At 37.2% G+C, this 72,089-nt stretch overlaps 4 protein-coding genes across 4 annotated transcripts; 1 reads left to right on the forward strand and 3 right to left on the reverse strand.

Moving 5' to 3' along the window:
• The first annotated feature begins 27,808 nt into the window (after nucleotides 1-27,808).
• Nucleotides 27,809-41,247, forward strand: ccdc33 (coiled-coil domain containing 33). The gene is made up of 12 exons (XM_067379270.1): nucleotides 27,809-27,929; nucleotides 28,851-29,023; nucleotides 29,138-29,201; nucleotides 33,591-33,786; nucleotides 35,858-35,946; nucleotides 36,318-36,449; nucleotides 38,844-38,937; nucleotides 39,187-39,311; nucleotides 39,406-39,486; nucleotides 39,782-39,898; nucleotides 40,008-40,085; nucleotides 41,152-41,247. The coding sequence occupies exons 1-11, from the start codon at nucleotides 27,885-27,887 to the stop codon at nucleotides 40,068-40,070; spliced, it is 1,179 nt and encodes a 392-aa protein (XP_067235371.1). The 5' UTR covers nucleotides 27,809-27,884; the 3' UTR covers nucleotides 40,071-40,085; nucleotides 41,152-41,247.
• cyp11a1.2 (cytochrome P450 family 11 subfamily A member 1, tandem duplicate 2) lies at nucleotides 41,157-50,628 on the reverse strand. The gene is made up of 9 exons (XM_067379269.1): nucleotides 50,372-50,628; nucleotides 48,252-48,407; nucleotides 47,975-48,174; nucleotides 46,286-46,489; nucleotides 43,804-43,964; nucleotides 41,929-42,095; nucleotides 41,640-41,718; nucleotides 41,364-41,555; nucleotides 41,157-41,279 (listed from the first exon to the last, which is right to left on the reverse strand). Exons 1-9 carry the CDS (start codon nucleotides 50,626-50,628, stop codon nucleotides 41,157-41,159), a joined length of 1,539 nt encoding a protein of 512 aa, XP_067235370.1.
• Nucleotides 50,629-52,740: 2,112 nt separating this feature from the next.
• Nucleotides 52,741-59,804, reverse strand: stoml1 (stomatin (EPB72)-like 1). Its single transcript, XM_067379445.1, has 7 exons — nucleotides 59,521-59,804; nucleotides 59,141-59,247; nucleotides 58,915-59,064; nucleotides 58,630-58,833; nucleotides 58,327-58,537; nucleotides 55,861-56,049; nucleotides 52,741-53,238 (listed from the first exon to the last, which is right to left on the reverse strand). Exons 1-7 carry the CDS (start codon nucleotides 59,696-59,698, stop codon nucleotides 53,039-53,041), a joined length of 1,239 nt encoding a protein of 412 aa, XP_067235546.1. The 5' UTR covers nucleotides 59,699-59,804; the 3' UTR covers nucleotides 52,741-53,038.
• Nucleotides 59,805-62,221: 2,417 nt separating this feature from the next.
• On the reverse strand, nucleotides 62,222-64,997 carry nr2e3 (nuclear receptor subfamily 2, group E, member 3). The gene is made up of 8 exons (XM_067380199.1): nucleotides 64,907-64,997; nucleotides 64,515-64,665; nucleotides 64,306-64,409; nucleotides 63,950-64,219; nucleotides 63,121-63,302; nucleotides 62,676-62,916; nucleotides 62,453-62,558; nucleotides 62,222-62,354 (listed from the first exon to the last, which is right to left on the reverse strand). The coding sequence occupies exons 1-8, from the start codon at nucleotides 64,995-64,997 to the stop codon at nucleotides 62,222-62,224; spliced, it is 1,278 nt and encodes a 425-aa protein (XP_067236300.1).
• Between the last annotated feature and the right edge of the window lie 7,092 nt (nucleotides 64,998-72,089).

Here is a 72,089-nt window from a genome sequence, read left to right on the forward strand (position 1 = left end):
CAGACGTTGTACTTTAATGAACTCCTCATAGAGCTTTAATCAGATCAACATCATATTTGGCCAGTCTAATCTTAAGGCCTTTGAGATGTTAAATATCAAAGATCTTGAGTTTTCGTTGAAGGGCGTGTCCGTGGCGGACTGACAAAGTCTGATGTTTTGCCATGAATGAGGAAGCTGTTGTAACTCAGGCATATTATGTCTGATCTGCCCCAAACTTCACATGAGTGATAAAAGTCCTGGCCTAAAGACATCTATATGACAATATTCAGTTAGCTATAGCGCCACCTGCTGGAAGCAGGAAGTGTGGCACTTTTACATGATTTTGCTATAATTCTCCTTTATTTACTCGCTTACATGTACTAGGCGAGGCCTGCAAACGAGCCATGTGCTCCTCATCCAACATGGAAAAGACTGATAAAAACTCTGAACTGAATCCTCAAGACTTCTCCTCAGATGGCAGAGCAGATGCTCCTCAGCCTAAGAGCACCTTGCAAGTATCGTACATTTTAACACTAAATAGCAATTTAGTATTAATTTGTAAGATGTACCGTCGCTATTCCTGAAGAAACTGATGATTCCTTTCCAGATTGCCTTTGACATTTCATGTAGCTCTAGTAACAGCATCTCTTCCGGTTCAACTCTATCATTACTCATTCTGACTTGTGTATGTGTGTGTGACCCTTTGTGTATGTTATGTTACGTGTTTGTTAGTTTAGTTATGTGTTTGTGAGTTAGTTAATAAAGATTGTGCACAGGACATGTTTGGTTCTGACTCCGTCTGCTAATGAATTGCCGCTTAAGTGATAGATCCGGACTACCTGCTCTGAGTAGTACAGTACAATAAGAAATTTTATTTTTCCATAACTTGGAAATTAACATTTCTTAGAATTAATAAACAATCAACACTGAGCGTTCACTGGACGAACAGGTTAACTGATTGTAATATTAATTTTAATGTAGCTATGTCCAGTTAATCTGATTAACGGATTTGCATATTCATAATTAATCATAATTAATAATCATAATGAGTTATGAATAATTATTAATATTTCCCCTTTGAGTTAATTCGCTACACATGCATGTCGCCCACTTTTCACTGTTTTCCTAAGGCCAACAGGTGGCGGTGAGCCCGGGTGCGAGGGCCCTTTCATCGCTGCTTGCAGCTTTAATTGAATTTGAATTTACTTACCATTAAAAAGGAATGCTCTATATAGGATGAATCTGAATGAAATTTGGACATATTACATCCGTCATGTTACTGTCACGTTACCGTTGCGTCGCTTCACTTCCATTCACAAGTCCTCTCCCGTGGCCTCATGGGATAGTAAAGTGTCCATCGAATGCGCACTTCAGAATCTCGCCGGAAGTAGTAGGTCATCCCGGGACTTTTTGACTTCTGTTTTTCGAATATCATGTGTTCGGACAAACTACTCTTTTGGTGTACTGTTATTTCGCATACTATATAGTAGGGAAGTATTTGATTTCAGACGCAGCTTAAGTGATCAAAAAAATGCTGCTTGTAGTTTTTGTAATTGACCTTTCGCCGGGAGTTTGATTGACAAGCGATCTAACCAATCAGAACGCCGCATCCGCCATTTTGTCCGTCAAAGCAGCCAGTAGTTAAAAGATTAACCTCGGTGGAGTAAAACTTGAAAAATGGTGTATATTGACGTCTTTCCGTGTTTGAAACAACATTCATTCTCATGTTCATGGACTAATAGGAAGAGATGATCATTTTTTACGAGCGGTTGAGCTGAGGATCTACAGCAATCTGTCACGACCATGGTCACGACACATTAAAGAGCAACAAAGCGGTTTTTATTGTTAGAATTTCTTTAATAACTACACTGTTTGAAAGCTGGGACTTTGTTTAATATCATAAGTAACCTACTCTGTCTTGTCTGTCAATGTGTGTTCAGTATCCTCTTTGTTCAGCGATGTATTTTTCACTGCGTGTGGAGTGACAGCGCCACGGCTTGTCGGACAAAGCAACAGTAACTAAGGGGGGCGGGGCTCGGCGAAAGGCTAATTATAACTGATTAGTACAAAAACTCAGATATACATAGAAGGTTTGGACACAATTTTACATTTACACTATTTAGCAGATACTTTATCCAGTGTTATTTTAGTATTATGTACTATTATTTTTTTTTTTTTGATATTGTGAATTAGCTTTTATTTTTACTGTATACATTTTTTTTTAGTTTTCATTTTAATTTGTTTAAGTTTATGCACTTTGTCACATTTATTAGTTTCTTTTTAAATTTATATTTAGCTTTCTAGTCATTTTAGCACTTTAACTTATTTTTTGTCAGCAAGGGAAAGTTTTTTTAAGTTTAAGTTTTTCATCTAATATTTATATTTATATTTTATTTCAGCCTTATTTCAATCAACAAAAAATATTTTCGATAGTTAAAAATAATGTAGTTAACAATAACAACAATGCCCTTATCCAGAGCAACTTAAAAGCAAACCTAACTCAAAATAAAAGCTTTTATCTTTGTTTGTTTATAAATAAAATATAACAATAATTTTGTGGCTTTGAGGTTTTTGAAACATTATGTTTACATTTATGGCATTTAGCAGACAATCTAATCTAATCCAGAGAAATTTACAAATAAATACTCTTGCTCAAAGTAAATATGTATTCTTGGTTTGTTTATAAATTAAAGGTAGCTTTGAGGCGTTTGAAACCTTATGTTTAAAATTAGGGCACTTAGCAGAGGCTTTTATCCAAAGAAACTTACCCAAAGTGCTTTAGCTTTACATGTGACTTTACTAGAAGGGTCTCAAATCATCATATTTTTCTTCCCTAGAACTCAACCTGTGAATTTGATATTGCTGAGAAGTTTTGAATGGATTCAGTAAAATGCAGCTCCGATATGCTTTAGATACTATTTCTGTTCATGCAGCAAAAATGCCATGGCCAATACACTGGTGTCTTTGTATATGTCTTATTGTGTATGCATAGACTGTACGCTCATGTTTGCATTCAATACACGAATATGTATGTGCGAGCATATACACTTTCTCCTGTGTACAGGCATATGTTTAATGCACACCCACTTGCTCAACTAATGAGCTGGACCTGGTCAGGGCATGGAGGGGGTTGCATCTTGTCTTTTGTTGGATTTTGGTCCCCACCATCCCCCTTTCTGCACTCATTGTCCCAGGGGAGGCCTCTAGAACTCACTAATTGAATCAAGTACACATGGTGCCTCCTCCCCACACCCTTCGAGAGCAGTCCAGCCCGGCTTTGATGCTTTTGTTGGGTCTCAGCACCACGGACAGCTCCAAGAATCACTGCAACTGGTTGCCTGCCTTCACTGAAGAGAGACATTCTGGTCATTATATGGGTATGCCGAATGCTGACTATAACACGCGCCAGTGTGTGTGGGAGTTATATCAGACGATATGTGTGTGAGTGTGTGGGAGAATAGAAATTAAGTATAAAGCGAGAATCTACATAACTACTTGTCCACCCACGCTCTGTGTTGTTAGGGATATCTGAGCGCCTGACCAACCAGACTGTGATAAATGATTTTGCACCTTGGTCGTTTGTTTTTGACAGAGCTGGTGCCGAAGGTCAATTGTGTGTGTTTGGGGAGAAGCGCTCAGGTGGAGGACGATGGATGCATTAGGAATGATCAAATCTTAAGTAAAGGGAAACTGTGTGTGTGTGACTGTGCATAGTTTAGCGTACTCTGTCTCGCCTCGCTCATTACCCCAGTGATCGGAGAGTTGTGTTCCTGGCCATGGGCGGAGATGGGCACGCCAGACCTTTAAATTGTAGGGAGAGAGATAGAATGAATGCTTGAATGGTTGTGATTAGATTTGCTGGGCTTAATGAAAGAGGACACTGCGGTGCAAACATCTGAATAGACATTAGCACAATGTGTATTCTCTGTAACAGCAATTTAAATGTTTTTATACTCATCATTACTTTTATTTTAAAATATTATTACTGTTTTGGCCACCTTTGTAGTATATTGTATCTTCTTTCTTTAATAATGCACAAAATATACAAGCATGCTATAGGGTTGTGTGCAAATGCTGAATTTTTTATAAAAATGTCATTTGAATTGGTTTAACTTTTTACAGTTTCAGGTTTAGCTGACTAATTCAAATGAAACTGATCTGAAGAAAAAAGCAATTTAACAAACACAACAACAATAAATAAATGTAAATAAATAAAAATCCTTACAATAGCAATAGGGTTTCAGCGCAACAAGGCAAAATAAAACAAGATAACAAATGAAGCAAAGCAAAACCATCAAGGCAAAGCAAAAAAAACAAACAAACAAACAAACAAACAAAAAAAAACAAACAAAAGAAAAACACAAAAAACAAGGCAAAGCAAAACAATAAAATAAAGAAAAGCAAAAAGCAAAGCAAAGCAACAAAACAAAACAACAAATCTAATTATTTGTTTTTGGTGTTGCTTTAAAATTCGACGCCAAATAGCTTAGACTCTTACACAAAACCATTTTAAAGTTGGCATGAAATGGTAACGGTAGTCTTTTGTTCCCTAATGTGACGTATATCCAAGTGAAACAAGAAAAAAATGTAGGTCTATTATACATTAAACAAAGTGTTACTTTATCCGTTGAACAACATTCCTGCATTCACCCAACTTTTACTATTTCCAAACTAACTGAATTAAGAATTCACACACACGAAAATCCTGTCGTGTCCATGTTTAGTTCCTCCATTCAATGCCATGGATCAGCGCCAGCAGACCTGTGTCAGATTAGACGAAGAAGCCCAAATGTAACGTAATGTAATTGTGCGGAACATCTGGATTAGTCCTGCTGATGTGTATCCGCTGGTAATGACATTAGTTCGGAGTCTGGTGAGCCATTTCCAGCACACAGCAGCTCTCAAATAGTCTACGAGAGCGTGGATTGCCGGTTGATGGAAACCATCCATTGGCCTTTTTTTTTTCGGCTGGACCAGGCACCATCTCCTCTCACAGGAAACAATTCTTCCCCCAGCCCTCATGTGTCAATTAAAACAGCATGACCCAAGCCTCTAAAAGGCTTTTATTTCAAGGTTATCCTGGGTCGACCTCTCTGAGTGCTTGTTTTTTCTCTCTCACCCTCTCGCTTTGAATCAGTCATGCAAGTAATAACATGGATTAGAATTCCTCTGACATGCATTTGTGTTGCAATGTAGGTATATTTACAGCTCTTGATTGCTAAAAGGTCATGAAACATTACGAAAAACCCAAGAACATGGCTTTGTAGATGTTAACAGGCATCACTTATTTTAGTATTATTATGTATATTGTATTTATAAATATTTTGAATTAGCTTTTATTTTTACATTTTAAAGGAAAACTGTTAATTTTGAGCATTATTTTTGTCTTTAGAGTGTGAAATCATTTAACTTACATTTATATATTTATATTTATTTATTTATTTACTTATTTTTACCTTTTAAGTATAAACAGAATAAAACCTGATGAAATACAGGGTTTCATGATGCTTTAAAGGAGTCAAACTGGGTTTATATCCTAGCACATTTAAAAAGAGAAGTTTTCCTAAGTGCTTTACTGGGAAAACGGGCAAATGAACAGGATGCATGAATGTTTGCATTTATGTCTATGTATTCTTGCAGAGCCCAGACTCCATCCTAACCGAGATTGACTGCTATATCCTGCCCTGTCTGGATCCTCCATGTCCGAATCAGACATTTACCCTCCCGAGGATGATCAGACCCAAGAGCATCACCCAGAACCAGAGCAGAAAGAGCCTCCACCTTCCCCTCCTCACCAAGATGATCAAACACTTCTGCTTCCAGCGGTGAGTCACTTCCTGTTTCTTCGTCCTCTTACCCTCTTGTCTGGATTTTATATCTGTTTATTATTGCCCAGCAATATATTTAAAGTTGGATATACAGCATAGTACATTGACATTCATGTATAGCAAATTTCAGCTGCAACTGTTTATACCGTCTCTCTGGAAAAGCTGTCTTTTATCCAAATCCTCAGTCACATCTACAGGTATATTTTCTTTCGCTTGGCAATATTACTGTATGACAACTCCTTAAAAATGTATAAAAAAGTCTGTAAGGCCTATTGATTTTTTTTTGCACATGAGATGTCAAAACCCGCCAGATTGAAGCTGATCAATATTCACACTGAGTACAAATTTCTAATTCATCAAGTCTGCTTATATAGTATTGATTTTTTTTTTTTTTCCTCTGGATGCCTTGAAAAGAATCTGATTAGCTTTTGCTATCAGTCTAAAACAATGACTGACTCTCCTAAGAGTCAAGCTGAACTTTTTAGATGTCTTTTTGAAGAGAACTACGGGAAATGTGGGCATTAACTGTAAATATGGGACACGTATTCCCATAATTTCTTTGAAAAAACATATGATTAAAAACAACCCAATATAGTTTGTAATGGATTGGACTGTGACCACATTGTAACATATATTGTAAGCAAAATAAATTTCTTGTTGCTTTCCCAGTTGAATATTTTAAAATATTTTTTCGTATCTCACCTCATGACAATAAATAGATAGACAGACAGACAGACAGATACACAGATAGACAGATAGACAGACGGACAGACAGATTGATAGACAGACAGACAGACAGACTGATAGATAGATAGATAGATAGATAGATAGATAGATAGATAGATAGATAGATAGATAGATAGATAGATAGATAGATAGATAGATAGATAGATAGATAGATAGATAGATAGATAGACAGACAGACAGATTGATAGACAGACAGACAGACAGACAGATAGATAGATAGATAGATAGATAGATAGATAGATAGATAGATAGATAGATAGATAGATAGATAGATAGATAGATAGATAGATAGATAGATAGATAGATAGATAGATAGATAGATAGATAGACGGACAGACAGATTGATAGAAAGACAGACAGACAGACAGATAGATAGATAGATAGATAGATAGATAGATAGATAGATAGATAGATAGATAGATAGATAGATAGATAGATAGATAGATAGATAGATAGATAGATAGATAGATAGATAGACGGACAGCCTGATTGATAGACAGACAGACAGACAGATAGATAGATAGATAGATAGATAGATAGATAGATAGATAGATAGATAGATAGATAGATAGATAGATAGATAGATAGATAGATAGATAGACAGACGGACAGCCTGATTGATAGACAGACAGACAGACAGACAGACAGATAGATAGATAGATAGATAGATAGATAGATAGATAGATAGATAGATAGATAGATAGATAGATAGATAGATAGATAGATAGATAGATAGATAGACGGACAGCCTGATTGATAGACAGACAGACAGACAGACAGACAGACAGACAGATAGATAGATAGATAGATAGATAGATAGATAGATAGATAGATAGATAGATAGATAGATAGATAGATAGATAGATAGACAGACAGACAGACAGACAGACAGATAGATAGATAGATAGATAGATAGATAGATAGATAGATAGATAGATAGATAGATAGATAGATAGATAGACGGACAGCCTGACTGATAGACAGATAGACAGACAGACAGACAGACAGATAGATAGATAGATAGATAGATAGATAGATAGATAGATAGATAGACAGACAGACAGACAGACAGACAGACAGATAGATAGATAGATAGATAGATAGATAGATAGATAGATAGATAGATAGATAGATAGATAGATAGATAGATAGATAGATAGATAGATAGATAGACGGACAGCCTGATTGATAGACAGATAGACAGACAGACAGACAGATAGATAGATAGACAGATAGATAGATAGATAGATAGATAGATAGATAGATAGATAGATAGATAGATAGATAGATAGATAGACGGACAGCCTGATTGATAGACAGATAGACAGACAGACAGACAGATAGATAGATAGACAGACAGACAGACAGACAGACAGACAGACAGACAGACAGACAGATAGATAGATAGATAGATAGATAGATAGATAGATAGATAGATAGATAGATAGATAGATAGATAGATAGATAGATAGATAGATAGACGGACAGCCTGATTGATAGACAGATAGACAGACAGATAGATAGATAGATAGATAGATAGATAGATAGATAGATAGATAGATAGACAGACAGACAGATAGATAGATAGATAGATAGATAGAAGATAGATAGATAGATAGATAGATAGATAGAAAATAAATTATAATTTATAATAAATAAAATAATGAATAAAATAAATAAATTACGAAATAAACAGAAATTGAAAAATAGGACACATTGTTTAAAATATAAGCAGTTTACACCAGTCTCCACCAGTCCAGTATTAGTCATGTTAGTCTGATGTTCATAACTCCACCTTGCAGTGTGAAAACACTGTTTTATATTGGCTGGTTTTATTCCCATCAGGAGTCGCCCCAGGTTCACTTATAAAATAATGCATGCAGTCTTGCTTCACTAGCACAAGAATGTACTGTAATTTCCTCACACCCGCACACACATTCAGATCTGCCGCGGGCGCTCTGGTGTGTGTTTTGTGAGTGTGGCAGTAGACAGAGGCAGACTCTGAATGTAGGCACCTGAGCTGTTGGGCAGAGTAACAGGATGCTCTGTGCAAGTTTGAGCATCTCCATCATACAGGATGGTAGTCCACAGGGAACAGCCTTCCTGTTTTAGGGCCACAAGCGGGTCACGGTGCAGAGTGGGCCCACAGTGACACCTAGTGGAGGACTGTATCTGTCTATAAGCAGGTGCATATGTGTATGCAGGGTGTTTTTCTGTTTTGGTGTTCCATTTTGTTTTTAAATGTAGTGTGCGTTTTGTTTTGCGTTGGTTTGATTATTTTTATGCCTTTTTGTTTGGTGCTTTTTTGTTTTAGTTTATTTTGTGCTTTTTTTTATTCAACTTATAGTATAGAAAGGACAGAAACAATTCAGGACTAGAGGGGAGGAAAAGCTTTGGTAAATGTTGCGAGCCAAATTTGACCTTGCAGTTTGCCCATGGAAAAATGTTGCTATAGGGAATTTGTGAGTGGTTGCCAGGGCATTGCTAAATGGGTGCTAGGGTATTTTTTGGTGGTTGTCAATGTGTTGTTAAAGGTTTGATGGGGTGTTTTGGGTGGTGACCATGGTATTGTTAGATTGTTACTAGATTGTTTTGAATAGTTGCCAGGGCATATCTAAAAGTGTTCTGGGTTTTTGCTAGGTGGTTGTGTACTGGTCCAAGACAAAACTGGATGGTTGTCAGGGTGTTGCTAGACTGTTGCTATGGTGCTCTGGGTGATTGCCAGGGCATTTTCTATATGGTTTTTAGGGTGTTTTGGGTGGTTGTCAGGGTATTGCTATGGTATTCTGGGTTATTGCCAGGACATTTTCTATATGGTTGCTAGGGTATTTTGACTAGTTGTCAGAGTGTTGCTATGGTGTTCTGGGTGATTGCCAGGGCATTTTCTATATGGTTGCTAGGGTATTTTGACTAGTTGTCAGAGTGTTGCTATGGTGTTCTGTGTGATTGCCAGGGCATTTTCTATATGGTTGCTAGGGTATTTTGGGTGGTTGTCAGGGTGTTGCTAGACTGTTGCTATGGTGTTCTGGGTGATTGCCAGGGCATTTTCTATATGGTTGCTAGGGTATTTTGACTAGTTGTCAGAGTGTTGCTATGGTGTTCTGTGTGATTGCCAGGGCATTTTCTATATGGTTGCTAGGGTATTTTTGGTGGTTGTCAGGGTGTTGCTATGGTGTTCTGGGTGATTGCCAGGGCAATTTCTATTTGGTTTCTATTGTATTTTGTAGTGGTTGTCGGGGTGTTGCTAGACTGTTGCTATAGTGTTCTGTGTGATTGCCAGGGCATTTTCTATATGGTTGCTAGGGTATTTTGGGTGGTTGTCAGGCTGTTGCTAGACTGTTGCTATGGTGTTCTGGGTGATTGCCAGGGCATTTTCAATATGGTTTCTAGGGTATTTTGGGTGGTTGTCAGGGTGTTGCTAGACTGTTGCTATGGTGTTCTGGGGGATTGCCAGGGCAATTTCTATTTGGTTTCTATTGTATTTTGTAGTGGTTGTCAGGGTGTTGCTAGACTGTTGCTATGGTGTTCTGTGTGATTGCCAGGGCATTTTCTATATGGTTGCTAGGGTAGTTTGGGTGGTTGTCAGGCTGTTGCTAGACTGTTGCTATGGTGTTCTGGGTGATTGCCAGGGCATTTTCTATATGGTTTCTAGGGTATTTTGGGTGGTTGTCAGGGTGTTGCTAGACTGTTGCTATGGTGTTCTGGGTGATTGCCAGGGCAATTTCTATTTGGTTTCTATTGTATTTTGTAGTGGTTGTCAGGGTGTTGCTAGACTGTTCCTATGGTGTTCTGTGTGATTGCCAGGGCATTTTCTATATGGTTGCTAGGGTATTTTGGGTGGTTGTCAGGCTGTTGCTAGACTGTTGCTATGGTGTTCTGGGTGATTGCCAGGGCATTTTCTATATGGTTTCTAGGGTATTTTGGGTGGTTGTCAGGGTGTTGCTAGACTGTTGCTATGGTGTTCTGGGTGATTGCCAGGGCTTTTTTCTATATGGTTTCCAAGGTATTTTGGGTGGTTGTCAAAGTGTTGCTATGGTGTTCTGGGTGATTGCCAGGGCATTTTTAATATGGTTATTAGGGTGTTTTGGGTGGTTGTCAGGGTGTTGCTAAAAGTTTGCTGGGGTGTCCTGGGTGGTGACAATGGCATTGTTATGGTATTTTAAATAGTTGCCAGGGCGTTTTGATTTAGTTTATTGGGTGTTTCATGTGGTTACCATGGCATTGCTAGATGGTTGCTATGGTTTTGGATAGTTGCCAGGCCGTTTCCGTTTGGTTTTAAGGGTGTTCTGGGGGATTGCTAGGTGTTTGTTTAATGGTCCAAGCGAAAACTGCTTACATTATGATATTTTTTCACCATTGTATTGTCCGCCACAAAAAACTTTGGATGGTTGTCAGGGTGTTGCTAGACAGTTACTAGGGTGTTCTGATTGGTTGTCAGGGTGTTGCCAGATGGTTGCTATGGTGTTCCAGGTGATTGCCATGGTGCTTTTATATGGTTGATAGGGTGTTCTAGGCGGTCGTCAGGGTGTTCACACTACTTTTTCATAAATTTTTTCCCATTCCACAGTCAAAAGTCGTAAGTTTAATCGCTTAGAATGGCACACTTCTCCACAAGATTTGCATTTTTATTCCAAATAAGGCTGAAAATCCAGTGATACTCTGGATACGTTTAGCCGTGATGATCATATAGGAAATATAGGTTCGAATCCAGCCTGCTCTGTATTTCAATCCAGTTCTCTACATTGTTCCACATTATCTCCTATCTTTCTTGTTAAATAAAATGGCAAAGAGCCAAGATAATGTATGTTTTTCAGTATATATGTGCAAAGAAGTAAATATCACAAATGTCCTTTAGTTTTTATATTGAATCTGCCAGTTTGTTTTACGCTCGAGTTACACCGAACATATACACTCTCTATGCTGTCAACTCTCTCTCCAGCTATAGGCGACAACTCTCACTCTCACTATGACCCCACTTTCGTATAGAGTTTCTTTCTTTGACTTGCCTCACTGCACTGTCAAGGTCATGAATAACAGCCTCCACTATCTGCCAGCCCTGGATTCCAACAGCTTATTCAAACCTGTAGACCTCCTCAGCAGGCATATACACCGCTCAGCTGGCCTTGACAGACAAAGGCAGAGTCAGGCTGTCGGGATTGGATTGCGTATGCGTTTATGTAGGTGGTGTGTGGGTGGACACTTGAGATAGGCAATCACCGCAGAGATGTTCTGCAAATTCAGTCGCTCAAGGCTGTTTTCCCTAACAACAGGTGCTTTCAAGCATTCAAGGCTGCGTTTTTGTTAATTCTTTGCATTTGAATAGCATACTAATGTAAAGTCAACACAATTCCTGTCTCTCGAGCATCCAACTTGTGTAAATACATTTGTGTCCCTCACAAGGTCACATTTTTGGCTCGTCATGCTTGTTTTGGAACTGCATACACAATGTAAACTGTGACGGTCTCAATTTCTGCAGACCGAGACAGCTTCATTAGCACCTGCGCTATCAGCGGTTATTTACTGCGTTTCTGAGCTCTACGGACTCATCGACGCTCCTGCTGAGCTCTGATAAGAGACTCCAGTGGCTCGCTGAGGAGAAGAGAAGGACGGCAAGGGGGGAGGCATTTTGTGTAAACAGGTTCTGCCGGACTGCTTTGAACACTGGAGAGGAACTGTATCTGTTTACAGCAGCTCGGTGCACGAGAGCGGAATGCAAACAGACAGGAAAAGAAGTTGAAGAAAGAATAGTGAAAAAGAAGTTTGGGCCCTAATTAAACCAGTGCAATTCCTTAATAGATCTTCAAATATAATGTGTAAATATTGCATTTCCCGCTTGAATCTTTCTTTCTGGATATTGTCTAATAAGGTAACATTTTTCATGAGACAATTTATGTTATTCTATCTTATCAGCCAGTTGCTTAATTGGATATTTCACACAAAAATAAAAATTTTGTCATTATTTAATTATGCTGTTATAAACCAGTATGACTTACACCGCTGTTCTTTTCTCTTTTTTTAAAGAAATTAAAGGGGTGGTTGATTATGATTTCAATTTTGCTGTTTGAGCATAAACAACATCTACAAAGTTATAATGCTCAAAGTTCAATGCAAAGGGAGATATTTTCTTTTAAAGAATTCTCTGTTTAAGGACTACAACAAACGGCTGGTAGGGACTACAATGAGCTTCTTCCCGGGTTAGTGATGTCACTAACCCTAAAATTTACATATACCCTGCCCCCGAGAACACACACCAAAGTGGGTGAGTCCATGTTGGCCTTCTTTAGAGAAGAGGAAGAGTTGTTGTAGTAGAGTGTTGTTGACATGCCGTTATATTACGCCGGACTGCTTCACAAATAAGGGTCAATTCAATGCTGGATTTGTACAAAGGTTTTTAACGGCACATGCTAGTCGATGAGTTGAATCAACTCCACAGCAACTACGCAAATTTAGCCACTAACCATTCAGCAACATCCAGTTTCATTCTAAAAGTTGTAACTTCTTCCTGAGTCTCTCCATCAGTGTCTGACTCCGGTTTGAACAATGTAAGGCTGAACACCGTTACTGACAATCGTTATTTTGGCTGCGTGAGATTCTCCAGCTTTGTTGTTGTTGAGCAACCGAAGCACGAGCTGTTAAAGCTTTCAGCTTTGGCATCAGAGGAAAAAATAGAATTTGAAATATACTAACATAGAAAACAGTTGTTTAAAATTGTAATAATATTTCACAAAATTATTGTTTTTACTGTATTTTTGTTTAAATAAATAAAGCACTGGAGAGCATAAGAGTCAAAAACATTAAAAAAGGCTCCAGTATACTTCAAACAAACTTCTTTTTCGTTCTTCGTTTAGGGGTAAAACGAAGTTCGAAATGTGTGACCAGCGTTATACTGTAAACGAACATCTGACACCGCCCACACTGCTAACAGCGACGTTTAGATGAATATGTAAATTATGTGCCATGCGCTTTCTTCTCAGTATCAAAATAAACACAACAAAAATTCATAAAGCACTTTATTCAATGGATTGCTTAAAATCAAGCAGCTTTACAATATCAAACATGAAAAACAGTGTTAGTGCCTCATTTTTTTTACAAGCACAACTTCATTTTGTACTATAAAGCAGCTATCTAATCTGTCCATGTTTTCACCCGCAGAGATCTTACCTCAACAAACTCAACAGATCAAATGAATCAGAGACGCGGTCCATGCGAGTGAAGGTGGAGCCTCAGCGCACACCTCCTGTTACGTTATCGTCACTGACCAATGGTAGTACGAAGGTGTTTTGCAGCTGGAACGAACTTTTTGTAGGAACTGTGGACGAACCAGACAAATGAATCATTCAGATGATTCTTTCAAAACATAATTCTAATTCAGAATTGAGGTTCCGGCTCCAGCCCGTCTGCAGATAAAGCCAGGCTGATTACTTTTACGACACATGCTTCCTGATAGCAGAAGCGACACACCAAAGGGTCACCCAAGAAGACAGAGAGACAATCCAGACCCTTTTGTTTTCTTACTTCACAGGAAAGCCAAAGAGACTGTTGAACAAATAAATCTGCTTCAAAATTGTTCCAACAATTGTAACGGACTTATCACACATCTTTTAACTACATACATTTTGCATTATGTGTCCACAAGTACTACCTGTAAACAGTTAGGCTTTAGAACACTCACAATTCATGTAAATGTGTTAACTCTTGACTGAATGACTGAAAGTATGCCTTATTTGGACTTAATTTGATTCTTTCCCCCTTTCCTATATCCTGACTTGAATGAAATCTGTTTAAAATGTATTGTATCCCATTTAACAGCAATTATGTTAAAATGGCACTCTCTGCTGAAGCAGAAACAGGATGTGACACTTATGTTTTATTGGGGGCAGAGGAAGGCCCTCTTGAAACAGGACAATGTCTGATTGGCCAAGACTCCTCAGAGGGGTGACAAACAAGTTTAAACGATCATATTGCAAGATAGTGAACGAGAGAAGTTGGTTAGTAAACGAGAAAGGAGTTGGTTCTGTTCTGGGAAAAGAAGCCAAGACAAGTACCAAGAACAATGGAGTGACAAGAAGAACAGACCAGCCGCTCATTCAAGCCATCCAACCTTCACTCACTTTTCTTTTCTTTTACTTAATTCTCCTTTACCGCTGAAAGTCTTGTGTCCTAAGTTTCGCCGCAAAGTTCAACCAACGACTTTTGCCACTTCAACTCCAGCGACAAAGAGACTTCCTTCATTGTTCCACACGGACCTGATCTGGACCAATCATCGACTTGGGAAACCCCTCTCTGCACGACGAGGGAAATTCACCTTTAAGTCAATGCAAGCAAGTACCTCCAGATGAAAACTGAACTGGTGCATTTAAATGAATGATTCATGGCTCATTCTGATCTTTGAAATGCATTGATAGGAATTCGGTTAATCAGATCACTCTCTCTCTCTCTCTCTCTCTCTCTCTCTCTCTCTTTCAAAACTCTTTCTGTCTCATTCCCTTCTTACTGCAACGCGTATGAATGTGTGTGTGTGCGTGCCTTTGTGTTAGATTAGTTTGTGTTAGAATAAATAAAATCTCTTGTAGATTTTAAAAAGAAAGTGTCTTGTATTATGTGCTTTATGATTTAATGTCTTAAACTGTGATCAAGCTACCTGCTCTAATCTGTGTTTTCACGACTGTTGGATATTTATATCTGTTACAAGAGCTTATTACGGCTTGAGCAAATGAACGCTGGACGAATCAGTTGCTCGGTCGTAATCTAAACAACTCTTAATAATTCCCTAAATATTTCATTTGAGCTAATTTTACTTCCTAGGGTATTTTCCCTACATTTTCCAGAAAGTTTGCTTTGGCAAGCCGTTTCAAACTTCCAAAAAGAACACAAAATGAACTTCGTTTTGGCCTGATTTTGTTCAAAATGACATCACATCAGTTCTTTCTTCGATTTCGTTTGAAGTATACCGGGGCCTTTAAAAATTGTACAGACCCAAACTCTTGAACAGTCATGTATATTCTTCTAAAGAATGTTTTTGTCAGTTGATGTCATTGGGGTCCCCCCAATTTTTTTTTTTCTAAATATCTTCTTTTGTGTTCCAGGGAAACTTTTTTTTTTTTTTTTTTTTTTTTGAACTATCCCTTTGAATCCTTCTGTGAAGACTCCATTACTCCATTCTCTGACATTATGTTTTCTCTATATGAGCTCAATGCTTACTAATGGCCCTGTCTATCTCCCCCATCTTAAGAGACCTTACACTGAGCTGTCATTATATAAATCAGGGGCAGAACACTGGCTGAATAATAGCAGGGTCATCGTCAGAGGTCATCTGCTTCCCTCCTACAATGATCCTTTTTTAATCTGCATTTTGTTCCAGTTTTTAATGCAACCCTGGGTTCAATTTGTCACTCTCAACCTCGAAAATTCAATTTCCATCCATGGACTCCATGTCTGCAGCCTCAGATAGAGTTGCTGGCAGCATTTTGATTGTAATCACTCACTCAATTTAATGTATACACCACCATCTGTATAGTATAGAAGTGAATCTGTATGTAAATGGCTGAGGAAGCACTACAGCACAATGCAGCATTGATTCAGACATGTTGGACCATGTGGTATAGAGTCAGTAAAAGGAAAAAGCAATCAGAGTAATGAACTCCTGCACAGTCATTTGTTTTAAACCAATTATGTTAAGTGTGACTGTGCTGTAGGTTTGACTAACCTCATATGTGACTCTGAAACAGGATGTCAAACTTTACGTAAAATATTACAGTTAACCCTCTGGGGCTGATTTGGGGCTTACAGAAGTTTTGACATGCCCTGACATTTGTGCTTTTTTCAGTTGTTCATAAACATATAAATGACAAAAGTGTCATTACACTGTATTCAGCACAAACTAGGCTACAATAATATGTGAGGAACATGTATGTACATGTTTGTATTTTTGAAGGAATAATGTTTATGTGTGGTTATTGAAAAAACAAAAAACTTAAGTCACTGAAATAAGGCCAAAAAAAGTATATTAAAACTGTGTTCACAAGACTTCTGGTTATTGGAGGTTGTAGACTAGAGTTTTTGCTTCAGAATTATGTAAAAATTATGCTGCCTACTCCTTCATATAAAACAATATATTGATTTAGTTTTTGTAAGACACTTTTTGTCAAGAAACACAGTATGCATGGAGGCGTGAATCTGCATGAATGATGGGCCATTTACACCTGAGAAGACAAAAGAATCGCATAATAATAACCTGAAATGACTTGCATATTAATGAGGCCTTTCAGTCAGGTAGGCTGTGAAAAAAACCCTCTGTAATAATGTCTCAGCTCATCATAAACAGCAGTACTGTGAAATATTATTACAATTTAAAATAATGGTATTCTATTATATTCTTTAAAATATAATGTATTTCTGTGATGCAAAGTGTCTGAACAATTATGTTACCTCTATGGCATTTCATATAGGCTTTTAGCTTAAAAGCATGCACATTTGGAGAAATATTGATGGATTCTTATATGTTTATGTCAATTTTCTATACTGAGAAGTAATATTTATTGTCATTACTATGAGTGCTGGATACTGTGTTTTCAATTCATACTTGCAGCCGGAGGGTGCTCTGTACACCTTTAGGCCACAAATTCATATAAAGAAGAAAAGGAACTAGGAACTAACGGCATGTCTTCTAGAGATCGCTAACCATGGCTTTAACATCCAAATAAACACTTTTCAAGACAATAAATACACGATTGAGATGATGTATACATGTATTGCCTCTGAATTTCCTCTGAATAGCGCTGACTCCGTGGGCGTGGCCGCATTGGCGGGTAATGAGCTGAATCTCGGACTTCTGACATGGCTCACTTTTTATACAGATTACATAAACGCAGAATGTTTGTTTTCGATTTGACTTGCACGATTTAAAACATGACATTTCAACGTTTCTTTAGACATAAGTGTCATTTTTTTGTCATTAGTATTCATAAGTTACAGTTCATTTTCTGAGAACTATCAGATTGGACTTCGTTCAGAGGGAGAGGAGAGATCATGCATCATGTTAGTTTTCTTTATTTTACAAAAAGCACAACATTGTGTTTTTTCTCTGAGTGTACACAAATAAAAGAAGACATTCTATAGTTTCAATTGATATATTACTTATGTCTCTATGACAAGAAATGTCGGAGTATTTTAAGTCTGTTTTGCTGCAATGTGAAAAAAATCCTGCAAAACGCGCCGGCGTGTTTTCGGACCTCAGGAAGTTAATTAAGCAAAACCTCATGAGCAATTAGTACAGTTGTAAGTGTGATATAGATGACTGAATTAATCTTGTTTTTGAACAAAATGGTTAAATGAATGATTCTATGACTCACTAATTAAAGGAGTCATGAATCAATGTTTTTGTCCAATGTTTAATCAGCTGAGAGAATGATTCAGTGAATCTTTCCAAATACAGTCACAAGCTTTATTCCTGAATTAATCAATATTTTTGAACAAATAAGTTGAGTAAATGATTTAGTGAATTTCTCATAAATAGTCACTTATTCATTCCTTTTTTTATCAGCGAATCGACTGAATGAATCATTTAATGACTTATTCATAAAGACTTGTTTTATTGATTCACAGACTCACTAATAAAGATATTAATTTGCTTTGTTTCTAAATGAATCAGTGTTTTGAATGAATTGGTTGTGTTAATGATTCAGTGACTCACTCATAAAGACAGTCACTTTTTTGTTCCTGAATGTATCAGTGTATTGAACGAATTAGTTGAGTTAATGATTCAATGACTCACTCCATAAAGACAGTCATTTGTTTTGTTCCTGAATTAATCAGTATTCATGAACTAATCGTTTGAGTTAATGATTCAATGGCTCAATCATAAATACATTCGCTTTTGTTCTTCAATGAAGTGTTTATGAATGAATCGGCTAATTGGAGATTCATATTAAATTAGAGGACCAACTAACCATTGTATAATGATTCAACATTCTAAGCATATGCTATTCACATTAATATGAATGGAAATCTCACAAACCAATTGCACTAATGCATGACTTCATTCAAGCATAGTACACTGAGATTATGACATCTGATTTGATGTCAGCATCAGTTATCTTCAAACAACATTGATATTGAATGATGGGATATCTGCTGCTTTAATGGAGGTGCCCACTAATGCATTTTCTAATAAAGATGTGTATCATACAGCCACAGGCTTTGAGAGAGCACTGATCTGAATCCGATAACCAGCCACAGACCTGCCAAAGTATCAAAAATGTATCACATCATGCTTTTTGCCTTCCCATCAATCTCCTAGACTGCCCGGCGCCTTCTTCCTGGCTTCACCCAAGGTGTCCTTCTTACTGTTTGTTAGATTACACTGGCTTACTGATATCTCATCTCAAACAGCTAGGTGGTCTACAAAAAAATGCCTAAATTCTTTATGCAAGTGGGTCTCCGAATAATTTGAAGTTGAAAAAGTTGCCGTTGGTTTAAAAAGTTTGAAATCTAGATATGTGCGTTTAGTGAAAATAGTTTCAAATAAAAGTTTACTTCAAAAAGCACATTTCAAAGCCATTCTTTGGTCGATACCTTCTGCCTTTTGGGCATGAAAACCATTAGGTTTTTTTTTTTTATCAGCAGTCAGGCTTGTGTAAATGTCAGATTTGGTGTATGCCATTAGGAGCTGCATGTTTTGCGCTGTTGAAAGGTCACTGGAGCCTTGTGGGAAATGCAGACTGCAACAGATGCTTTTAGACATGGTAAAGTGCCACATGTTGGGGATTTGAGAGATTTGCATTGGATTCTGGGTAGTTAGTGTGCTAAATGTGTACACATGTGTGCATTGCAGTCCTATCCCTGTGAGTATTTAAATCAAATGTACATTCTGGAAGTGTTTGGGAACTCCTCTGGTTATGTCAAGGTATATTCCCTCTTTAAATTTCACATTTGGTTTTCCTGTCCTCACCCAGTTTAGTCAGAATTGCTGAAGGGGAGTCAACGTTGTCCTTCAACAAAAGATGCTGTCCTTGACACACACACACACACACACACACCACACCACTCAAACATGTTCACTTTGCTGACGAGGCATTACTGAGATCTTGCCTAGCCAGTCCAGCCCACTTGGGAATCAATTGATTTAATTCATGTAGTGCCGTATGCCATATCCAAGGCAAACAATGGAATGTGGTTGGATTTAAGCAGTGATAATGATGTTTTAGAGTATTAGATATGAATTAGGATCAGTCATTGAAGCTTATATGTGCACAATCACATCCAATAAACATGATTTCACCAAACAAATGAGATTATAAGCACTGGAATTTTAAATGATTGGTGACAGGTCTTGGCTCAACTAAAATGTATTTTACATTCTGTATAGAGTATTTAATTAATAACATAATATATTCATAATGTACATACATTCATTATAGACTAAAATCTCAAAAACAAGTGTAATTTTTTTCTGGTTGTTAAATATTATTTGAACATATAATATAATATAATATAATATAATATAATATAATATAATATAATATAATATAATATAATATAATATAATATAATATAATATAATATAATTTTTATATTGTTATATACATTTCTTAAAAAAATCAGTATTTTATAAATTATTTCCATATCATCTTAATCCATAATGTATAAATGATATTTTAAGAATTAGGACAAAAATAAATGAATGTGTATATGTGTGTACATATATATATATATATATATATATATATATATATATATATATATATATATATATATATATATATATATAAAATGAAAATATTTAAAAAACAATTATATATTACACTGTTATCAGTGTAATATATAATTTTTTTAAATATTTTTTTTATTTTTTAAATATATATGTGTATATATATATATATATATATATATATATATATATATATATATAAAATGAAAATATTTAAAAAAAAAATTATATATTACACTGATAACAGTGTATATTTTTATTTTCTGAATAAGCAAGGAGATAAACATTACAAGCAGTATAAATTAAGTTGATTTCTGCTTCCTGTTAAAGGAAGAGGATGTGGATCTGACCGATGCATTAAAAATTCATCTGGCTTTCAGATTGTGCGCACACACACACACACACACACACACACACACACATACAGAAAGAAAAACAGACGCTTTTGTTCGGCTGTTTCATATCCTCATCTGAATCGCCTGGCAGGGGGTGTGATTCTTTATATTGAGCATTAATATGAATGAGACACTTCGGAACAGATTGCTTTCCGTGGATACTCATTTCCGTGTGCTCGTATGGACATTGATGGGACTTTTATTTATGCAGGCAAATAAATGTGTATTTTTGTTGTATTTATTCCGGATAATATCCTCCTAGCTGACTTGAACTTAATGATAGTTCTCTGTATGCGTGGCAAGTTTTATGAAGTGGAACAGTGAAATTTCGGTCTGTATCTCACATAAAACTATCATATGACTCCAGAAGATTTGGATGTAGCGTACAAGACGGATGGAATTTTTATGATATTTTTCCTTTAAGAAACAGCAGGTGTAAAAATCTATCCTTTCATTTTTCTTCACAAACACTCTTCTTTGTGTCATGTGCACACACACCATCATCGGTACCTCCATTAACACATCCAGGCACCTGTCACTAGGAGGGCGAGAGTCGGAAGGAAAAGTGAGAGAGAGACAAATTGCAGGCTGTTTTAAAATCAAAAGGTCTTTGACTCCAGACTGAAAGAGATGAATGGGTGAATGAAACCTGATTCAACAGATTCATTTGTAAAAGTTAATGTTATTTATTACCTTACAGGATTTTCCCTGATCTTTTAAAATCTTTCAAAAATTGGCCTGGAATTGACATCTCAGCCATGAGCACATTAAAGGGTTAGTTCACCCAAAAATGAAAATTCTGTCATTAATTACTCACCCTCATGTTGTTCCACACCCGTAAGACCTTTGTTCATCTTTGGAACACAAATTAAGATATTTATAGACAGCAATTTAACCACCACTTTCAAGGTCCAGAAGACATCGTTAAAATGATCGACGTGACTGAATTGGTTCAAACTTAATATTATGAAGCGACGAGAATACATTTTGTGTGCAAAAACAAATCTCTTACATCTCATTCTCTTACGCTGTTTACGTCGAGCGCTTTCAGGTTTTACGTCAGAATGCTGACTCATAATTGGCCGGCTCCTGCATCAGCATTACATGTAAAAAATATCTTAATTTGTGTTCTGAAGAAGGTCTTATGGGTGTGGAACGACATGAAGGTGAGTAATTAATGACAGAATTTACATTTCTGGGTAAACTAACATATGACACCCACACTTGTATATTCAACTTTCAAGGGTTACTCATTTTAGAATCAAAGATCTTAGCCAATCATTAAAGGGTTTATTTGCATATGAAACCTCTTAAAGGCACAGCATGGTATTAAAAGCTAATACTTACAAGTATTTTAATTCTGATGTGCAGCAAGAGGGTTAAATAGTTGTAAAAAGGTTACATGGTTTTTGATGCAAGATACTTGAAATAATTAAAAATGTAGGTAAACTTCAGGGGGCGAACAGTAATGGGAATGAAAAAAAAAAAGGACTGTTATGGCTCAAACAATGGGCATTAGTTTTGGGCGAGACTATATGCTTGTCCAACCAGTGACACACAGAAAAACCTGTTTGGAAACTCCAGTTCAGTTCATGACAACTCTCAAAATAGTTTAGCATGTTAACGAATATGGCAATTTTAAAGGATTAGTTCAGTTTCAAATGAAAATTACCCCAAGCTTTACTCACCCTCAGCCCATCCTAGGTGTATATGACTTTCTTCTTTCTGATGAACACAATTGGAGAAAAATTATAAATATTCTGACGCATTCCAAGCTTTATAATAACAGTGAGCGGGATCAACGAGTATGAGCTGAAGAATGCTTCCATCCACATCCATCCATCATAATCGTACTCCACACGGCTCCAGGGGGTTAATAAAGGCCTTCTGAAGCGAAGCGATGCATTTGTGTAAAAAAATAATCCATATTTAACAAGTTATGAAGTAAAATATTTAGCTTCCGCCAGACCACCAGCTTCCACCAGCTTTTTTCGTAAGTTGAATATGGAATCCCGCTCACTGCCATTATAAAGCTCGGATGCGTCAGCCTATGTATTAATATATCTCCGATTGTGTTCATCAGAAAGAAGATATACACCTAGGATGGCTTGAGGGTGAGTAAAGCTTGGGGTAATTTTCATTTGAAAGTTAACTAATCCTTTAATGCAGTGGTTCCCAAACTTTTTAGCTTGGAGTACCCCCTGAAGGGATTAACATCCTTCCCCTCTCTTCCACTTCGACTGCAGTCACGCCATTACTATTAAGGGACAATATTTGCCCCCTAAATTGATTTTCCAGTGCATTTTTTTTTTTACTTTTATGAATAACTTTATAAAATAAATGATTAAAATAAAAAAAATCAATATAGAAAAATGCAATGATGGTAAAATGAAGTAAAACTTTTAAATATTAAACTAAAACTGCCAGTAGGTGGCAGCAAGTCTCTGTTTTTATGAGTGAGTCATCAAGTCATTCATTCAGAAACGAAGCAAGTGGCTGTGAATGAATCATTGAATCATTGACTCTCATGTCAAACTCTTTGTTCAAAGCCGCAGAATTGTTCGTGAAACACAGACGTGTGTTGTAGTTCTGCTGTGGTTTTTTTCGTCAGAACTATTATTTCATTGCAAAATAGAGTAAATACTGACAGTACTGTGTTTAAAATGTATGTTTTGTTTTTTGACCTGTTGTATAATAATGTCACATTTGCAGTCATGTGGATATTTGGGAACAATTGCGTTCTTGCTCGTTATCATCATTAAATACAAGAACTCACACAAGGTATGTTTTTGTACCGGAGAAAGTTTGAGTTTTAAATCGAAATTAATCCATTATCTGTGTCTATATTTGTTCTTTATGTGAGTAAGTGCTAAATCCCCACTTTTACAAAGGTGCATTGTCGAGAATGACAGTAATTTAGCGCAATTTAAGGCAATCATATGAATGCTGCTTCTGTGGATACAGTCATTTTTGACTGCAAATGATGAGGTAATTTGATTAAATGTATTGTATTTACGACATTTTGGCAGTTAGAAATAAATGCTCGGTTTTAATATTATTTTAAGGTAGAATTAAATTAACTACTCAGCATTTTGTCACCTCACGTACCCCCAGGGGTACGCGTACCCCAGTTTGGGAACCACTGCTTTAATGTATTTGGTCTTGGCGGACTAGATCTGCTATGCTGCTGCTGTTTATTATTGCTGCTGCCAGTACTGCTAATAGATACACAGACAAGCTGCCGTGAGCATGTAAGACATGCTGCTGCTGCTGCATAAATGAACATAAATAAATCTCGCAGCAGATCTAGGCAGGTGGAGCTAGGGAAGATGGAGGGTTTCTGAGGAAACTAGCTTACAGAAAACAATGAACCAGACTATTCAAATTTTGAGCAAGCAATCTCATTGGCTGCAGAATCAGCAGAGGCTTCAGCTTGTACCATGTGATGTGATTGATTGCAGACTGCATGTAAAGGACCGATCAGCTTGCACCATCTAGAGTTTCATGACTGTACTAGATAATAATTCTTCAAAACTGGTTTGTTGCAGTTAATGCTGCAGAATTTACACACTTTAGCCTAAAGTCTGCATTAACCCTTAAATGCATGACTGTTTCGCCAATCATTCTTACATATTCGGGTCTTTATCGACCCGGATCAATATCTAACATGGAAGGATCTCTACCTGTCGCGATAATATAAAACTCCTCTGATATTAGAGTAACAATTACAGAAGAATAAAATAAAGCATATTTTGTTACCTTTTGGAGCTTGAAAGGGCTCATTCTGAGCAGATGTTTTATGCCATCACCACTGTCCTCGTCAGAGCTCATTTCCCAGTACATTCAGCAAATAATAGGCTAGTTTTATGTTTCAGGTCACGAATATGCCCATTCGCGATCTCAAACGTATTCTCAAAACTATTCCATTTTCAACATCTTCAAAATCAATATTTCTATCGCTAACAGCTTCACCAGATCCATCCTGTAACAGTTACAGTCATATTTCATTGCGTTCAGTACTTACTCTGCAGCCATTTCATGTTGTTATTATTATTTCGTTTTCTGTCTAAATGAATTGTCACTTCAGCATTGTGTATCAGACACTGCCACCTTGTGGAATAAAGGTGAATCGCGCTTATTCCGTCATCTAAGATTCAATTATTGTTGTGCAGAAAAATATATGTACACTGATACACACCTCGGGTCGTTTGCGACCCTATACAATTTTTACAAAAAATGAATACAAAAATAGACATTCTTTTATTATTTTATGATTTTTTTCTTGTTATATTCTTTATAATGAATTGATTGAGGAATACCACAAAGGTTGATGTCTAACTTTAAAAAATGAACGAGGAGGAGGGTAGTGAATGACGTCCCAGGTCACAAAAGACCCGAGGTATGCATTTAAGGGTTAAACCTAAGTTGCAATGATTTTTTCTTCTCTATTGTGATGTATATCGAAGTGAAACGCTTCTCGAACAAGAACAAATTTAGGACAGGACTTGATTTTGTCCATGGGGAAGTGATTGAATGGTTGCGATTTGCTATTGGTCGATCTCATGCGACTAACAGAATGTCACGCCCTACCATCATCACATAGAGGAGATGTTTGTGCAAGAGGGAGGGGAAGTTATTTTCATTAAATTACGAGGACACATGAATGAAAAAAAAATAATGATGTGCACGGGTAAATCATTTATAATAAATACTGCAATATTCCATTAAAAAATTAAGAATTGTCCATTTTGATTTAATGACTTTAAATGCATTTTGATTGTGTTGTGTTCTCACTAAAGATATCTGAATATATTTATATTTAAAACAAATGTGATTATTAAGTCAAAGAATGTGGTGTGTGTTAAAAATAGAAAGAACTGAACCAAAAGCATACAGGAAAGGACATAGAGAGCGATAACTGAAGCGAAGGAGACAGAGCATCTCGGTGAAGAAGACTCTGGAGACGTCGCCCCGTTCTGAGGGTAATTGAGCTCCGTGTGGTGGCAGACTCCGTCCTGTCAGTCTTCTGAAGCCCCATTTGCTGTGTTTAGTAGGTTGTGTGCTGAATACAGATGCAGGTATAAAAAAGACAGCACAGACCGTACGGCACACCGCAATCACCGGCCAATCTAGTGTCACAGCCCTCTTACCCCATCTGTCAGTCTCTCTCCTCACATCTTCTTCCTTTGTCCAGATCCGCCCTGGTCTGATGGAAATGGATCAGTTCTCGGCTCAGCCTGAGGTGGCAAGTGTTCTGCTGGTCTGAATGTGAAATGAAGGTTTTCTAAACGTTCCCCTTCCTGTTCAATGCAGTTTGCTCTCTCTTCTGCTCTCGCCGTCTCTTTCAGAGCACATAGCTGCAAGGACAGAGTGAATAATTCATTAGGAATTAAAGTAGTCGGTTTGGAGGAGTAATATTTACCTTATTAGATCTTGCTTATTATGTTTAATATTTTAAGCCTAAGAGGAAAGTCTGGAACAGACATCCACAAATTGAAAATATACAAGAAAAAAAAAAATGCCATAAGAATAAAATAAGCCACATTTTTGGCTTTGGTTTGTTATTTTTTGTTTTCATCTGACTGGCGGGCAATTTTCACACAGTCAAGTGTTCGTTGTGTGGTTGAAAAATTCTTTTCAGCACTCTTGATGGGTTCTGGCTTGTGGTGTTGCCATAGTAATACAAGTTAGAGGGAGGAATCATTGGATTAATTCACATTGTTATTTTTAAATGGAAGTCATTTAAAGAAATGAAAAACCCAAACAATAGGAATTATTGCCTCAAATTATTGCCTTTTTTCCAAAAAGAAAGCTGTTTTAGTTCTAAACTAATTGCATATTGTTATTGAACTCAGCATGGCTGTTTGCCGCAGTATTGCTTTTTGTCTCATGAGAGTGATGTGATAAACAGGCTCATCTAGACATGATTGACAGACACACACACTTACACACTCACACAGCCTTAAAGGGTTAGTTCACCCAAAAATGAAAAATTCCGTTAATTACTTCTACACAAATTGCCAAATTGTATCAAACTGCCAAAGTCACGTGAACTATTGGAATTTTGAAACACTTGTGACATAATGAAGGCTCGTTTACTGAAATCACATGATTTTGGTGCTCTGAACCACTGATTCGAAACAAAAAATTTGTAAATCTTCGAAGCTTCATGAAGCAGTGTTTTGAAATCGCCCATCACTAGATATTGTTGAATAAAGTCGCTATTTTTTTATTGGTGCACGAAAAGGTTGAACAACTGTAATTTTTGTAGCTTTCTGGGCATTGAAAAAGGAAATGATCTTACTGGAAATGCAGGCCTTACTGAGCCATCAGATTTTATAAAAAATATTTGCATTTGAATGAAGGTCTTTAGGGATGTGGAACGACATGAGGGTGAGTAATAAATAAAATGTAAAAATTTTCATTTTTGAGTGAACAAACCCTTTAATTTCATCATGGTTCTGACATCATATACAGATTAACCTGCTTCTGCAGCCTGGTTTCAGAAAATCCTTCCTCTCATCATGTCCTTTAAAGCAAAACTATAATATTCAGAGTTCATTGTTGTAAGATGATTGTCTAATGATTCCTGGTGGTACTTAATGAATATTAATATGCAGTAACCTTTGGCATGGGGAGAGGAACACATTGTATTTGGAAGTGTACAGGTGTCATGCTGAGCTGACAGCCACTCTCAGAATAAGGAACAAGCTCCTCTCAGCATGAGCAGAAGTCATTAGCAGTCACTGCTCATCAATCTCCTGCTACAGACCCGTGTGCCACAGTCCAGACCACAGCTTTCTGTTAGCAGCATTGATTTAACATGGCCTTTCAGGAAACAGGATGGTGCTCTTTTAAGACAAAATATATATATATATATATATATATATATATATATATATATATATATATATATATATATATATATATATATATATATATATATATATATATAATTTTATTGACTTAATTCATTATATTTCATAAAGATATAATGTGTATTTCGTTATGTATTGTACATTTATATTTAAGTTCTATCAGTGTATCTGTGATCTTGATTAACATGAACGTTGTGCTTTCTGTTGAGCAGCTATAAAAGTTGCCAGGCAGGATTTGTGTTGTGGTAACCCAAGGTCAGGTTGCTAACACAGTCAGAGCTGTCTCTTCATCCAGCCATTTATTCACCTATTTAATATTCCTGACAAGATCTCAGAACGTTTCAGCCTCATGCAGAACCCTGAGAATCCACAGAATGAACCTGCGAGCGCTCAGGTAACCTCTTAACAGATACTGGTGGTCTGATGCCCTTTACTGCTGATCTCAGAACAAGTCTTTGCATATGATGGTTTATGGCAGAATGGATGGTCCTTGCTGGGTGAATGATAGAGAGAGGTTACACAGGGAATGTTTGTTTGAACGAGATGGGCTGGTGGTAGTTGGACTTCTGTCCTATTTGCATTACATTGAGACAAAAGCATATTGTATTTAGTTACCACAACAGACTGTATTTGGTGATGGGTTTAAGACCTTCCTCCTGTCTTCATTCTCATGAAACTCTCTATGTGGACACGTTTTGGATTTTATGAGTAAATGTAGTTTATTACTATACATTTTTGAAAATGCAGAAATATTACAGGCCAGTGACCTGGTCTATAAGTACTGGATATAGAATAATATACTGTACTAGCTTGATGTTTGTTGTCTAGGCTTAAAAATAAGCTGTATTTTTACATTCTCTATGTATTTAACTTTACATGGCAGGTATGTAATGTGTTATGCAAACCATACTGTTAAATGGCCTAATATTCAACTGTCTCTACTGCATTTTGTCAGGATATGTTATTAAAGATGGCATGAAACAGAATTTGCACTAGACTTTTCTCACCTATTGTGACATATATCCGAATGAAACAACTTCTCAAACAAGAAGAAATGTAGGGTGGGACTTGATTTTGTCCATTGGGACTTGATTGGATGGTTGGATGATTGTGGTTTGCTATTGGTGGATCTTATGTGAGTGACAGGTTGTCCCGCCCTCACGTCATCAGATAAGAGAAGTTTCTGCAAGAGGGAAAGTTATTTTGATTAAAGATTATGAGGCACATGAATTTAAAACAAATTAAACTGCAATAATCCATAAGAATTGTAAATTTTGATTTCATAGTGATTTTAAACATTTGTTTTTTGCCTCAGATGGAAAGGGATTCCTATGATTTGCCGTCACATGACGCCCTCTCAAAAATCCTCCTGGAGTATCTTCACCTCGTCAAAAAGCCTAAAACTCAGACCAGGACAGAATCTGTACCACAGAAAAAGTCAAACTCTCAGCTCAACCGAACATTTGATGTACATTCAGCACAAAAAAGGTAAAAGAATATCACATGATGGCTACTACAATCATCAATTACAGTTTTTGGCTTTGGTTTGAACCTATAATTTCCCCTTCCATTTATTTGTTGCTGTAAATATTTCCTTTTCAGTCCCTCGATACCTGATTTCAAAAATGACCCTCATGTAGGTGAAGTCACTGAACATCAAACTAAAGTAAGTAATAAAACTGTAGATTATTAGAAGTTTCCCAGAAGTGTTACCTTTCCTCAGAGACTTTCAAACTTATTCAGAACCAGACTTTTAGCTTTTGGCATATAGTATAGTAGGCAATGTTGTTGTACCATCAGTAAGGCTATGCAGAGTTGTAGACAGACAGTCACAGAGTGCCACAAACAAAGAGCAGCCGCCTTTTACAGTTCCTCCTGAACCAAAACAACGAGCTTATGTGTGTTCATGCCATGTCATGACCGTAATTAAGAGGTGGCAACCCGTGACGTTCTACTCAGTTCTAAGCAGTTCACATCCTCAGACTCGGAATTATGCGTTTCTATGGCAACACTATCAACGCCGAAATAAATCCTCAGCAGTCAGGTGGTACAAGTAAGAGTTGCTTATATTCATTATTATTGTAATGTTATGTTCTTCGAGGCATGGTCATTTAACGCCGTCTCTCGTCTTTGGAGAGTGCTCTGAAGGGAGTGTGGGATCTCATGCTTTCAAGGCTAATTTGCTAGCCTTTCCAAAATTTCCCACCTTACCTTTAATCCTTATCTGCGCTAATTATCTCCAAAAGTCATGACAGATAAAAAAGCCTTTGTTTTTTTTTTTTTAAACTAGAATTGTGTGTATCTCTTAATCGCTTCACAAACGTGCTTGTCAACCGGCGAGTTCTATTGTTGCTGCGTCTCCAGTAGTTTTTTTTTTTTTTTTTTTCGTCTCTTCCAGGGTTTTTTTTTTCCAGCTGCAAAACGAAGGCCCGGGCCAGTGATGCCACCTTGTGAACCAAGTAATTAGAGGAAAAAATCTGAGTTGAGTACCTATACAGAGGTATCCCTGCATCCGAATATGCGTAATTCCATACCATACAATAGGCGAAAAACAAGTGTGTCTGAATTCACAGTATTCATGCAGACGTAAAGCATCCGAATGCCCTACTACTCCTGGTGAGATTCTGAAGTGCTTATTTACTGGACACTTTACTATCCCATGAGGCCACGGGAGGGGATTTATGAATGGCAGTGAAGCAACACAAGTTGGTCACATGTCAGTGACAACATGGCTGATGTAGTGTGTGTGAATTTCATTCGTACAACACACATTCATAAGTAAGTTTCAAACCAAATGTAGTATTTACAGTATGCAATTTCAGATGCAGCATATGCGGTAGGTTGCGCGCCTGTACTGCATGTTGTACTGATGACGCTATTTCTGTCATGACAACTCTCTGAGTGTTTGGTATGGTAATGGATATGACAATGTAGATATTTTTGGTCTTGGCGGAATAGATCTGCTACGCTGCTGCTGCTTAATTGCTGCTGCTGCTGTTGATTATTGCTGCTGCTGCAGAGCAAGTATGGGACTTTCTACTGCCAATACATACACAACCCACTGCTGTGAGCAAGTAAGACATGCTGCTGCTGTACAATATAGCATACATGAATAACGGTAGCAGATCTATACAGGTGGAGCTGGGGAAGGTGGAGGGTTTCTGAAGCATGCTGCGCTACTAAGCAATGCTAACTCATGTATTTAAAAATTAAGCATGCAGCTCATTGGCTACTAATACAGCAGGAACCAATCATCTGTGACCTATAGATATTGATGTGATAATTAGCAGGTGTGTTAAAGGACCTATTAGCTTGAGCCATCTAGAGTTTCATGCCAGAACTTTGTATTTACGTCACATATTCTAGTATACGCATAGCTTAGCATATGCGTGAAAATCAAAGTATACTTTATTTTGGCTGTTTTATTATACTTAATGAATATTCACACCATGATTCAGGAATTCAAATAAAAAACCCTCAAGACCATCTCAAGGTGACCCTTATGTCCACAGTGTTCACTCTACAGTATGGTTTGATGAAATGGAAAGACTGTATTGGCTTTGCTTTTCTCATCATAACAGAATCATTGCAAAGCACCCCACAGAGAAAGAAAAACCCATATGTGCTTTTATAATGTGATTGTTCGAAGCAACAGTACAGGCTAAGCAGGGCCTCTGTCTGCGGCATCTATGGGGACCAATCTCTCTTTTCATACACCTTTTCATTGGGTTCAGATGATTCCCTCTGTCTCCTCCCCTCCGCGGGCCCCATCTCATCACCGATCATCATTCTCACCTTGCATGTGTGCCCTTTCAATTAAGCGCTCAATTTCTTTCAGACGACCCAAGGGAGCCACAAGCACACTGGCCCAGAATTGAATCGCCTAATCGGTCCCTCTCCCACTCCTCCCATTTCTGCATACCCGACGCAGACCCCCTTCCTGCACAGAGTGACCCTGAGTGAAAAGCAGACGCCTCAGTGGCATGTTACATGACATGCGCCATACGACTAACACAATGGCACAAAAGGATGCCTGGAAGTGAGGCACATCCCACAATGGCCCTGGTGTGCTGTCTGTTTAGTACAATACAATGTCTCAATGCTATTGTTCAGTTCTATAGACTGAACTAAAGACATGTTGACAAATGTAGATGTGCCAGAATGACTGCATACTAGTCTTATAATGACTTTGTTACACTTTGTTCATCCCATTTTTGTGAATACACTTGTGAAAAATGTGCACTTTTTTAAATCAGTACTTATTACAGAAATAATATAGAAGAATATACTTAACTGTGAACTGAATGTAATGTCCACTTAAGTACACATCTTTATATGTAATTTATAATGTTGTCTTTGAAATATGGTTGAAGTGTACTGACAAGCATTTGTGGTAAACTAAAATGTACTTTAATGTATTTTTTATTGAGACATGCATGTCGTGTATTTAAATGTATTTATAATTTTTTTTTTAATGAGGAAACTGAAATTCAGTTACTTTTTTAAGGGTATGACTATGAGTGTGACAGCATGATTTTAGCTCTACCTAGCTTTATTTTAGGTAATACTGAACGTCATGATCCATGTACAACAGTTTCTGGAAATTAGTTTCTGGAGAAAGAAAAACAAAATACCTTTAATTTGGTGGATTTCATCCTAATCCCTCTATCCTCTGTACCTAGTTCTCATTCGGGTTCCAGTATCTGCTAATAACTGTTGATGACAGCCGCTGTTTTAACCCAACTACGCTTTAAAAAACGACAGTATATCTGCCTTACCTTTAAAAATGGTTAAATGAGACAAGCAAAGCATAAAAATGAATGTTAATTAGGCAGATAGTCTGGCTCAGACAGGCGTCACATACGAACAGACTGCTATTGATTATGTTTTGGCGCGGTGTTTCCCTCAGACAGCATCCCGACTGAACATGTGACTTTGATTCCATCTAGTGGCGGGAAACTGCATCTGCCCCTCCTAGACAGTTAATTATGCCAATGACCTCCAACTATCATGATCCTGTTTTGAGGCAACTCCTTACTAAAATATAAAGTCAGTCTCCTTTTGTAGTCTTTGATTAAAAAATACATTAATAAATACAAAAAGACAATAACATTAAATAATTGTTTCCAGAATTAAATAACTGACTAAATAATTGTTAAAATAATATGTGAAAAATATTTCCTTTTTAAGTTGAAAGCATATCTTTATCTAAATATTATCAACATTTGGCTAATGTGAACGTAAAAAAATATCATTTTAACATTTTAAGCCATCACTACTATGCATCACTCCAATATTGAATCCTGAGTAGCCTATTAAAGCTTTCAAATGAGATTGTCAGGTCAACATTAATTAACATTCAATGATAAAAACACACCAAATGTTAAAGGGATAGTTCACCCAAAAATGAAAATTTGATGTTTATCTGCTTACCCCCAGGGCATCCAAGATGTAGGTGACTTTGTTTCTTCAGTAGAACACAAATTATGATTTTTAACTCCAACCGTTGCCGTCTGTCAGTCATATAATGGGTGTCAATGGGAACACAATCTATGAGAGTAAAAAAACACACACAGACAAATCCAAAATAAACCCTGTGGCTCGTGACGACACATTGATGTCCTAAGACATGAAATGATCGGTTTGTGCATGAAACCGAACAGTATTTATATACGTTTTTGAGGTGTGTACATGACTGGCATAGTTTACACAAGCGCCGTAAGTGATCTCTCGCCGGTATACGCCACTCATTGTTTACACAGTGCGCAAACATTATAGGTACGATGGCTAATCAAAATGGTACATGGTACAAATTAATGGTACAAATTACATGGTAGTGCAATGGTATTCTTTGAAGCACCTTGGATTACCATAAAAATACCTTGATAGGCTATATACCAAAGTACCATGGTATACTAGGGCTATGGTTTCTGCTCTTTCACTTTGCATGCTGTATTATTGAAAGAATCTCATAAACGGAAACTTATGGTTCACAGTTTCAAACTATATTTGCAGGTCATTTTGAATGTACAAATCCATTTATATTTCTCCATAGGAGTTGGAAAACTATCGTGGGGCTATGCATAAGATGGCGGACGACATCATTGGCCTGCGCTCTCAGGTGAGCAGACTGGAGTCTGAGAACAGTCAGCTGCGTCATGACCTTTCCCTGCATCAGGACCTGGGCCACACCCTGCTGGACGACACCGACGCTGACGTCATGACCAAGACCGAGATTGCTGACCGGATCGGTATAATTCCTCCCACTATAATCTCATTTAGGCATATAAAGATTAGCCAAGGCACTGTTCTTTATGTGTATACACTTCACCAGTTACAGTTAATGCTGCCATTTCTTCAGCCCTTTCAGTAAAATGTTACCACCAAAATTAACTAGCTGGCAACCAGTCAAATATTGTCTTTGGATAAGTTTTTTATCGTAATATCATCCTGGCCTCATTTATTACATTTTTACATTTTAAAACTTGACGCCACAATGCTAACAAGTCTCTAGCACAAACTAAAAAAAAACAAACTAGCTTGCTTAGCAAACTAAGGTGCTCTGAGTGATATCTATAGTACAAACTAACAAGTTACACTCTGATTAGTAAACTTTAAATATTAGCAATATAGTTGGCTTATTTAGCAAACACCAAAATTAACACAATTAGCAAATGATTTGAGGTTTCATTCAGACTGACTGTGCTCTAAAAATTAATACTTAATTATAAATACCAGCAATAGTTAGCTTGCTTTAGCTTAGCAAACTTAGCTAAGGTGTTTTGAATGATTTTAGCGCATGAGTTGAGGTTTCATGTAGCACAAACTAACAAATTACACTCTGAAGATTAATTGTAAGTAGTCAGCTTACTTATCAAACACCACTAAGGTGTTCTGAGTGGTTTTGAGGTATTCAGTAGCTTTTAGCAATAGTTAGCTTACTGGTAACAACACTAAAGTGTTCTGAGTGGTTTTTACTGGCGCATGATTTTAGGTATTATTCATGTCTGTAGCATGAGCATGCAAATTATGCTCTGATTAATACTTAATAATTATTTGTAGCCTAATATTTTGCTTGCTTAGCAAACACCACTAAAGTGTTATGAGTGCGTTAGCTTTGAGGTATTAATAATGTCCGTAGCACAAAGTAACAATGCTTTGATTAATACTTAATGGTAAGTATTAGCATTATTTAGTTTAATTAGCAAACACCACAAATGAGTTCAGAGTGGTTTGTAGAGCATGATTTGGGCCTATCATTTATGTCTGTAGCACAAACGAACAAATTACACTCTCATTACTTAATGGTAAGTATTAGAACAACACCAAGGTGTTCTGAATGGTTTTTAACCCAAACTATCAAAACTGATTGATGATTTGAAAACAAAGATTATACTTAATGGTAGCAGTAGCAGTAGTTAGCTTGCTTGGCTAACACTTGTAATTAACATGGAGAGATGTCCTGCTGAAAAATCCAGCTAAAACCAGCCTAAGCTGGTTGGCTGGTCTTAGCTGGTTTAAACTGGAAGTAGCTGGTCTCCCAGTCTCCTAGCTAACCAAAACCCCTCTAAAACCAGCTATGACCAGGCTGGGAGACCAGCTAAAACCAACCTGACCAACTAAGGTGGTTTCAGCAGGGTGATGTACATAAGTACATACAGAAAGAATTAAACAACAGCAGGTAAAAGTTTTGGGAAGCGACTGTTGGAGTATCATATTTCGGATGTTAAAAGTTGTGAGCGTGAAGTGATTTGCACAGGTGTCATGTCCTCACTGAGCTGTGCTGAGGATTGATAAGACTTCTCATTTAGCTAAGGGAATCTGATAAGTACCTACTGCCTTATCTGCTGAAGGACAGTTTGCGTCCCTCACACACTCATATGCACACAAACACAAGGCTCCGCTTAAAGGACGCGTCAAAGACCTTTGAGGCCTTCAAAGCAAATGCAGGCTGTAATTTCCTCTCTATGGTGAATGTGCTGCTTGGCTTTCAGGGGTTTAGATAATGTCAGGAATGTTTTCTACAAAAATATCTCCACAGTGTCACGGTCACACCATTTGTTGATGTTTCTGCAGTCCTCAGAACAGATTTTGACCATAAATACTCCATATACTAAATACAGTATATATTACATTTAATAAAAACAGAAATATAAATATTCCCAGCTAACAGGTTTTCAGAACATATTTTGGTACCTCGGTTTGTCTTTAAAAGAAACAGAAGGAAGAGATTAATTTTAAAATTGTTATACAGTAATGTTTATTTTATTGTTTTTGTAATATGCTAGCTGGCTCATTAATCTTCTATGACACTTTCTACAGCCTCTCTGAAGTTCAAGCTCTCCAGTGAAAGCAGCAAAGCAGCTGCCCAGAAGGACAGAATCCAACAGCTTCAAAACGAGCTCATCAGGGTGGGTTAATCAAGGCCCTTCTCCCTCAGATCATTTAAAGTTTTTGATAAAAGCTGCAGCAGTGTTCAGAGACCACGTTTCCTTTCTGAAGCTCAAGGGGTCCATTGACTGGCATACATTTGTGATGTTTTCTGGCATTAAGGAAATGCTGTATCAAATGCATTAATGGTTTCCTCTCAAGATCATTGATTGGATCAGGTCATTGAATTTGTCTCCAGACTGAATGGCATATTGCTTGTTGTATTTGATGTTAAGCTAAAAATACACAAGACTGGCTGGAGTCTTAATAGACCCCTGGCGATTGAGTTATCCCACTTTATGGACTCGTTTGGCCTGTGTGCAGTTTTATCTTTTTATTTTGTTTATTGCAGAAGAATGACATTGAGAAAGAGTTTGTCCAGCTGCAAAGAGCACATCAACAGCAGCAGGCTGTGCTAAAGAGATATCAGGCACGTGGCAGTAAAATAACTGCACTGGAGGATACAGTTCGCCAACAGGAAAAGGTATTTAGCTTCTCAATACACAGTTTTTGTCATTTTTCGACCACCAAACAATCAATCTATCAAAAGAAAATTTGAGCATAAATTTGGGACAAAATAATAATTCACCCCAAAATGTTAAGTCTGTCATCATTTCTCACTCATATGTCATTCCAATAGTGTTATTTTAGTAATATTTATAGTATTTATTAATATCAACTTTTCATTTAAAGGTGCCATAGAACGCTTTTTCACAAGATGTAATATAAGTCTAAGGTGTCCCCTGAATGTGTCTGTGAAGTGTCAGCTCAAAATACTCCATAGATTTATTTTTTTCTATTAATTTTTTTAACTGCCTATTTTGGGGCATCATTAAATATGCGCCGATTCAGGGCGCGTCACCTTTAAACGCTCACGCTCCCCGCCCCAAGCTCGCGACTCTATAATATATTGCATAAACAAAGTTCACACAGCTAATATAACCCTCAAAATGGATCTTTATGAAGTGTTCATCATGCAGCATGTCTAGTCGCGTAAGTATGGTATTTATTTGGATGTTTACATTTGATTCTGAATGAGTTTGATGGTGCTCCGTGGCTAAAGCTAACATTACACACTGTTGGAGAGATTTATAAAGAATGAAAATGTGTTTATGAATTATACAGACTGCAAGTGTTTAAAAATGAAAATAACGACGACTCTCTTGTCTCCGTGAATACAGTAATAAACTATGGTAACTTTAACCACATTTAACAGTACATTAGCAACATGCTAACGAAACATTTAGAAAGACAATCACTAAAAATATCAAGTTATCATGGATCATGTCAGTTATTATTGCTCCATCTGCCATTTTCGCTGTTGTTCTTGCTTGCTTACCTAGTCTGATGATTCAGCTGTGCACAGATCCAGACGTTAATACTGGCTGCCCTTGTCTAATGCCTTGAACATGGGCTGGCATATGCAAATATTGGGGGCGTACATATTAATGATCTGTTGCATCACAGTTTGTGTTATGTTGAGATTCGCCTGTTCTTCAGAGGTCTTTTGCAAAAATCAAATTTACAGAAGAAGGAGGAAACAATGGAGTTTGAGACTCACTGTATGTCATTTTCATGTACTGAACTCTAATTATTTAACTATGCCAAGGTAAATTCAATTTTCAATTCTAGGGCACCTTTAAGTTTTTGTTATTCATCTACACTCAACGGGCACTTTATTAGGTACACCTTGCTAGTATTGGGTTTTGCCTTCAGAAGTGCCTTAATTCTTTGTGGCAGAGATTCAACAAGGTGCTGGAAACTATCCTCAGAGATTTTGGTCATATTGTCAGCTGCTCATCCATGATGCAAATCTCCTGTTTCATCACATCTCAAAGCTGCTCTATTGGATTTAGAACTGGTGACTGTGGAGTCAGTTTCAGTATAGTCAACTCATTGTCATGTTCAAGTTTGAAGATTATTTGAGCTTTGTGACATGGTGCATTATCCTGCTGGAAGTAGCCATCAGAAGATGGTACACTGTGGTCATAAAGGGATATACATTTTATTTCAGCTTTATTTCATTTACTGACAATTATCTTTAATAGTTAACAATGCATTCCAAAACCTCTGAGACTTTCTTCTTTGGAAAACATAAAAGTAGATATTTTGAAGAATGAAGTTCAAGCTCCTAAAAAGACATATAGGTAGCATGAAATGAATCCATGGCCCTGTTTACACCTGGTATTAAGATCGGATCACAAGTAGACAAGGCAGACACATCCCATCAATTTACATATGAACACGACTGGAGATGACAAAAAACATACAGAGAGCAGCAGCTTTTGTTTCTGCTCTGACAGCCACAAAACAGTGAGTGCGTGTTAGAAATCAGGAATGGTGAGAGAACATTGTGATTGGTATGTTTTTCAACCAAACTTAGGTCTTCAGCTGATAAAGTTTAAATCCCATCTGGCTAGTGCACTTCCCATAATGTTTACACAGTAGTTCAGTAGGCGGTCTTTTGTGGCTGTTCGAACGGATTCAACCACATGAGCGTTTACACTATGAAAGCAATTCGGTCTAATGCATCTTCGACTACCTCTGGAAGTGGTCGAAAGTGGACAAGTTCAAAACGTTTTAGACCCTGTTTGCACCTGTATTTAGCGTCATCCATTTGTGATCCGATCGACCAAAACGTATCTTAAGACCAGAGGTGTAAACAGGGCCCATGAGACTTAATTGGTTTAATCCAAGCCTTCTGAAGACATATGATAGCTTTCTGTGAATAAAAATTATTATTATTCGCTAAATATATTAACTTCTTAGGTGTGTTCATGAAAAATCTCTCCATGCTCTTGGTTGTGGTTGGATGAACTATTTCCTTATCTAGCAGGTGATGTATAATGTATTGTATTTGTTTTAATTCACTGTGCAGGTCATTGAGAAGATGGAGAAAATATTAGATGCAAAACTGAAGGAAAGAAATAAAGAAAATTCAGACAAGAAGAGAACAGCTGTGAAACATAAAGGTGTGCTTTTACACACAATCACACACAAAACCCATCAATTTCAGTTATAATTTAATAGTCAGAGCCATGGCTTAGCGGTTGTGGTGCTCATGCTGGAAATTTGGGTTCGAATCTGGCCTGCGTCATGCCCTAATAAATGTTCTACTCTCTCTCCATAATTTCCAGTCCTCTTACTACTTTCTTTATCAATAAAAAGTGTTAAAACCCCTCCAGAGATTGAGACTGACAAATAATCGTGTTTGTATATAGATGAAGAGGAGCTCAAGAGAAGAGAGATTGAGTCTGTGCTGGCGGCAGAAAACTCTCGACTCCGAGCAGAGCTAGACAGGCAACGTAATCTACCCCCACCTGTCATCATTCAACAGCCTGTGCAGGTAAACCCAAGACCACCAGTAGTTTCCCCTCAAACAGCCATGCTACATGAATGGTTTATTGTACACATTTTATTAATGGTTTTGATCCCATCAGCCTTTCTCAGACAGTGAGAAGCTGGACTTATTGACGCAGCTGGCGAGAGCTGAGGGTCGAATCCAGACACTGGAACAACAGGTTTGATCTTAATGCTGTGAGAAGACATTTCACTTTCACACACAGTGTAAATTATGGGTTGGAGTGCAGTGGTTGGTGCGAGCGCTCTTGAAACATTGAGCTGTGGTGCTTATGTGGGTGATCAAGGTTCGAGTTTGGCATATCATATTGTTTCTGTGTAGCTCCATAGAATGGATGTTTTTGTTTACACAAATACTGGAACAAGACGCTCCAGTCACCACAAGAAATTATAATAAATAGTGGTTTTTGAACACTGCAGTGCTTGTGTCTTTGTGATATTGGTCATTTTGTGCAGTTGAAAGAGAACTCCAGACTATGGGGGAAAGAGAAACAAGAGATGTTGACAAGACTCAGTGAATATGAACATGGATTCGCTCGAACATCAACCATGATTCTTCTTGATCTGCCCATGGTCAGTATATGACTGCTGTTTATGTAAACTATTATTATTTTTTTGACCTTGGAAATATATAGACTATATGGTATTGTCTATTGAGTCATCCTTTTTTATTTCCTAACAGAAAAGTGTGAATGAGTCTGTATTGGGACATTCTCGACACAGGCAACTGGAACCTCTGAAGTGATCACGTCTAATCAGTGTTAGTATTTTTCAAAATATTTCTGTTGCAAAAAATATAAATGTTTTTTTTTTAAATATAAAAACCATAACATTTATATATGCCATTATTTCTTTTATTTATATTAATTTAAAACCTTCAGAATATCTGGATGTATTTATGTTTTAAAAATCTTTCAACATTTTTGTTTTTGAAAAATAACAACACAGTCTGACATTTAGTACCAGTCAAAACTTTGGACACACGCTCTGTACTCATTGTTTTAAAATCTGTAAAATATTAATAATAAAGTCATGAATCCTTTTAAACAAATGACGAGATTCATCAAGAAAAATTAGTTAATTAAAATGAAATGGAAACTCATATTTTAAATCAGTATTATTTTAGTAGTTTTTATTAATATTTAAAACTAGATTTTATGTTTATATTTTCCATGTTCGTTTTAATTTCAGTTAAAGATTTAGTAATTTTGTAGTGTGTTTTTGTCATTTTTATCCATTTTTTTAATGAATATGTCATAGTTTTTATTAATTTTTTTTTTTCAGATTTACTTTTTTTTAGTACATCAAGTTAAACTAAACGAAAATGAGAAATGTTTCCTTGGCAACTAGCTGAAACAAAATAAGTTTAAGTATTTTTAAATATTTTCTTTCAGTTAATGTTTATTTTATTTCAAATAACAAAAATGTTTTTTTTTTTTTTTTTATGGTTTTAGTTTTAGTTTCAGTTACAATAATAACCCTGTTTTAAATTCACAAAATATTTAAACTTTTTTTTCTTTTTAAAAATGTTTTTACTCACCTTCATGTCATTCCAAACATTGGAACCTAAAAGAAAATATTTTGAAAAAGGACTGATTCACCCCCAACATTCTTCAAAATATCTTCTTTTATGTCCCACAGAAGCAAAAAAAAAATCAGGTTTGGAACAACATGAGGGTGAGTAAATGATGACAGAACAATCAGATCATGAGAAACTTAAACTGAATCTTTTGACAGGTATTTCATCTCAAAGACAGACTGTTTGCCGTCCTTAAAACTCATTGTACCATCCAGTTCAGTCCTCGACATCATTTCTCTGTTTGCAGCTCTGCTATCTGCCGACATTCAGTGGTTTGATGGTTAGCATGATGGGCTTCTCGGGCAGTAAGATGAGCTCAAACGTGCTCCTGATCTCCACCTGCCTCTGCTTCTCAAACCTGAAGTTCTCCAGCATCTATAAAGATGACAAAACAACAAGAAATAAGAAAGAAAACCACTTAGGAGGATAGGATGTTCCTCTCTTTAGAAATCCACATACGTGAATCAGGAAGAGCTGCATCTCTGTCTCGGCGATCCTGCGGCCCAAACACTGGCGTGGGCCAAACCCGAAGCTCAGGCTCCTGAAGTAGTGGCTCTGGGATCTGACCCAGCGAGAGGGACGGTACTGCTCTGGGTGCGGGAAGACCCGGTGATCACGACCCATGGCGTACAGACCCAGCTGAACTAAAGTCTGATCCAGACAGACAAATGAACAGTTGTATTTTGTCCAATTCGTTGTGAAATACTTCAGTTATTTTGTTAAAATCACACTCACCCCAGCTGGAATGTGGTAATTTTGAAGGACGATGTCTTCAGTGATGTATCTTTGTAGACTCACTGCTACAGGATGTAACCTTCAAAAGAAATTACATGATTTCAGACACATAGTAAAGCCAGATGCGAGTCATATTTATTCTTTTATTTCTGGGTGTTTCTACGACCACTTTGAACTACCTTGAAAAAAGATTTAATGAAAAACAACCCTGAAAAATAAAAGCCCCTATAGTTGAACAGAAAGGTGTTTTATGCCGTGATATCTTGGAGTGAATGAACTGTTTAAATACCTCAAAGTTTCCTTCAGGGCTCCTTTGAGCAGAGGAACCATCTTGAGCATCTGCACCATGTCTCCTTTAGAGGCGATACGAGCAGCCGAGATTTCCGCCCGGAGCTCCTCCTGCAGGTCCGGGTGTCGGGCCAACTCATAGAGCGTCCACATCAGTGTGATAGACGTCTGACGCATACAAAAATACAGAAAATATACCAATACAACAACCTTGAAAACATTTTGATGAAACACACTTTATATAAGCCGATTTCATATTCTGTAATACCACCCAGAAATGAAAATATACAATCATTTACTCATTCATGACATTCTCTTACTTCTGTGAAACACAAATGAAGATATTTTGAAGAATGTTTTTTGTCCATACAATGAAAGTCAATAGGGTTCAAAACTATTAGACCCCACTAACTAACTTTCTTTACATGGACAAAAAACATTCCTTAAAGGGTTAGTTCACCCAAAAAATGTGAACTAAAAATGTCAAATTAAGATATTTTGATGAAATCTGAGACCTTTGTTTTTAAAAAAAACATGCATAGACAAATCCAAATTAAACCCTGCGGCTCGTGACGACAGATTGATGTCCTAAGACACAAAACGATCAGTTTGTCCAAGAAACCGAACAGTATTTACCTGTCTCATGCATATACTTCAATGAGCGCGATCTGACCTCACTAGCCGGAAGCTGAACGAAGTTGGACATAGTGGTGTATTAGAGGTAAAAAATGATATAAATACTGTTCGGTTTCTCACACAAACCGATCGTTTCGTGTCTTAGGACATCAATCTGTCGTCACGAGCCGCATGGTTCAATTTGGACTTGTTTGCGCAAGTTTTATTTACTCTTATAGTAGAAGTTCCCATTCACCCCTATGATTTGACTGACAGACGGCAGCGGTTGCAGTTAAAAATCACAATTTGTGTTCTACTGAAGAAAAAAAGTCACCTACATCTTGGATGCGCTGGGGGTAAGCAGATAAACATCAAATTTTCATTTTGGGTGAACTATCCCTTTAAGGCCCAGAAAGGTAGTAAAGACATTGTTAAAATAGTTCATGTGACTTCAGTGGTTTAACCTTAATGTTGCACAGCAAAATCCCTAGAGTTAAATCAACTCTGCTCAGATTGCATATGGTCCCTCTCTATATAGTGTTACAGTAACACTGAAGCAGAGTGAAAGTTAATGAGATAATTAAGTGATTGAGCATTAGTGATGAACACCTGCTGTTAACAAGCATAATCACTGAAAAGAAACACAATAACTACAAAGGACTTCCAGCCACAGCCTTAGATGAAAAGATAAAAGACATTAAATTTCTCAAGAACTCCACAAACAGCATGATCTCATTAACTTTAACTTTGCTTCAGTGTTATTTTAGCTCTATGTAGAGAGGGACCATATGTTCTCTGAGCAGAGTTGATTTAACTCTGGGGATTTTGCTGTGTGTGAAGCGACGAGAATATTTTTTATGCGCAAAAACAAAACAAAAATAACTACTTTATTCAACAATATCTTCTTTTCCGTGTCAGTCTCTGATGCTTTTCACGATGACTTTTAACAATGTCTTTACTACCTTTCCGGACCTTGAATGTGGTAGGTCTGTTGCTGTCTATGGGGATGTGAGAAAGCTCTCAGATTTCATTAAAAATATCGTAATTTTTGTTCCAAAGATCTTACGGGTTTAGAACGACATGAGGGTGAGTAATAAATGACAGAAATTTCATTTTTGGGTGAACTAACCCTTTAAATAATCTTCTTTTGTGTTCCGCAGAAGAAAGTCAAACAGGTGTGGAACGACGTGAGTAAATAAAAATATTGTGCCATTTTTATTTCTGAATAGCCTATTCCTGTAGCGTTGAATATTTATCGTACCGTGTCAACCCCTCCAGCCATCAGCTCTGTGACACTAGCCTTTATGTCCTCAATGGACAGTTTGTCCAGCATTAGAAGGCTAGCCAACACACCCGGGTACTTCCCGCTGGCTCCTGGATCTTTCCTCAACTGTCTGTAGATATTCTGGATACATCGGTCAGCTTTGGAAAAACCACATTGAGAGATGAAAAATCATTGGATGTTTCAAGAGGAAATGCCCTGATGTAATTAAATCGAAATCGAACTGGTGTGATGTCATTTCAAACAAAATCAGGCAAAAATGATTGGAGTTCGTTCTGGGAGTTCAAAAACAACTTGCCAAAGCGAACATTCGGGAAAAGTTCACTCTTAAGGATTAGTTCACTTTCAAATAAAATTTTCCTGATAATTTACTCACCCCCAAGTTTATATGCTTTATATAAACAAATGATCGCCTTCCAAGTGCTTCCGCCAAAACCGCACTTTCTTATTCTTCAAAAAACATACGCTGTATTTTCTACGCCTTCCCTATTCTACTTACGGAAAAAATGGAACTGGCGCTGCGTTCGTTACTTTTTTTGAAGAAGAAGAATATGAAAGTGCGTTTTTTGGGGAAAAACTTGGAGGGTGATCATTTGTTTATATAAAGCATATACATTTACATTTTGTCTAAAATCGTCGATCGTTTCTCTAGATAAGACCCTTATTCCTCATCTGGTATCGTTTAAAGCACTTTGAAGCTGCAGTGAAACTGTAATTTTGATCTTTAACCGTTTGGAGGCCAATTGAAGTCCACTATAAGGAGAATAATCCTGGAATGTTTTCATCAAAAACCTTAATTTCTTTTCGACTAAAGAAAGAAGGACATGAACATCTTGGATGACATGGGGGTGAGTAAATTATCAGGAAAACTTTATTTGAAAGTTAACTAATCCTTTAACACCTCCAAATTATCATTGGTCCATGGTGATTGCATAATAAGTAGGTGTGGCTCTGAGGCTCTGCCTTCTTTGATGTGGAAATCTTCATTGGTTCATTTCTTCTGTTGAGTCTGTCGAGGTCGGACCTCCGTGAGTAAAAACAAGAACAAACTGGAGAGTGGCTTTATAGTAGAAAATTAAGTTGTTATTTCTAACAACACCAACTCTGTTTTTTCCTGTTTGATATTGTAAAGCTGCTACTTTATAGCAATATATTGTAAATAATGTGCTATATAAACAAACGCAATACAGATCTTGTGCAAACATCCACATCGCTATGATCAGATGCTTTCTTAAAGGTCCCGTTCTTCATGATCCCATGTTTCAAACTTTAGTTAGTGTGTAATGTTGTTGTTAGAGTATAAATAAAATCTGTAAAATTTTAAAGCTCAAACTTCAATGCCAAGCAAGATATTTTATTTAACAGAAGTTGCCTACATCGAACGACCAGTTTGGACTACATCCCTCTACTTCCTTCTTTAATGACGTCACTAAAACAGTTTTTTGACTAACCTCCTCCCACAGGAATACACAAAAAAGGGGGCGTGGTCTTGTTGCGCTCCCACGGAGAAGAGCAAGAGTTGCGTTTGTAGAGTGTGTTTCGAAACTGTGTTATTTTCATCCCGCAGTCCAATCACCTTTGTTTGGCCTTCCCAGGGACGCTGTACTTAGAGATCAATGGTTACAATTTATGTTTAACTCTTGTGTTTATTGTTATGTTTAATAATTAAATTATAATTGTGGTATCCTTACTGCAATAGTTAATGTTGGACTGCAGTGCACATAATGGCCAAAAGAGGGGACTATGTTGATGTATATGGCTGTTTTCCGTATGAGGTACTCTTCTGAGTGAGTGCTAACGTTGTACATTTTCTGTCGCTGCTTGTGGAGAATAAAGAGTTCAGTCTCTCGGGAATTATTGTCTTTTGTGTTCATTCGGCACAACACCACAATAATCCACATGTAAAACTATGTGCAGCACACGTTATGGTAAGAGGCGTGACCTTTCCGGGCAAGGAGCGCTAAGCTGCTGTCGAATCACAACACAGGAACCGCTGGCACAATCAGAACTCGTTACGTATTTCTGAAGGAGGGACTTCATAGAACAAGGAAGTCATCAGCCGTTTTTATGACAGTGGAAACAGCGGTATACAGATAAGTAAATTATGTGAAAAATACACGCGAAACATGAACACATGTTATATTGCACACTATAAACACAATCAAAGCTTCAAAAAACCATGAAAAACGGGACCTTTAACTGCTGTTTTCTCACTGTCATTTTTGTTGTGTGTTTATTTTATTGTTGATTATTCACATATTCATCTAAACATCATTTTCAGCAGCATGAGCGGTGTTAGGATGTTTGCTAAAAGTAAAACACTGGTCACTTATTTCGAAATTCTTTTTATCCCTAAGCAAAGAAAGAAAAATAACTTTTCAGTGAGTATATCGGGGCCTGAAGTGTTTCCCGCCAAAAAGACCAGCATGAATTTTACTCTATACAACCAGTGTCATGTTACCCTGATTAAAGATGCCGTCCCAGGCCTCCACATGGTCCTTCCAGATTTTGGCCCCCATGCGGCGGAGCAGGGCCGGTGGGAGGTACAGCATGGGCGAGGTGGTCTTAAACATGAGGGTGATGCAGTCAATGAAGTGCTGGACGTCTGGATCAATGTAGTCCAACAGCAGACCCAAACGCTCGCCGTACAACACCGCACTCACAGCTGAGAGAAACAAACAGGGTTTGCTTTCAAATCCCGTTCAAATGTAAATTGAGTAACTAATGCTGTATAATACTGTTTATTTGTGTGTGTGAAATAATTCGATAAATGAGTATGTAGAAACAAGAAATATTAACCAGAAACATTGTACAGACACCTATTGTGTTTAGATTTTATATATATATATATATATATATATATATATATATATATATATATATATATATTAGACATGTCAAAATAAGCGCGTTAACGCATGTGATTAATTTTTTCAGTTTAACGTGTTAAAAATATTTAACACAACATAGCATCCATTTTCTGTCATCCTTTGGCTGCGCTATTGTATATGATCAAGCTATTATTCATTAAAGTGCTATTAAACCATTCTAGTGCGATAAGAGGCAAAAAAAAAAAAAAAACACATCTGAAAAGCGCACACAGAATGCCGCTTCAGACAGCGCGCCAGCGCCACATTAAGTTCTCTTTCAGAGAAAAACACAAAATTATGTCAAACTTCCCATTTTGTCGAGTATCCTCCTAAGCAGTCTTAAATGAGTTAAAAAGTGTTAAACGAACGTAGAAAGTTGTGAGAAAATAGGATGTGTCAGATTCGCTTCACATGCGTCAGGTCTTAAAGTGACAGCAGCCTAATAAACCTGCTGCTGTCTGTCTTTAATGTTAAGAACAAAAGACAGAGAAAATCACTCACTGCTCTTGACTGAATCACTTTTGTTTAATGGTTTAATAAGGATTAATCTATATTCAAATCATAATTTATGCAGTTAAACTGTGCAGTGTTTATTAACTGCACAGATACAGAAATCATTCAAGAAATTATTCAATTTTTGTATATTTACCTGTTAGACCTTCCTGAAAATCTTAAAGCACTATTTACAAGTTTACATGGGTCAAAAACAATGAAAACAATAACTTTTTGTGCATAATTGCAGGGCAGGTAAACTGTTTATTACATACGTTTATGACATTTATTACAATGGGTTTATTTGAAGATTGTTTTAAGTTCACTTAAATTAAAAGTTGTTATATTTTTAATATTAATATAATATATTATTAATATAATATATATTTTAATATATTATTAAATGTTACAAATGATAGATTTCAATTATACTGTAATGTTCAATGCTATAACTAATGGCTAATATTAATTTATTTTTAATTTTTTTTTAATTATCAGCATCAGTACTGTTATCAGTGATACTGGCCTTCTTTCATAAAAAAGATTCCATTAAACAAATGTTTAAAATATACTTTCTTTTTGTTGTTTATACATTAATTTTGAGATTCAGTGTAAAAGTATTACAAATTAAAAATATATTAAAAACTTTAATGTTAGGTGTGATTTTTTAAAAAATATATATATATGTAATTAGTTAATGTTTTATCGATTGACAGCACTATTCAGTCTACAGACAATTGCAATAAAACAAGAAAGCTGTGTCTGTTACTGATGGTGTCAGACCTTACATTCCAGTGCATACTTGAAGAGTTCATGGGACAGATCTGTGGTCCATTCATTTTGTCCACTCCTTTCAATCTTTTTATAGACACGAGCCACAAAGTCCTGACCGACCTCATCCAGGAGCGGCACAAAGTTCCCCTGCACCTTTGGAGAAATCACCTCCTTGTTTAGAATGATCCTATTGTATTTCCAGTCCTCTCCATCTCTGCAGGAACAAATCAATACCTTTTACTATTCCGGTAAACATGGTAATTATAGCACATCTGGAAAGACACTGCCTACTTTAGCAGGACGCCGTATTTGCGGTTCCTGTAGTCCCTGTAGGAGGTCCACGCTTCCACCCGGAGTCTCTTGGGATAATGACCCTCAGCTTTGAACAGAATAGCAGCGTCTTCAGGTTTGATGATGTTCACACTCTCGTAGTATCCAACTTTTTCCCTGTCCAAATTTATTGTGCAGAAATAGGCATAATATACTGTTATAATGATGACAGCATTTTGATTTTTGGGTGAACTATCCCTTTAATATACCTCTTTGATGATGAACAGGTTCCCATCAACCCTTCAAGTACAGACTATTATGCAACAATTTCTAAATTAAAAGTCTTTTTTATGTTTGTGTGGTGGTGTAAAAATGTTTAGGTCACATAAATGATTGTAAAAGAAAAAAGAAATGAGGACAATTTTTATTATTGTTTACTTTTAAAAAAATAAGCAAAAGGGTTTGCGTGCCAAATAAGTGTGGTGTAACCAACATGCAAGTAGCCATTTTGTTGTCAGGTGACTAAATAAAATACCTCACTACTGCATGTCAAGGTCAGTAAGGTTTATTACTACTACTATTATTACTACTATTATTTTAAATACCCAATATTTTGACCTTTTTTATGGCATGTTGTGTTTAGGTCAAATGGAATAACGCTATAAGAAATCATTTTGATATTCATGAGTCAAGAATTTGTGATATTTGTACCTTGAATGTCTGAAAACAGGAATTTTTATTAAGTATTTTAGTACTTTTTATGTCATTAAACCCATTTTTGTAGAATAAAGTGTATGAAACAAACATAAATACAATGATTCAAATTATTTTTGACCACCTTTGACCAATATATTTTTATGGCTTTCCAGTTGTCTGTGATTACTGGATAAAAAAAAAAAAAAAAAAAAAAAAATATATATATATATATATATATATATATATATATACACACACAGTACAGTCCAAAAGTTTGGAACCACTACAATTTTTTATGTTTTTAAAAGAAGTTTCGTCTGCTCACCAAGGCTACATTTATTTACTTAAAAAAAATACAGTAAAAACAGTAATATTGTGAAATATTATTACAATTTAAAATAACTGTTTTCTATTTGAATATATTTGACAAAGTAATTTATTCCTGTGATGCAAAGCTGAATTTTCAGCATCATTACTCCAGTCTTCAGTGTCACATGATCCTTCAGAAATCATTCTAATATGCTGATCTGCTGCTCAAGAAACATTTAATGTGTACAACTGTACAAAATATTTGTGTACAATATTTTTTTTCAGGATTATTTGATGAATAGAAAGATCAAAAGAACAGTGTTTATCTGAAATCTAATCTTTTGTAACATTATAAATGTCTTTACTGTCACTTTTGATCGATGTAAAGCATCCTTGCTGAATAAAAGTATTCATTTCTTTACTTTCTTTTCAAAAAAATAAAAATACAAATTCTTACTGACCCCAAACTTTTGAACGGTAGTGTATAATGCTACAGAAGCTTTGTATTTCAGATAAATGCTGTTCTTTTGAACTTTATCAAGGAATCCTGAAAAAAAAAAGTACACAACTGTTTTCAACATTGAAAATAATCATAAATGTTTATTGAGCAGCAGATCAGCATATTAGAATGATTTCTGAAGGATCATGTGACACTGAAGACTGGAGTAATGATGCTGAAAATTCAGCTTTGCATCACATTATAAATTACTTTGTCAAATATATTTAAATAGTACACAGTTATTTTAAATTGTAATAATATTTCACAATATTACTGTTTTTACTGTATTTTTAATTAAATAAATGTAGCCTTGGTGAGCAGATGAAACTTCTTTTAAAAACATAAAAAAATCTTAGTGGTTCCAAACTTTTGGACTTTACTGTATATATATATATATATATATATATATATATATATATATATATATATATATATATATATATATATATATATATATATATATATATATATATATAATATAATGCAATATTTCATAAAAAAAAAAATCTCAAAGAAATAGAAATGCATGTGACTTTTTAAAAATGAATTTCTATGAATTTTTTTATCACATTTTTCATGTCCGTGGGAATCCTGTACATAGCACTATTAGTTAAAAAACAAAAATGTGTTGTTTTACCTGTAAATGGGACCAAACATATTGAAATTGTGCACCATAATCCGGTGGATATTCCTGAGGCCATCCATTTTCCAGAATGTGTAGAGATTTGCCACACTGTTCTTCCATACTCCAGGAATCTCACTGAAGGGCAGTACGGTAGAGTTGTCCTTTCGGACTGCAGGTACTCGTCCTGTGTGGGTCGTCCTGGCCTGTGACAGGTGCTTCAGTGTGGACAGACACTTGGCCAGACGGGCCCTCAGACTCCAACGGTCCATCACACCCTCTCACTGCCTCTCTCTGACGCTCCTCTCTTTCGCAGTCTCATGGGAAGTAGCTGTTTGTTTTTATATGACTTCCCACTTCCCATTTCAAGGATGATGGAGAAGTGTGCTGAGGACATATGCAAAGAGACCACCCCAAATTTTCTGGGACATTCATAAGATGTGGAGCCCCCTATTGGGTATTACTAGGGCCTTATTGTGATGTCAGGACCTCCTGATTAGACTTCTATGGGGGGAGAGAGAGATTATTTTTTATTCTATTCTATTCTTTTTTATATTTTTGGGTAGGAGGTGACCTTTGGTATATATACATATATACATAAATTCAACGTATATACGTATATATACCATTCATAAGTATGTGAACAATTGGTTCTCAATACTGTGTGTGGTTACCTGATGATCTACAAGAGTTTTTTTTTTTTGTTTTTTTTGTGATGGTTGTTCATGAGTCTCTTGTTTGTTCTGAGCAGTTAAACTGAGCTCTGTTCTTCAGAAAATTCCTCCAGATCCTGCAGATTCATCAGTTTTCCAGCATTTTTTCCATATTTGAACCCTTTCCAGCAGTGACAATGATTTTGAGATTCATCTTTTCACACTGAGGACAATTGAGGGACTCAAACTCAACTATTAAAAAAGGTTCAAACATTCACTGATGCTCCAGAAAAAAACATGATGCATTAAGAGCCCGAGGGGTGAAAACTTTTGGAATTTGAAGATCAAGGTAATTTGTCTTCCGGGAAACATGCAAGTATCTTCTGTTGCTTCTGAAGGGCAGTACTAAATGAAAAAAAAAAGATATTCAAGCGTAATAAGAAGAATTTGGACCGCTTCATCCTGTTCAAAAGTTTTCACCCCTCGGCTCTTAATGCATCATGTTTTCTTCTGGAGCATCAGTGAATGTTTGAACCTTTTTTAATAGTTGAGTTTGAGTCCCTCAGTTGTCCTCATTGTGAAAAGATGAATCTCAAAATCATTGTCACTGCTGGAAAGGGTTCAAATATGGAAAAAATGCTGGAAAACTGATGAATCTGCAGGATCTGGAGGAATTTTCTGAAGAACAGAGCTCAGTTTAACTGCTCAGGACAAACAAGAGACTCATGAACAACCATCACAAAACATAAAAACAGTCGTGGATCATCAGGTAACCACACACAGTATTGAGAACCAATGGTTCCCAAACTTATGAATGGGGTTATTTTAATAAATTTATTTTAATATATATATATATATATATATATAATTTTTTTTTTTTGTATGGACTATATGTAAACATCTTTTATGTTAAATATCTTACTCAGGACAGTATTAAATAAAAAATAACATGCATTTTGTAAGATCTCTATTATTTTGTTAAAATTTTGCACATTTTCACAGATTCTGCAAGTGGTTCACATACTTTTTCTTGCAACTGTATGTCTGTGTGTGTGTGTGTGTGATATATATGTACACACACACACACACACACACACACACACACACACACACACACACACACACACACACATGCAAAAGGTTGTAAATAATGTGTATTTATATACACACACATAAATGCAAATATATATATAATAGTGCAGTCAAATCAATTAATCGAATCTAACATAAAAGTATATACTACAAAATTTATATACATATATACAGCTATGGAAAAAAATAAGAGACCACTCCAAGTTCAGAAATCAATGTTAAGTGGTCTCTTAATTGTTTCCATAGCTGTATATATATATATATATATATATATATATACACATATATATATAAACTTGTGTGTATATATATATAATAGTAGTGCTGTCAAATCGATTAATCCTAATTAATCGTGCCTAACATAAAATTTAGATGTGATTATCATTCAATATCATTCAAGTGAACAAATATAAATTATATATATATATGTATATGTGTGTGTGTGTGTGTGTATACTCATAGTGGAATAACCTTGTTAAGTTTTCTATATAAACAGTTGTGCAAGGGCACCAAATATAAGGAGGTCAAAGGTCGAGAGACAGTCAGCCTTGGACAAGACAACGAATCAGCCCATAAACACAAACCTCAAGGATGTGGCTAAGTGTGTGTGCAGTAATCCAAGACTCACCAGACTAGTACAATATACATTTATTAGAAAATATATTTCGTAATTTCAAGACAAGTCAGTCATAAATAGATTTTGAATCAACAATCTATCGTGCAAAAACAAATTGAAATGCTTGGGTCACATAATACCACACTATTACAAATAATTAAACAACAAAAACAACACTGACACAACATGAAGTGAAATGCTTTGAATGCATTCACAATAAAATGAATGAAGTTAAGCCCTGAACATTCACAGTGTAAACCTTAAATTATTTACAAAGGCCTTTGATTGAAACCACTACAAATGAAAGCATTATAAATCATGTCACGTCGTCTTGAGGGGTTTGATGAGTTTTTCTAGCTTCATGGCGGTGTTCAGATCTCCCTGTACTTTCAGTTTGCCGCTGCTGTATGCGGCGAACGGTCGCAGACCGCCTTGGAACATGGCCAGCAGATCCTGCTCGCTCATGCACAGGGAAACATCCGGCTCTCTCGGCGGGACGCCCACGCCACACGCTCCACGTCCTGAACACAGACACAGTAAACCGCTGAGGCAGCATTCAGGGGATTTCACTACAACGCACAAACGGTGTAGAGACCATAACCCAAAAGGGGCAGTCAATCCAAATCTTAATACGTGGGTTATTAATTATGTCTGCATGTAATAATATACTTTGAGAAGTAAAGTAGGTTAGAGATTATGGATGATGTTGGTCTTCATTTGGGTGCCATGTTGGTGTTAGAACTTTTTTATTACGCTGTAAATTAAAGCACAGTGTAAAAATGCATTTCTTATACTCTTTTCTAGGCAACCAGATATTTACCATTCAATAATCTTACCTGATGTTTCATGTAGTAACATCTGCCTCTGTTATTTTAGTTTTTATTTTAGCATTATAGTTTTATTAATATTCAGAATTAGCTTTTATTTTTTTAGTTTATGTTAATTTTAGTTTCATGTTTAGTAATTTCTAGTGCTGATAATTTGATTAATCACGATTATCTAACATAAAGGTTTATAATGTTATTATGATGTAAATATATAATGTGTGTGTGTGTGTGTGTATATATATATATATATATATATTATATATATATATATATATATATATATCACACACATAATTTTATGTTAAATGTGAATCATCACAATTAATAGATTTGACAGCATTGGTAATTTCACGTCCTTTTATAATTTTTTTTTTTTTTTTTTTTTTTTTTTTTTAAATATTGCTATTTAGGTTTAATTTATTTTTATTTCAGTTTTAGATTTTTTATTTTTTTCCCCCCAGTTAATAATTTTAGTGCATCAACTTAAACTTATTTCAGTTTAATGCCAAGGCAACTTTTCTAATTTTCATTTAGTTAAAGTTTTTCAACTAATATTTATATTTTACTTTATTTCAGCTTAATTTCAATTTACATAAATGTTTTTAATAGTTTTAGTTAACACTGATTTTCCTCTGACTTATTTGTGGGGTTTTTCATCATTTGTAATGACTAATAGTAGAGTAACATCAGGAAATTATAGTAGAAAGCATCTCAGAGATGTTGCCCCGAATAAGCATCATCACTAAGCCATGGCTCCGTCCTGATATGGTTCCAAAATAGGTTCAGATTACCAATAGCAGGCAGTACACCAGGTGTAGGCAGTGAAATGGCACTGGTAAAGAGACTTTTTTGGTTTATATACAACCGTTCTCTCATCAGTGCTTCCCACAGGTTTGAAATATACTTGTGGTGGTAGCCGGGTGAAAAATCGTCCTATTACCCACGGCACAAAAATGGTCTACTACATGTGACAAACAAATAAGGTTTTTATCATTATTTATTTATTTATTTTTTTTATTTTAATTACATAGCATACTATTACATTTAACTACATACTGATATTATGCATTATTATTCATTGTAAATTATGCAAAATTACAGCATTTAAATGGTTCTCCTTTTCCTATGTTTTATTTGCTGTCATATATTATCTCTCTCAGTGAATGGGACACAGATTTTACTAGTAGAATTTATATAATGAATAATATATCTGTGTCAAATAATGTTCTTAGTCTTTTCTTCCTGTGGGGGAGACTACAATAATTTACTATGAATTAAATGAAAATCAAATTAAATACAATTTATTGTGTAACCAAAATACCAATAATGCCCAAAAGAAAAAGAAAAAACTTTGCAAAATGCAGCTCCCGTGGGAATATCAGCAGGAGTAAACAGTTCTGACGCACATATAATGAGCAGGTACGAAACGACTAGTTAATCGATCGCGGATGGTTTCATTATCTTGGGCGGATATAAAAGTATAAGAGGATAAATATAATAAAAGCAAAAATGTGTCTCCAAATATACTTGGGCGGCCGTTATTAATCCTGGGCGGCCCACCCAAGTAAAGTCTATGTGTGGGAAGCACTGCTCATACACAGTCTCAAGCCCCGTTCACACCGCCAGTGAAAAAGCAACATGGTCCCATTCATTTTCAATGGAGGGCTGATGACTTCCGGCAACAAGAGTAACAGTGATCATTGGTGACAGAATGTAGGCGTGTCAAGTGATGCGAGTCACAAGACAAAAGTTTAGGAATTTTAACTTTATGTACATGAGCAGCGAATTTTGTGAGGGACGACCAATAGGTGTGAAGACTGTCAGTGGAGCTCACATCACTCATAAATAAAATAAAAAAATAATATAATAAAAGAATTAATGGAAAAGAAACTGTTGGCAGTCTTAGTGAGTTTGATTCATACATTGATTGTTTGTGTTAAATATATGATGCTGTGAGCAATTTAGCACTGCTGCATTTTACAGTTTCCCCTGCATTATATTGATTACTAGGGACAAGAAAATTTATTATTTGTCAAATTTGGATGACATCTTAGTGATTTTTGGCAGTATGAGAGAGTTGAAACAACTCAGAATGCTACTTTTAATTCTTTTAAGACTAATTAGAATGGTATCTTATTTTTTCCAGCAATATATATAATTTGTGATTGCATTTTCTAAAGATATGGTCATACGTGCTGTCTACCAATAACATTAGAGCAACAGCACTAGGAAAGGCCACAAGCATCTGCACAGTACAGAGACTAGCGACACGCAGCAACAAAGTTCCTGACGGTGTGAACGGAGCTTCGGTCTTACCTTGTGTCAGGTCCACATAGTAGTTGTTGGTCTGTCCAGAGTCATTGGTGATCTGAAAGTGGTAACAGGCCCCCACCTGATGAACCAGCTCCTCTGACAGCACTGATCTGACCCCATCCATCAGTCCATCCACACTGCTGACACTCGCAGCTGAAACTGAATGCAGCTCATCTGCGAAGCTCACTGTATCTGAGAAGGAACCACAAAAATGGGACTTATTATGATGCTTCAAAGCATTTTAAGGGATGATAGGTGAATTTACATTTAGGTATACGGCAGATGCTTTTATCCAAAGTGAGGAATAAAACAAGCAATTTATTATAGAGTAAGGATTAATCGGCGTTAGATTAGATTAATTGTTGATAATAGTTTCATTGATAAGCGATTAGTCGATTAAGCAAGGCCATCATTAGAGTGTGTAGTTTTGAGGTGTGGGGTTACAAAAATCCAGTGGTGCGCGTACAGTACGCACATACTCTTCTGATGACGAAATTCGCGTCATGCACACTGTACGTTGACCCTCGCGTGAGCTTAAAAATGTAACCATACTTTGGGCTTGAGCGATCAAACCAACCCAGGCACACTCCAGCAGTAAAACAGTGTCCGACTGGTCTCTACACATCGTCCCCTCCCACCATACCGGAGATACTTTTTCCATTGATTCCATTGGAACTTTCAAATGACGTTGAAAATCACTGAGTCGTGATCCCAACATGATCGGATCCCAGAAATCCTATAGCTTTAGCCAAGTAGCATGTGTAAACTGTGCACCGGCGGCACTGTTTCATAAAAATAGTATAGTTTGTTATAAATATGCTTGTTGTATTCTGCTAGTTGAGACCTTTCAACGATATATGACATGTATGACATCTATTTGTTATGTATGATGATTTTACAAATCACACGTTCATGTACAGCAGTTATTTTTTCAGAAAAGAGCACTTATAATATGTCAGCAAATTTAAAAGCACTTGTTAAGTGATGGTCATATTCCTTGTATTCACTGTAAAGCCAAGCTTCTAAACATTAAACATCAATTTTGTGTTGGTTTAAGCAAGTGGAGCTTATAATGCTCCTTTTCACAAGATGTAATATAAGTCTCTGGAGTCCCCAGAATGTGTCTGTAATTATAACTTGTCAAATTTGCACCTATTTGCGTGTGAGCAAAAACACACTGTTTTTGTGTGTGTCCCTTTAAATGCAAATGAGCTGCCACTCTTTCCAAAAGAGGGCGGAGCTTTAACAGCTCATGCTTCAGTTGCTCAACAACAACAAAGGTGGAGAATGTCAGGCAGCCAAAATGACGTTTGTCAGTAACTGTGTTCAGCCTTACATTGTTCAAACCGGAGTCGACACTGATGGAGAGACTCAGGAAGAAGTTACAACTTTTTTAGAATGAAACTGAACATTTCTGAACAATTAGAGGATAAATTTATGTAGTTGCTGTGGAGTTGATTCAACTTATCGACTAGCATGTGTCGTCATGTTCATCTTTTGTGCAAATCCAGCGTTGAATTGAGCCTCGTTTGTGAATTAGTCCGGCGTAAAATGACGGCATGGTAACAACACTCTACTACAACAACTCTTTCACTTCTCTAAAGCAGCCCAACATGGACTCGCCCCCTTTGTTGCGTGTTCTCAGGGTCAGGGTTTATGTAAATTTTGGGCGTTGTGATGTCACCAACCCGAAAAGAAGCTTGATGTAGTCCCTACCAGCCGTTTACTGTAGTCCTTAAACAGTGATTTCTGTAAAAGAAAATATCTCCCTTTGCATTGAACTTTGAGCGTCGTAACTTTGCAGAAGTTGTTTATGCTCTAACAGCAACATTATATAAAGTGAAATCATAATCAAGGACCCCTTTAAGTGACGTGATAAGTTAGTAGCACCCTCCCTTCGGACTTAAGGCCAGAACACACCAAGCTGACGCCGACAAACTAGTGGTGATGAAAGCAGACTGCAGAGTTGGCTCACGTCGGCAGCGTCTGGGTCCAAAGTTGCCCTGACACACCAAACCAACGCTAGACAGCCGACAGCCAAGTAGCACGTCAGTTCTGCGCCTGCGTGAGATGAAATGCCTTTCCGTACCAGCAGGTGGCAGTATCTGAACAGCCAATCAGGATGATCAGCTGGCCCGACGGACCAATGAGCTCCGACACCGATTCAACATTTCGAATCGGCCGAAAAAAAAGCCGACAATGATCAACTTCAGCCGACGTTGCGGAGCACACTGAGAAAACTTAGTCGGCTGACGAAATAAAACTGCCCGAAGGCCGACCGTCGGGTCGACGTGTTCCTGCCTTTTTGAAGTAAAGGTTAATGATTAATTGATTGTTAATTTAAACAACATTCGATTATGGGAATTTATGTATATTTACATCCCTATTCTGAATCCAACCATATCCTTTATTCTGATATCTTTTAATTGCTCTGTATGTTCATGAATATGTGGAGGATTCTAACATCACCTTGACTGCTTTGAGACGCAGCCGTCTGGCCCAGGAAGTGCATTGCGAGCTGCTGTATAGGTCCGGTGAGACCTTCCAGCCCTGGGACAGAGGGGGGCATGATTAAGGGCCCCGAGTGTCCCCCGTCTGGTTCCCGGAGCACACCCTCCAGGATCAGCTCCACACGGTCCACCTCCAGACCCCATGGCTTCGTCATCTCATTCATGTCCATCTGCATCACAAAAGCAAAAAAATCTTAATCTTTAAAAAGAAAATTGCGGAATTCTGTGGTTAAAAGTGTAATATTTCTTTGTTATCTCTCACCCCGAGATGTTCCCCTAGTTTGATTCTCTCCGTCTGTATCTCCCTCAGGGTCTTTTTGCTCAAGGTCTGCATCATGGCGTTCTGTGCAGTGAGACGGGTGGAGGCGTTCAGATCCTGCACGGCCACCACTGACATCACCGGACTCCAGATCCGGAACTGGATATCCGCTCCAACCGACACCAGACCACCGTCTTTGGTGCTTACCTTTTGAAAAATTGTGCGAATGTTGAAATACTTGGTATATAGAAAGATATGTTTTTAAAAAGCACTGATATTTAATTGCACCTTGCATGGTGGGACGTTAAAGGCTCTGGTGCGCAGGTCAACTCTCTGCCACTGATCAATCAAGGGCAGAACCAGAACCACTCCTGGACCTTTAGGAGGACGGATCCGGCCCAGACGAAAAACAACTATCCTCTCATAGTTTGGTACAACCTGAAAATAATACTGTACATTTAATAAGTGCTTAACAAAGACTAAAACTCTGCTAATAATTGTGCTTAGAACTGACCTTTAGGACAAACCATCCAGATATGGGGAAAGTTATGAAAGTAACTAGAAAAACCAGGGATGTAACGATCAGATTGCAAATCCAGGACAACAATCCTTGAGATTTATCTGAAATGCAGATCATACACACACACACACACACACACACACACACACACACACACACACACACACACACACACATTATATATACTTTTATGTTATATGCGAGTAATCTCAATCGATTTGACAGCACTAATAATTGCTATTGTATAATAAATTAATACATATTAGCATAGTATATTAAATATATTAGAATAAGTATATTTACATTACAAGTATTACAATCATTATTCATATTTAGTTATGTGCACCGTAGTCACTATAACGTAGAGTGAATACCTGTGAAGTCGTTTTGAGAGACTTTAGGGACATAATCAAATGAATGTCCTCTCTGATCATAATGATTTTGAGTGAATTCAGAATGAGATGAAAACAGTCCAGGACCATCACTGTACAATTTATCTCTCTGCGACAGACACTGATACTCATAACCCGAAGACTTCCCGAACATTGTCATGCCGTGCCAGAATAGATCTCGCTCCCTCCGTGATGACTATGATCGTTATTATTCTGAAAAAAGGTAAAACTAAGTGCATGGAGAATCAAAACAAGAAGCACTTCCGCATTTTACGACGTTTAAAGTGACGTAATGTGCTGAGGTCCAATGCAACGGCGCCCTCTACAGTAACGGAAGTGGCAAGCATCATACTGAGGTAATACCATTATGTTTTTATTAGTATGGAAAATTATATTATTTTCATCAATTTTGATGAAAACCTTTTTCTTAACGAGCCGACTGCGTTTTAGATTGTAATTTTTCCGGAAGTTTCACTCAAAAAGACTGAAATAAATCGTTTCAAAAAACAAGGTTGCGCTACAAATAATCCGTTAATTTGACTGAACAAGCTGTAAATTTCCTTCAGACTTTAAGAGAACAACACGAATATGCCCATCTAAAGAGCTCTTTTCAGTCGCTAAATTCTCTCTTTCCAGTGTTGTTTTCAGAAGGATGTTTTAAAATGAAGGCTAATTGTCCCCCCTTTTCACTTCTAATCCATATTAGCAGTGTTTACAGGAATTTTTCTAAAGCAGGTAACTTAAATACAATTTATAGCTTTCAAAATGATAGAAATTACTTTGAAATATTATCCAGTTAAATAACATTTTTGATTATGGCAACATTACATAATACATAATTGACCTTTCGCCGGGAGTTAGATTGACAAGCGATCTAACCAATCAGAACGCCGCATCCGCCATTTTGTCCGTCAAAGCAGCCAGTAGTTAAAAGATTAACCTCGGTGGAGTAAAACTTGAAAAATGGTGTATATTGACGTCTTTCCGTGTTTGAAACAACATTCATTCTCATGTTCATGGACTATTAGGAAGAGATGATCGGTTTTTACGAGCGGTTGAGCTGAGGATCTACAGCAATCTGTCACGACCATGGTCACACGACACATTAAAGAGCAACAAAACGGTTTTTATTGTTTGAATTTCTTTAATAACTACACGGTTTGAAAGCTGGGACTTTGTTTAATATCATAAGTAACCTACTCTGTCTTGTCTGTCGATGTGTGTTCAGTATCCTCTTTGTTCAGCGATGTATTTTTCACTGCGTGTGGAGTGACAGCGCCACGGCTTGTCGGACAAAGCAACAGTAACTAAGGGGGGCGGGGCTCGGCGAAAGGCTAATTACTGCAGGGAGTACCTCAGGGATGACGTGTTTTTGTAGGCCAACCCGGAAGTTAGCGGCGCACAGGTTCCCTCGATGCATTTTTCCCATAGACTCCCATAGAATAAGCTCTGTGTTTAAGGGTTATGACACTTGCACGCTTTGTCTATCAAGATAATCTTTACAAGTTAAGGCAACATTTATACATTTTGAAGCCTAAATAAAGTGGTCAGATATAAAAAGCTAACAGTAGGCTATAAACGGACTACAGCACACCATGGTCGCGGATCAACATCGTCACCACCAAGCTTCCTCAAACTTTATTTAAAAACAAGTTTATTTAAAAACATGCTCGCTGATTATGATCTGTGCTGTGAATGAATACTTATCCATTTTTTCATGAGAAATGCTGTCCAAACGTCCTGTTTGTCATGATGACATCTAAAGTCCCCGCCAAAGGAAGTAGTCCCTTTTAGCAACTTGTTAGCAACTGCCATTTTAAGACACAATAAATGTTTAAAAAATTTGTGTTTTATGTCATAGATCAAAAGGTGAAAATATTTAGAGGCTTTGTTAACCACAAACCTTATTTCAGGTGATTTAGCAAAAACCCATTCAAAAAAACCATTGACTTTAGGGCGATAGAAATTGTATAGATATTGTACCCCGTTTTTGAAAATGCTCATTGCATTCACTGAGTGAAACTTTCGCTGATTGTTTACAGTTTAACGGAAGTTAATCCCATAATTTGCGCAAAGTACCATAGGGCATAGGAAAAATGTAGATTCCCCAAAATATAGGATATATTTAACTTATAGGTTACACTGAGAGAGCAACTGATAGATAGATAGATAGATAGATAGATAGATAGATAGATAGATAGATAGATAGATAGATAGATAGATAGATAGGTTTAGGAAGTAAAATAAAATCCAATAAGATCAAAAATACATTTTATTTATAAGTCCTACAAATATGAGACTTATCTTCCAATACCAATTAACAGTTTTTTTCAAACTTTTATTTCAAACTGATCATCAATCATATTCTAAATAATGTTGCATTATAATGGCCTTGGAAGGCAATTTGCATTATATACATAACCAGGCTGTGTCACATATGAGGATGCATAAACTTATGAGCATTATTGTGAGTATAAAAACTACAGTAACACAAAAAAGAGACATAAAATAAGACATAATGAGACAAAATAAGCAACCTATGCAAAAGTATAAATACATTTGTGCTTTTTTAGCATTCAGGCAGATTCATTGGCATAGCACTGTAACTAGCATGGCAGTAAAGCAAAGCACCTGAAGTCTAGAGGATTTTGCTCCTCTACAAACAGTCTTTCAGAAAAGCTCCTCAGTTTTTGAACATGTCACACAGCAGTTTCTCCATAGGCGTGTTCCCGATGGTTCTTTGGAAGAAAAGGTGCTCGATTCTTTCTGAACTCACGAAGTGAAGGGATGGAAGGAGAAGTAATAGTCTGCCAAACCTAAAGACAGATATTCATAAAAATAATTTGTATTAGTTGTGTCTTCTCTCAAACATACATTTTAACTTGTTTATGTAAGTGTGTGTGTGTGTGCTCACCTGGCGACTTGACTGGGGTAAAGAGTGTGGATATGTTGAGCTAGCAGCACTTGGGACTGATCTTGAAGATTCTCCACCTGTTCTGGGTCTTTAAGTCCTCGTGTTTCTGTTACAGAATGCAAAGATTACTCACTCGGAACACCATTTATACCCCACCAATTTAATTTTTGTAAAGCTTGCTATCATTTATGCCCCTTTGTGGCAAGAAGAGGAAAAAACCTACCTGGCTTAAACAAAACAATGGCTTTCAAGCATGCAAACTCTGTTGGATCCACTTGCAGGGGCTTGAAGCGGCTAAACACTTCTTGCAGGACCCTCAGGTCTGAGGCGGAAGGGCTTCCCTTGCCCTGTCCCGTGGGTGAGAGGTCAGGCAGGGACAGCAGGGGGCAGTTGTCCAGAGGTAGTGACCACTGAATTGCACACAGAAGAAACAGCTCACTCCACGCTTCCTCAAGTAGAATTACCTAAAATCACAAAAAATGGTGGGTTAAAACTTGCAGTTATGGATAGTGATAGATTGTTAGGGCGATTAATCAACAATATTTGTTATTTTGAGCGGCACTGGCAGATAATTGTACCTGCCGATTAATATACAGTGTGCCTGAAAATATCTCACTTTGTGAGCAAGAAAGAGAAGAGTGAGAAACAATAGTGCGCCTGACTCTCACCTGGTCTCTGAAAGGTAGATGGGAAAACACTGGCAAATTCTTGGCCCATTTAACAGACATGAAGAGTAGGCGGGCTGAAGTCTCATATACACTCTCAGGGCCGCGTGAGGGGTAGAGAGCACTGCCGTACTCCGGAGAACTCCTTTCAGGTTCATTACTGGTCACATCAATGTTCTCATCCACTGTAAACACAGTTACATACAAAATAATGAACTGATGAAATATGGATAAAGAGTTATTAGCCTGTTGAAAAGTCAGCTTAGACCAATATGAATTTTTCCTGCTGGTCCAGGCTGATTTATGATACAGTATTTAGGGTTGGTTTATCTGGTAGACTAGCATAGCCATGGACTGTTTCCAAAACCTAAGGCAGTACTGTCTCGCTACCTAGTCAGTCAATGTCAGTCAGGTATCATTTTGTATATCGTAAGTGCCTTTTACACTGTCAGAAAAAGTTTTTACTTTTAACTTTGTACCTTATATACCCTTAAAAGTTAGTTGCATATTAGCACACAAACATATTAGTACTAGTAATGTGTACCCTGAAGTTTTCAACCTTTTAGGAGCAAATAAGGTACAAAGTTGGGGGTACTGCCCCAGTGACAAGCTTTTGCACTTCATCATTTTTTAACATATTTCTGATAGTGTAAGGAGGCTTCCAAGACACTATAACGTCATAAAGATCTAGAGCAAATTCAAAGTTCAAAGTGAGCTTTACTTTAAGTGAGTTTTACTTTTTTGCCATCCTATCTCCGATCTTTCAGACATGGTGTTCATCAACAAAACATAGCTAGTGATGCTGATTGATCAAGTTGGTCTCATTCCTTACCATCCTCTGGTTCCAGCTTGGCGCAGGTCTCGGCCGTCATCAGGCTGGCCATGAAGCGATGTCCGTTCTTGGGGCTGTTGTGTTGGCTAGCATCTGTGGAGCTGATGCTGGAGCTGATGGAGGAGCCCAACATTGGGCGGTTGATCACAGAGCAGGTGGACGAGGAAGTAGGCTCCAAGGTGGTGGCGAGGTGCTCCTTGTCCTTGTCCACATCCAGTGCGTCTAACCTGACTTGAGCGGTGCTGCGGGGCTGACGTTCATTCTGAACAGCTGAGAGGAGATGGAAGGAAAAGTTTAGAAAGCAGCGACAACAGAGGAAGTCAAAAAGAAGAGGACGCCTTTAAAAGTTGACTCACCATCCTTGTTCATGCCAGCTTGAAGGCATTTCTTTAAGCGACAAGCCTGGCACTGATTCCGATGGGCTTTATCCACGGGACACATGCCTGTACCAGCTTGACATCTGTAAATTTAAATTTTAAATTTATGTTATTGCACTGGTTTTATAGAAGGTTTTACCTTCAATCTTCTTTGCTCCCAACTTTAAATATGTAAGGTGTTTTCTCACCTGTAGATGAGTCTGCGCCTCACACTGCGCTTGAAAAAGCCACTGCAACCATTGCAAGCATATATTCCGTAGTGTTTCCCGCTGCTGGTGTCAGAACACACTTTACAAAGAAGTCCCGAGTTCAGGATCTTGCCAGGAGCGGGGCTTTTACCTGGGAAAGCAAGGAAACAACTATTTGTTATTCCAGGTCACAATCACAAATTTCCAATCCAATCATTAGGAGTCAACTGGCATTTCATATTAGTTGAGGTATAGGGCAAAGTGTCCAGATTTTGTCTACATAAACCTTGCTTTAGACTACAGCACTTTAGGACTTTCAAAGGTCATTGTTTGCAAGAGTCTTTGCCACTTGTTGCATGACCAGTACAAGCTAAATTGAAGCAGTTACTTACCCTCTTGACTGTCATCTGTAGAGTTGCTCCTGGAAGACTCTGATGGTGATACAAATTGTACCATTGACATTTCTGACATTGGATCCTCCATTCAATGTACTGAAAAAGTGCACACAAGTTGTTCCTGAAGTGACCCCTTAGAAGGATCTGGCTTTTGAGGTCAAAATGTCTGTCCCAGGTGGATTAATTGGAATCCTAGAGGGTCCTCAAAAAGATCCGTCCAGCCTTGAGAATGTTAGATGTTTCTTCAAGTTCCTTCAAGGTCTCTATCCTGATGGTCCGTACTTTACTCTGGGTATCTCTGTCCTGTAGAAGTTCTTGTCTGTTGCTTTTGTAAAGTGCAGTGTGGTCTGTCACCTCCTCCTGGTGAGTCTAGCGATGCCAGATAGTGAGTGACTCTGAGGCTACCGTGGGCTCCCTAAAGGAAGACAAAGGGATTAGCAGCAAGCGCTGTGTAAGCAAGTGCCTATTTGTCATCCTCTTAATCTTTACTGTCCATCTAGGGGTGGATCAATCAGTCACACTCAGTATTAGCTCCATCCACAACAAGTGTGGAGAGAGACGAATAAACAAAAGGATTGGGGTTGAGTCATAACTCTCCATCCAGCCTTCATGCTCTCATCTCTTCTCTTTTGAGGGTTTCCCCTCAAAATTGATGAATGAAGACTTTGTTAGCATCACAACCTCCAAAACTTTCAGTACTTAGCTTTTGATTGATTTTTTTTTTTTTTTTTTTTTTTTTGTGGTGACTTGGCTACCAGTGGTTTCTAAGTTTCAGGAATCAATATTGATTTCATGGGTCAGTGATTGTTTTTGTTATGATCAGTGATCCAAAAAGGCATTGCTCACTTTTGACTACACATGACACGAGACATGAAGGAATTCTAACGTCTCGTTTTAAAAAAAAGAAAAAAAAAAGAAAGAATGATATTTGTACAGTACACAGGCTATAGGGAACATCTGCTAGGGGATTCTTCCCTAAAGTTTTGTGGTATTTCATCATTGTTTAATCCTCAACTGTCCTCCAGTGATAATGAGGCAATGATAATCTTTATTGGCTCCAGTTAGCCAAATCTGCTGGATTTAAATATTGTTTTTACTCAAAAAATGATGTCCAACAATGATTGACTGTGGAATAAGCACACTGAAATTCAAATAACATTTTTTATGATGTCATGCTGTTGTTTTTTTTTTTTTTTTTACAAAATGTTCATTCAACATCAATATTTTAGGTTAACATTTATGTGAATTTATAAGGGAAAGTAAGTTTTTGGTGCTGTAATTAATTTTCTTTTTTAATTCTCTTTCTTTTTTAAACAATATATTTTAACTTACTTAAATAGTCATGGTGTAACAATTTTTTGTAAATACAAATATTCAAGTTCCATTTCAAAAGATGTGATGATAAAAACATTAAAAAATAAATAATAGTATATTTTTGTCAATATATTCCAAACACATTTGAACCTTCATATTTTTGTTTATATTTGTTTTATGTGTATTATTTATTTATATATTTATGGAGCTTTTTATTTAAAGTTTTTGTATGCTTACAAAATTGTTACAAACTTATGATCTACTCAACTGATGTCTGTTATATAATCATGTTGATTATATAAACAATAAATACATTTTTAAACATTTTAAGAAAAAGAAATGTAATACTTTAAAAAATGTTTTATGTATGTATTTTTACTGTACAATGTACCATGCACATTGCACCTTCATATTTGTATTACTTTACATTTTTATACACTTCTATATGAAATATTATTATAAAATAAATACACACATGCATATTTTATTAATATATATAGTTTTAGATGCCGTATTGCATGTCACACTGCAGAAAATAGTCCATTTTCTCTTCATAAGTCATAATACAACATTTACACTATGAGCCAGATTGTCTTTTTATGACCAAACAGCTACTCTCAGATCAACAAATGTTAACTCTCTCTAACTTTCAGAGCACAAACACGCATCACCTCAGCAGAAGACCAGTCTGCTCTTGTACCCTGCTAGCATCCACTAGCACCCACTTCAATCAGCTAAGCAGCTTAGCCTACCATAAAACGTGTTCTCTCAAGATAACAAAGACCTCAAATGAAAAGAGGGGGAGCAGGGAAAGAAAACAATTAGCTGCTTGTGAGGCTGTGGGAGCTGCATGGGCCCCGACAACGACACCGGTGCCATATGGTGGCTGCTCTCTGGATCCAGCTCTGCCTAATTAGTGACCCCTGTGTGATTTACTGGTAATTAGAGGGCTGAAGTCAGTGATTTGCTTTTTTCTTTTGATTTGTGTATCTATCTTATTAAAGTCTTAAGCAGTGCAAGGTCACACACAAAAGCCAGACAGCAGCACATGCCATCTTAAACCCATCTTTCTCGTAGTCTCCCTACCACGGCGGAGGGTCTTTCATTGGAGCCACAAGCACAACAGGTGGTCAGATTGCTCATAAACATGTAACCACAATCAAGTGACCTTTTAATTGCAAAAAACTTTGCTTTGTTTTGGACCAACACAAAACAATAGATTTGAAGAAATTTAACACAGCTTATCTTGACTCGGTTGATGTAACTCTTCTCTAATTGGTTTGTTTAAACTCAAAAGATGAATATCCAGCAGACAGTTTGTAGTGTAGTCTGATGAGGAGATGATCTCTGTGAACCAAGAATCCTTTTTAATACTCTGTTGGCATTAAATTGGTGTCTTAGTCCCACTGACAGAGCGCTCTCTGTTGACCTAAACGAGTGTGTAAAAAGATTATGGCTCCTCGATTAGGTTGGGGTCTTCTTGGGGAGCAGACGGAGCCATTTGAACTCTGAACTGAAGACTTTAAATTAGTTCTGTCTCAAGAAGGCCTTGAAATATAGACCTAAGTGAACAACAATCTCGCACCTTTTGAATGTAATTTGCATACTGTCATATTTGATGTAAGTTAGGTGTGTTTGGCAGGTGTGAGTTGTTGCAAATACTCACCGTAACAGTAACTGTCATGAAAGTGATTCAGCTGAATGAAATTACATGGTTTTCCAAAATCCTACATGCTAGACAATACTGTTTTGTGTGTGAATAAAGAATGTTTGGCTATTGAATATGATTGCTTATAATAATAATAATAATAATAATTATACAGTATCTCACAGAAATTAGTACACCCCTCACATTTTTGTAAATATTTTATTATATCTTTTCATGTGACAACACTGAAGAAATGACACTTGGCTATAATGTAAAATAGTGAGTGTACAGCTTGTATAACAGTGTGAATTTGCTGTCCCCTCAAAATAACTCAACACACAGCCATTAATGTCTAAACCACTGGCCACAAAAGGGAGTACACCCCTAAGTGAAAATGTCCAAATTGGGCCCAATTAGTCATTTTCTCTCCCCGGTGTCATGTGACTCGTTAGTGTTACAAGGTCTCAGGTGTGAATGGGGAGCAGGTGTGTTCAATTTGGTGTTATCGCTCTCACTCTCTCATATTGGTCACTGGAAGTTCAACATGGCACCTCATGGCAAAGAACTCTCTGAGGATCTGAAAAAAATAATTGTTGCTCTACATAAAGATGGCGTAGGCTATAAGAAGATTGCCAAGACCCTGAAATTGAGCTGCAGCACGGTGACCAAGACCATACAGCAGTTTAACAGGACAGGTTCACTCAGAACAGGCCTCGCCATGGTCGACCAAAGAAGTTGAGTGCACGTGCTCAGCGTCATATCCAGAGGTTGTGTTTGGGAAACAGACGTATGAGTGCTGCCAGCATTGCTGCAGAGGTTGAAGGGGTTGGGGGTCAGCCTGTCAGTGCTCAGACCATACGCCGCACACTGCATCAAATTGGTCTGCATGGCCGTCATCCCAGAAGGAAGCTTCTTCTAAAGATGCTGAAGACAAGCAGACTAAGGACATGGATAACTGGAACCATGTCCTGTGGTCTGATGAGACCAAGATAAACTTATTTGGTTCAGATGGTGTCAAGCGTGTGTGGCAGCAACCAGGTAAGGAGTACAAAGACAAGTGTGTCTTGCCTACAGACAAGCATGGTGGTGGGAGTGTCATGGTCTGGGGCTGCATGAGTGCTGCCAGCACTGGGGAGCTACAGTTCATTGAGGGAACCAGGAATGAGCAGAGCATGATCCCCTCCCTTTGGAGACTGGGCCGCAGGGCAGTATTCCAACATGATAACGACCCCAAACACACTTCCAAGATGACCACTGCCTTGCTAAAGAAGCTGAGGGTAAAGGTGATGGACTGGCCAAGCACGTCCCCAGACCTAAACCCCATTGAGCATCTGTGGGGCATCCTCAAACAGAAGGTGGAGGAGCGCAAGGTCTCTAACATCCACCAGCTCCGTGACGTCGTCCTGGAGGAATGGAAGAGGACAACCTGTGAAGCTCTGGTGAACTCCATGCCCAAGAGGGTTAAGGCAGTGCTGAAAAATAATGGTGGCCACACAAAATATTGACACTTTGGGCCCAATTTGGACATTTTCACTTAGGGGTGTACTCACTTTTGTGGTCAGCGGTTTAGACATTAATGTGTTGAGTTATTTTGAGGGGACAGCAAATTTACACGGTTATACAAGCTGTACACTCACTACTTTACATAGTAGCAAAGTGTCATTTCTTCAGTGTTGTCACATGAAAAGATCAAATAAAATATTTACAAAAATGTGAGGGGTGTACTCACTTGTGTGAGATACTGTATTAAAAAAAGTCTGTACAGCTGAAGATTACAGTGGTTGCATTACTGTTGCCACCACTGATGTCCACTCTACTGTTGCTCATTCCTCCTATTAGTGCAATTTATGGTCGACAGCACTGAGCTGTGGTTGTCCCCAAGGTTGTCCCCAATCGGATACACTCAGCAGAGATCCAGGAACTGACTACTGGATGTACCTGGAGGTATGTGGACTTTTAAAGCAATCCAGCTGGTCACCTTTCCCAAGGTAGAAAGCTTACAAAGCTATGAGTACCTAGTCTCACGTAGCCAAACCTTCAGACTGACAGCAGGTCTGGACTCTAACGCAGCTTTCATTGGCCAAGGACCGCCCAAGAGGATGTTTGAATGACATGTAACACAACCATTCACAGTTCGTTTTATTCTGCGTCATGTTTAGGGGCGTGAAAATGTAAAGTCGATGTCCCTACAATAACAGACCGGCGTGCATCTATAAATTATTAGTTCAAGAACGTTGTGCAAATGTACTGCAACAATGGAGACACGAACTTCACATACTTTTGAAAATCCAGCATTTAGTTGACCCTGATAAGCACTTATTGTCACAGTTGCAAACACGATGGCATTCTTCTTCCATGAGGGTGTTTGGCGTCATGGCATTTGTTTCCAGGTGGACCATTAAAGAACGTGACACTAACGTCTCCTGGACATCCTGTAGAATTCAAACAAGTTTTTCCAGGTAAGTGTGCCATATGCATCAGATGTTCAGCCAACGGTCTGTGGGCATGACATCTGAGGCTGAGACTAATCAGTAGTCAATAATCTACCCAACAAGTGGAGCCAAGGTCCATCATATTTACTCAGACCTGAACCAGAATGGCCAGTTACCCCTATACAAGCTCCTATGGATAAAAATGAATAGCGAAAAGGAATTTTCTGTGGCATTATGACAGAAACTACTGCCACTAATATTCCTGACCCTGCTAACTATTCTTCCTGGAGTGATCTTATAGGAGCAATAGATCAAATCTAAAAAAAACACTGAACAGCCATCGGCAGGCCGCAAAAATGCCCCTCTTTCTGAAATTTTTCAAAGCAAAGCTTAAAGCAAAGAGAACCATACACTCAACTAGTCAGCTTTTAACCTTGGCACCAGAATATCATGAATCTTACCAGGTCATCCAAGTTGGTGGTTGTTCTAATCAAGAATTGATTTCAGCCATCAGTTATCCACCCTATAGTGCTAGATCCTCATCACACAGTCACCAAACTACTAATAAAGGACTATGATAACAAGCTCTGCCATCCTGGAGAGAGTATTTGCGGAAATGAGGAGAAATCTTTGGGTACTAAGAGGAAGTGAAGCCATCTATAGGCAGCAACATCTATGCAAAGAATATCACAAGTGCAAGGTCAAACCCATCATTGCGAAGATGGCAGATCTACCGCCAGGCAGACTGAGACTTCAGAAACCACCTTAGTAATGGCATGGACCATTTTGGACCATTTGAATCAAAATTGGAATTGCTGTGAGATAAGATGGAGGATAATCTTTAAGTGCTTCACCACAAGATGTGTTCACCTCGACCTGATTCTTTCCTAATGTCCTTGAGAAGGCTTGTAGCCTGTCATGGTAGGCCTTGTGAATTATTTTCAGACCAGGGCAAAAACTTTCATGGTGGGGAAAGAAAACTTCACTTTGGTGGTGCCTGGGAATGAGAGATTCACCCTGTAAAAATGCCCTTGAGGAAGTGCTCCTGACTGTACTTATTGAAGTGGAATGGATCCTGAATTGTAAACCTCTGGGGTACACATCTTTCTGTGTAGCTGACTTCGACCCTGTTACGCCCAATTACATGCTCATGGGTTGGCCTGATAGTTCACGTTTCAGATAATTCCATTTATGAGAGTTAAAATTGTTATTGCCGCAAAGAATTTCATGTTTATAACCAACAGTCATTAGGATAATTGTTTTTGTTAATAATGAAGGAAGTGTTTGATATCGGCTGATTATGGTTTATTATTCACTGTTTCAGACCACACAAACATACACCTGTTCTTAAAATTATCTCACAATTAATTCCTGAGAAGATATTTCTAAGCTATGCCCTGTGGTCTGACTGTGTGGTTCATTTTGTGCTGATTATTCATGCTGGACTTAATTAAACTGCTACTTCTGATTCAAAACAAAATAAAAATCTCTGACCCTATAGGACAAGTGGTTTGGAAAATGGGGGGGGGGGGGGGGAATTAATGACCCCTACATCAATAAAATAAATCTACGGTTTGGAGAAAGGATGGAAAATAAAATATTTTAACAAATTTATACTTACACAGAAAATTTGCAAAAAAAAAAAAAAAAACTGTCAGTGATTCATTTTCTTTTTGCCTCACTTGCTGATCTAGAATTGTAGTGTTTACCTGACCTCTTCACCCACTTTGTGTCTTTTGGTTTGCTTTTATTTGTTTCCAGACAGCGTGTTGCACGAGAGAATGAG

Source organism: Chanodichthys erythropterus, chromosome 24 (genome assembly GCF_024489055.1).
Source record: "Chanodichthys erythropterus isolate Z2021 chromosome 24, ASM2448905v1, whole genome shotgun sequence".
Classification (NCBI taxonomy): domain Eukaryota; kingdom Metazoa; phylum Chordata; class Actinopteri; order Cypriniformes; family Xenocyprididae; genus Chanodichthys; species Chanodichthys erythropterus.

Coding starts and splice junctions, on each gene's coding strand:
- ccdc33 (XM_067379270.1), top strand. CDS start 27,885: ATGCAGAACCCTGAGAATCCACAGAATGAACCTGCGAGCGCTCAG. Junction 39,312..39,405: donor TCATTCAACAGCCTGTGCAG/GTAAACCCAAGA, acceptor TGATCCCATCAG/CCTTTCTCAGACAGTGAGAA. Junction 39,487..39,781: donor TCCAGACACTGGAACAACAG/GTTTGATCTTAA, acceptor CATTTTGTGCAG/TTGAAAGAGAACTCCAGACT.
- cyp11a1.2 (XM_067379269.1), bottom strand. CDS start 50,628: ATGGACCGTTGGAGTCTGAGGGCCCGTCTGGCCAAGTGTCTGTCCACA. Junction 46,490..47,974: donor CTTCAAGTATGCACTGGAAT/GTAAGGTCTGAC, acceptor TGTTTCTCTCAG/CTGTGAGTGCGGTGTTGTAC. Junction 42,096..43,803: donor TGGCTGGAGGGGTTGACACG/GTACGATAAATA, acceptor TGTATGCGTCAG/ACGTCTATCACACTGATGTG.
- stoml1 (XM_067379445.1), bottom strand. CDS start 59,698: ATGACAATGTTCGGGAAGTCTTCGGGTTATGAGTATCAGTGTCTGTCG. Junction 58,834..58,914: donor TTAACGTCCCACCATGCAAG/GTGCAATTAAAT, acceptor ATTTTTCAAAAG/GTAAGCACCAAAGACGGTGG. Junction 58,538..58,629: donor AACTAGGGGAACATCTCGGG/GTGAGAGATAAC, acceptor TTTGTGATGCAG/ATGGACATGAATGAGATGAC.
- nr2e3 (XM_067380199.1), bottom strand. CDS start 64,997: ATGGAGGATCCAATGTCAGAAATGTCAATGGTACAATTTGTATCACCA. Junction 64,666..64,906: donor TACAGATGACAGTCAAGAGG/GTAAGTAACTGC, acceptor TTGCTTTCCCAG/GTAAAAGCCCCGCTCCTGGC. Junction 63,303..63,949: donor CAAGCTGGAACCAGAGGATG/GTAAGGAATGAG, acceptor CTGTGTTTACAG/TGGATGAGAACATTGATGTG.